General features: G+C 43.7%; 1 protein-coding gene and 1 long non-coding RNA gene across 4 annotated transcripts in view; both read right to left on the bottom strand.

The window, feature by feature from the left end:
* The window catches only part of LOC139578273 (peroxisome proliferator-activated receptor alpha-like), a 62,061-nt gene extending 48,298 nt beyond the window's left edge, over positions 1-13,763 (bottom strand). The window contains exon 1 of one of the 2 annotated variants that reach the window (XM_071405671.1): positions 13,587-13,763. The gene's annotated coding sequence lies outside the window, so the exon portion shown is untranslated. The remainder of the gene's footprint in view (positions 1-13,586) is intronic. The other variant, XM_071405672.1, reaches the window with a different exon arrangement.
* Positions 13,764-22,102: 8,339 nt separating this feature from the next.
* Positions 22,103-46,728, bottom strand: LOC139578275 (uncharacterized). Of its 2 annotated transcripts, XR_011675520.1 has the most exons (3): positions 46,276-46,728; positions 33,145-33,226; positions 22,103-23,452 (listed from the first exon to the last, which is right to left on the bottom strand). It is a non-coding gene; the product is annotated as an uncharacterized lncRNA (long non-coding RNA). The 2 variants fall into 2 exon arrangements; XR_011675519.1 differs by having other exon boundaries at positions 22,103-33,226.
* Positions 46,729-72,089: the final 25,361 nt, after the last annotated feature.

Below are 72,089 nucleotides of genomic sequence, written 5' to 3'. Positions count from 1 at the left end.
AATGTACTGTACATTTCAGAGTGGGAAAACCAATCTATCCAAGCTGTTTTATCCACTGGACATCTGGAGGACTAGCTGAAGAGGAAGGAATTGTATATGTGCAGCACAGGCAGTCACTATGCACTATATTCTCCAGAAAGAGCAGTACAATAGCCACAGAAGGCCAAATATCAACACCATAATATACTATTGCCCACATCCACACGAGTCACTTACTGTAAAGTAGGTTTATATGATCTGTTTACAATGTTCACTGTTTACTACTTCCTCTGTCTTTACGGATTGTATCCACTATCCCAGATACACAGCTGGAAGAGAGAGGCGGACAAGACAAGTGCACATACCTCCTCCCCTGCCCAGCTGAGAGACGTGCAGGAATGTGTCCCTCCCTTCCCCTAACCAGATGCTGTCCCCACTGTGCCAAGCAGCTCAGGCCTGGAAACAGTGGCACAGGAGGGTCAGGGCAGACAATGTCCCCATATCTATGTACCAGGATCATCAGTCTGTGCCCATGTGGATTGGGTTGGCAGGACTCCTGGCTAGCAGCTGCTAGCCAAACTTCATCATCCGTCTGACTGATGAGGATGGAGTAGCATATGTAACACTGATAAGAAAGCTTTACGGTAAAGCTTAGCATTTGACTGATATTGATGGGGTAAGTTGTGCAAAGCGAAGGAAAGTGAGGAGGGAACATAGTTTGCTGTCCTTGCATGAAGGGCAGCATTCGGTGAAGGCCATCTTCATACTGTGGAGCATGTGAATGATGGTCACTGGTCACACATTTAAAGCTCACCTAATTTTTTCTTGCTTGTTCAATGCCTTAAAGCACAGCCGACAGGGGTAAAACAATAGCAGACACACAACAATGAGCTTTTCTACCCTCCGTATTACAGCAGGAACAGCATGTGCATGAAAAAACAAACAGTGGGCTGAGGACAGAACAAGGTTCCATCTTGATCGCTGCGTGAATTCTGTCTGTTTCTGAAGTAAATACTACCACAAGGACACACATTGGGAGATGGACGTTGAGAGCGCTTCTCCCTGCTAGATCAGCTGTGTGGGTCCTGTTACATTTTCCAGCATGACATTGGAATCCTGTACTCCCCCGGTGTGGCTGCCAAGTCAGCCAACATGTTTGTTGGGTTGGGAGTTAGGCATGCAGCGGAAAGCGGAGCGGTACAGTAGTGTTCGACAAAATTGCACTACCCAAAAGACACTCTTCGTGGAATGAGACAGCTTCCGTCCATAGGCCCAGTTTGCTACACACTGTTACAGCTAATGTTGCAGCCTGAGGGAGTTGTGATAGTTTAGGTTGCCCCTACTCACTGGTTCACTAACCGTAACGGTTGCAGTTGACAAACTGTTCCTGGGCCAGTCGAATTTCACACTTCAACACGGTAACAGTGTGTGTGCCTCTCAAACACACATAAACTACAATTTTGTCACCTAATTCATTCTATTTATTCTAAACAGCATTTATATGCCAAGTAGGTGCTAAGATTATTTGAACTGCAACCGTTTCCCTTTATATACACTACCGTTCAAAAGTTTGGGGTCACGTAGAAATGTCCTTGTTTTTGAAAGAAAAGCACATTTTTTGTCCATTAAAATAACATCAAATTGATCAGAAATACAGTGTAGACATTGTTAATGTTGGAAATGACTATTGTAGCTGGAAAGGGCAGATTTTTCATGGAATATCTCCATAGGCGTACAGAGGCACATTATCAGCAACCATCACTCCTGTGTTCCAATGGAACGTTGTGTTAGCTAATCCAAGTTTATCATTTTAAAGGGCTAATTGATCATTAGAAAACCCTTTTGCAATTATGTTAGCACAGCTGAAAACTGTTGTTCTGATTAAAGAAGCAATAAAACTGGCCTTCTTTAGACTAGTTGAGTATCTGGAGCATCGGCAGTTGTGGGTTTGATTACAGGCTCAAAATGGCTACAAACAAAGACCTTTCTCCTGAAACTCGTCAGTCTATTCTTGTTCTGAGAAATGAAGGCTATTCTATGCGACAAATTGCCAAGCAACTGAAGATCTCGTACAATGCTGTGTAATACTCCCTTCACAGAACAGCACAAACTGGTTCTAACCAGAATAGAAATAGGAGTGGGAAGCCCCGGTGCACAACTGAGCAAGAGGACAGGTACATTAGAGTGTCTAGTTTGATAAACAAATGCCTCACAAGTTCTCCACTGGCAGCTTCTTTAAATAGTACCCGCAAAACACCAGTCTCAAAGTCAACAGTGAAGAGGCGACTCCGGGATGCTCGCCTTCAAGGCAGAGTTCCTCTGTCCAGTGTCTGTGTTCTTTTGTCCATCTTAATCTTTTATTTTTATTGGCCAGTCTGAGATATGGCTTTTTCTTTGCAACTCTGCCTAGAAGGCCAGCATCTCGGAGTTGCCTCTTCACTGTTGACGTTGAGACTGGTGTTTTGCGGGTACTATTTAATGAAGCTGCCAGTTGAGGACTTGTGAGGCGTCAGTTTCTCAAACTAGACATTCTAATGTACTTGTCCTCTTGCTCAGTTGTGCACCGGGGCTTCCCACTCCTCTTTCTATTGAAACAGAACCACTGAAAAACACTAGCACTCCTGGCCAACCATGTCTCTTAAGTATCACCCTTATAAACAGTTTTAATTAAGCTCCATGGAATATACAGTGCATCGGAAGTATTCAGACCCCTTGACTTTTTCTACATTTTGTTACAGCCTTATTCTAAAATGGATTCAATTGTTTTTTTCCCCTCATCAATCGACACACAATACCCCATAATGACAAAGCAAAAACAGGTTTTTAGAAATGTTTGCTAATTTATAAAAAATGAAAAAATTAAATATCACATTTACATAAGTATTCAGACTTATTAAGTACTTTGTTGAAGCACCTTTGGCAGCGATTACAGCATTGAGTCTTCTTGGGTATGACGCTACAAGCTTGGCACACCTGTATTTGGGGAGGTTCTCCCATTCTTCTCTGCAGATCCTCTCCAGCTCTGTCAGGTTGGATGGGGAGTGTTGCTGCACAGCTATTTTCAGGTCTCCAGAGATGTTCGATCAGGTTCAAGTCCGGGCTCTGGCTGGGCCACTCAAGGACATTCAGAGACTTGTCCTGAAGCCACTCCTGCAATGTCTTGGCTGTGTGCTTAGGGTCGTTGTCCTATTGGGAGGTGAACTTTTGCCCCAGTCTGAGGTCATGAGTGCTCTGGAGTAGGTTTTCATCAAGGATCTCTCTGTATGTTGCTTCATCTTTGCCTCGATCCTGACTAGTCTCCCAGTCCCTGCTGCTGAAAAACATCCCCACAGCATGATGCTGCGACAACCATGAAGACTCTCTCCTTCGGGAAGGTGCCAGGTTCCCTCCAGACGTGATGCTTAGCATTTAGGCCAAAGAGTTCAATCTTGGTTTCATCAGACCAGAGAATCTTGTTTCTCATGGTCTGAGAGTCTTTAGGTGCCTTTTGGAAACCTCCAAGCGGGTTGTCATGTGCCTTTTACTGAGGAGTGGCTTCCATCTGACCACTCTACCATAAAAGCCTGATTGGTGGAGTGCTGCAGAGATGGTTGTCCTTCTGGAAGGTTCTCCCATCTCCACAGAGGAACTCTGGAGCTCTGTCAGAGTGACCATCGGGTTGTTGGTCACCTCCCTGATCAAGACCCTTGTCCTCTGATTAATCAGATTGGCTGTACAGCCAGCTCTAGGAAGTCTTGGTGGATCCAAACATCTTCCGTTTTTTAGAATGATGGAGGTCACTGTGTTCTTGGGGAATTTCAATGCTGCAGATATTTTTTGGTACCCTTCCCCAGATCTGTGCCTCGATACAATCCTGTCTCTGAGCTCTATGGACAATTCCTTTGACCTCATGGCTTGGTTTTTGCTCTGACATGCACTGTCAACTGGGGGACCTTATGTAGACAGGTGTGTGCCTTTCCAAGTCATGTCCAATCAATTGAATTTATCACAGATGGACTGCAATCAAGTTGTAGAAACATCTCAAGGATGATCAATGGAAACAGGATGCACCTGAGCTCAATTTCGAGTCTCATAGCAAAGGGGCTGGGTTTCTGTACAGCACATTGTGACATCGGCTGATGTAAAAAAGGCTTCATAAATACATTTTATTGATTGATTGATTATGTAAATAAGGTATTTCTGTTTTTTAGTAGATTGCTGAGGGAAAAAAAGTATTTAATACATTTTAGAAAAGGGCTGAAACGTAACAAAATGTGGAAAAAGTCAAGGGGTCTGAATACTTCCGAATTCAGTAGGAACAGCCCTTCTCCACAACATAGTGTTGATAAATAATTTCCACTTACACCTAGGCTCATCCAATCAACTGATCAGGCTGCAGTGGCACTCTGAGCTGGTCAGTGGGGCTTTACAGTGGGGCTCTACAGTAGAACGTCTACGGCGGAACATCTACGAAGACTGGTCAGGGCTTTACCCAGTAATGGAATCAGACATTACTAGAGCAGAAGAGGCTGAAACTAGGTGACTGATTTCTCTAGACGGGCCTCACGTAGCGAGACGTGGCCGAGCCCAACCCCACTCCCACCTCCACCTCTGACTCACCAGCCACATGGATGCCTAAACCCCACCTCCCACCTCTGACTCACCAGCCACATGGATGCCTAAACCCCACCTCCCACCCCTTCGGCCACATACACTCCGCTCCAACCTGCCAGATACAGTAGACCCCGAGTCCAACACTACGGAGCACAGAGATAGAGAGAAAGAGCCACTCAAGTGAGCCCATCACAAGCATCATAGGAAAACCAGTTCAATCCGGTACCCATAGATTTAAGCCCCTTGGGGTTCAAAGTACCCTGACAGTCAGTCAGCTGACATCAATGGGCCATGATGATGATGATGGCTCCTCCCCATTCTTAGCTCAGACAAGCTCCTGTCCAGAGCAGCTTACAGTAAGTCTGTCTGTGACCCAATCCTATAGATGGGACTGAGGGATTTTACCATGGAAGATCTAGGCTTCGTCAAAAATGGCACCCTATTCCCTTTGCAGTGCACTACTGTTGAGCAGGGCCCATAGGGTAGTGCACCATTAAGGGAATATAGTACCATTTGGGATGCATATCTAAGGGAACCTGGTGGTGAAGATGAAGGTCAGCCTGTGGTTTCAGAGGACGTTCCGAGGGGGAAAACACATGGTATCTCTCATAACCCTTTGGGCACACACTGGTTGAATAAATGTTGTTTCCATATAATTTCTATGAAATTACATTTTAACCAATGTGGAATAGACGCTGAATAGACGTCTGTGTCCAGTGGGAAGTCCTGGAGTAGTGATGTGCGGTCAGGGTAGGGAGGGTAGGCAGTGCCTACCCTGTAAAAATGAATGAACATTTGTGGTGATCTGGTACAAAATGCGCAAGGATGCTAGGAGAAAGTCAGCCTCAACGTGTGCCTTTTTCCCGCCCTTCAAACTCCAAACTCAAAGCATTGACATGACTTGCACATGTGTGTTTCTACCCTATACTGCCAGCTTCGCTGCCTTTCATGTGTCAGTATGTCCGCTTCATTTTCATTGCACTCGAATAATACATACTCGCTCCTGCCTGAGGACGTCACACGTTATCTGCAGCCTTTTGACAGTTACGTTCATTTTACTGCTAGCTAAAATAAGCTGATCAGGATGGCTGAAATATTGCATCTGAAACAGTTTCCAAAGTTGGATTTTCTAACGAAACAGGGGGTGATAAGGAAGACCAACACCTGAGTTTAGGGACCTACATCAAAGGAAGGGACAGAAATAACATGATCATTTCAATCTCAGTGGTATCAACAAAAAAACTGTCTCTGTGGCAGAGCTGCTAGCAGCCGACTCTACAGCTTCCCCTGCCCGCTGTTCTCCACCAGTGACAGCGTGTGGACAACATCTGGTTACTGTGACTTGGACAACTTGCCTACAGCACTCAACAAGCATGAAAAATCTGTGTCTCACATCCAAAGCCATATAGCTCTTAAGATAGATCTGGCATTGAATGAACAACAGAGATTGAACGTCAGCACAATGCAAAGGTAAAAGAGAACCGCGAGATTTTGAAAGACCTAGCTAATTAATGCTACATCATGCTACCTACGTAGGTAAACAGGAGTTGGCATTTCGTGGCAACGATGAGAGTGCCAGCTCATCAAACAGGCCCAGGGGCAACTATGTGGAACTATTACATATGTCTTTGCTGAAAATAATGAACAGTTAGTGTAACAGTATAACTTTACGTCGTCCCCTCGCCCCGACCTCGGGCGCGAACCAGGGACCCTCTGCACACATCAACAACAGTCGCCCACGAAGCGTCGTTACCCATCGCTCCACAAAGGCCACGGCCCTTGCAGAGCAAGGTGCAACACTACTTCTAGGTTTCAGAGCAAGTGACGTAACTGATTGAAACGCTACTAGCGCGTACCCGCTAACTAGCTAGCCATTTCACATCCGTTACACTCACCCCCCTTTCAACCTCCTCCTTTTCCGCAGCAACCAGTGATCCGGGTCAACAGCATCAATGTAACAGTATAACTTTAAACCGTCCCCTCGCCCCGACACGGGCGCGAACCAGGGACCCTCTGCACACATCAACAACAGTCGCCCACGAAGCGTCGTTACCCATCGCTCCACAAAGGCCACGGCCCTTGCAGAGCAAGGTGCAACACTACTTCTAGGTTTCAGAGCAAGTGACGTAACTGATTGAAACGCTACTAGCGCGTACCCGCTAACTAGCTAGCCATTTCACATCCGTTACATTAGCAACCCATTTAACGACCGTCACCATGCTTTTTTTGCTCAAGGCCTGTAAGGGAATTTTCAATGAATGCATTTGTTAAAAAAAAGAAACATCCACATTTTATTAATCTTTTTTTTTTTTTACAACACAAACCATCCACACACAAACATCCACAACATCACACCTAGACCCACCTGCTCACACCCCCTTCTCCAGTGCCTACAGTACATCACTCTCCGCCACATGGCCTCATACTGCACCATTTTGTTTCTGTCCATCGGCCAACGCACTTTCAACACAAAGCTGTCATCAAGGCAAAGGGTGGCTATTTGAAGAATCTCAAATATGAAATATATTTTGATTTGTTTAACACTTTTCTGGTTACTACATGATTCCATATGTGTTATTTCATAGTTTTGATGTCTTCACTATTATTCTACAATGTAGAAAATAGTAAAAATAAAGAAAAACCCTTGAATGAATAGGTGTTCTAAAACTTTTGAACGGTAGTGTATATCTCAATCAGTAGCGCCGTCTACCATTATTACATTACATGTCTATTGTGTTAGTATATATCTCAATCAGTAGCGCTGACTACTAGGCATTTTGTATGTATAGTGCTGTCTACATGTAGGCCTACTTGCTGGCATTTGGGCTGCTGTCTGTAGTGCTGAAAGTCCCCTGTTCGTGCAGGGCACAAGGTATTAGGGCCTGTGAATGTGTGTCTAATGTTTGCGTCGCCTATCTGCTGCTGTTTGATGATTGGTTGTGGTTGTTTGATGGTTATCTTTGTGATCCTGTCATACCGATAAACACCGTAGCAAAAATCCACTTTATGAGTGTGTGTGCGTGCCAGTGAGAGAAGGGGATAGAAAGAGCTTTCCCGGCATCAGACCTTACCGGGCATCAGACCTTACCGGGCATCAGACCTTACCGGGCATCAGACCTTACCCGGCATCAGACCTTACCCGGCATCAGACCTTACCGGGCATCAGACCTTACCGGGCATCAGACCTTACCCGGCATCAGACCTTACCCGGCATCAGACCTTACCCGGCATCAGACCTTACCGGGCATCAGACCTTACCGGGCATCAGACCTTACCGGGCATCAGACCTTACCGTACACTACTGCTCTGGAGCTAATCCAATGGTTACTAGAGAGACAGGGAGGTACATAGATACACATACACACATGTACAAACAAGTGCACACATGTGCATGAACGCATGCACGTACACACACACGCACGCCTCAACACATACACACGCTCATACGCATGCCAATACCTCCATGAACAGATCCTTTGTATTGCAGAAGCCTCTTACTGGTGTATGATGTCATTTCTCTTCAGAAATTACTCTCAACTGTCTCAACAAAGTCACCTAATGAACATGCATACCAGGCTTCCGAAAGAGGATTCTTGTTGCAAACCTACTGACAACATGTTCTTTATGGACTCACAGAGAAAGACCGGTGATAAATGTAAGAAAGAACGCAGTTAAGAGGAAACCAGAAAGTCCTGTTTGAGGAGAAAAGAGAAATCCCTCCCCTCTGTCTCTCTTTCTTTTTGTCTGTCTCTTTCTTCCTCTGTCTTTGTGTCTCTATGCAGCTGTCTAAAGCAGCCAAGCACAAGCTGATTACAGGTCTCAGGTTCCTAGAGTAGAGACAAGTCTCTCACAGTGCAGCCAAGCCACATAGAAACAGACTGCCTAAGGACAGAGCAGGAGAAGTCTCCCATAGATCTTTAGGAATAGACTAAACATGTACAACACATGGTTAGGAAGGGACTGAGTCCTGAGATTGTGGGTCAAAGACATTATGTAGGAACTATTAATCTGCAGTGTTTCTAAACTATATCACTGTGGAGTGTGATGTGAAGTTGCATGAAAAGCCCTGATGAGAAATTATACCTTTTAGAAAACTAAAGAAGATCCATTGGGTTCTTTCAGTGCATGCAGTAACCAACTCAACAGGCAGCTTAAACTCTATCATTGGCGCAGGGAAGAGAACAGTTTTGCAGGTGCACATTGAAGGGCTGTTGAGGAATAGCTCATACATAAATATCAGATTAATTGACAACAAAAAATATATATATATTTGTCACATGCTCCGAATACATCAGGTGTAGACCTTACCGTGCAATGCTTACTTACAAGCCCTTAACCAACAATGCAGTTCAAGAAATAGAGTTAAGAAAATATTTACTAAATAAACTATAGTAAAAAATTAAATAAAAAGTAACACAATAAAATGACATAACAATAACGAGGCTATATACAGGGGGTACCGGTACCAAGTCAATGTGCGGGGGTACAGGTTAGTCGAGCATTTTGGACCTAAACTTGGTGCTTCAGTACCGCTTGCCGTGCGGTTGCAGAGAGAACAGTCTATGACTTGGGTGACTGGAATCTTTAACAATTTTTTGGGCCTTCCTCTGACACGCATAGTAAATAGGTCCTGGATGGCAGGAAGCTTGGCCCCAGGTGATGTAATGGGCCGTACGCTCTACACTCTGTAGCGCCTTACGGTCGGATGCCGAGAAATTGCCATACCAGGCGGTGATGCAACCGGTCAGGATGCTCTTGATAGTGCAGCTGTAGAATTTGTTGAGGATCTGTGGACCACTGCCAAATCTTTTCAGTCTCCTGAGGGGGAGACTGTCTTGGTGTGTTTGAACCATGATAGTTTGTTGGTGATGTGGACACCAAGGTGGCAGGTAGCCTAGTGGTTAGAGCGTTGGGCCAGGAACCGAAAGGTTGCTAGATCAAATCCCTGAGCTGACAAGGTAAAGATCTGTTGTTCTGCCCCTGAACAAGGCAGTTAACCCCTAAGTCATCATTGTGAATAAGAATTTGTTCTTAACTGACTTGCCTAGTTAAATTAAACTCTTGACCCACTACAGCCCTGTTGATGTTAATGGGGTCCTGTTCTGCCCTCCTTTTCCTGTAGTCCACGATCATCTCCTTTGTCTTGCTCACATTTTAGGGAGAGGTTGTTGTCCTGGCACCACACTGCCAGACCTCCAGACCTCAGTTGCCTATTGCAACTGAAAACGCAATCCTCAGGGACCTTAGCTTACAACTGTATAATCACATAAGAAGTAAGTAGGAAGCTGGAAGTGCTGGAAGCTGTATGAAATGCATGAAAATAACTCCATTCTTTTTATGATTTTGGTGGCAGATCTTTTTTTTTTTTTTTTTCTTTTCTCCCCTACTGTCTTGTCTCATCGCTGCAACTCCCGTACGGACTCAAGAGAGGCAAAGGTCCGAAACACACCACACATCCAACCCGGAAGCCAGCCGCACCAATGTGTCAGAGGAAACACCGTACACCTAGCGACCTGGTAGCATGCACTGCACCCAGCCCGCCACAGGAGTCGCTAGTACGCGATGAGACAAGGATATCCCTGCCAGCAAAACCCTCCCTAACCCAGACGACGCTGGGCCAATTGTGCACCGCCCCATGGGCCTCCCGGTCACAACAGAGCCTGGGCTCTAACCCAGAATCTCTGGTGGCACAGCTAGCTCTGCGATGCAGTGCCTTAGACCACTGCGCTACCCGGGAGGCCTCAACCATGGCAGGTCATTGCTGGACCTTAAAACAAGTAGAAACTTTTCAGCGTGAAGCTGGCCTAGGTGGAAAGTTTCACTGATGGAAGGGTGACCTTAGAACTAAAGGCAAACTCCACGTCCACATGGCCCTGGCAGTATGAAGAAGGGCCGCAAGGCAGCAACCAGAGAGACTAATGTAACCCTCAACTACCACTACACAGTGCAGTCAGTGTCTGTCCTGGCTATCCTTACCAAACCTCACAGAGAATACTGTGATCAACAGTTGTGGTCAAATATATTGGCACCCTTGCACGATTCACTATTTCTTAAAAAATAAGTTAAAAAAAAAAAAAAAAACGTTTGTTGTTCACATGTGTATTTGTTTGATTTATAACTGTTAAGGTTTAAGAAAAAAAATAACTATAATTTAGATTTTTCACTTCAAAGCAAAAAATGGCCTGGACTAAATTATTCAAAATGAGAATTAATTTATTTGGAGGCAGGTGATTCTCGTGTATGTCTAATTTACCTCACCTGTGGTAAGTTGCAGGTGCCTACAGGATCATAATAGCCATTCAAGGGCCTCCCGATTGGCGCAGCGGCCCCAGGCTGTCTCACAGCCGGCCATGACCGGGAGACCCATGAGGCGGCGCTCAATTGGCCCAGCGTCATCCGGGTTAGGGGAGGGTTTGACCGGCCGGGATGTCCTTGTCCCAACGTGCTCTAGCGACTCCTTGTGGCGGGCCGGGCGCCTGCAAGCTGACCTCGGTCACCAGCTGGACGGTGTTTCCTCCGACACATTGTTGTGGCTGGCTTCTGGGTTAAGCGTGCTGCTTGGCAGACTTGTGTTTCGGAGAACGCATGGCTCTCGATCTTCGCCTCTCCCAAGTCCGTACTGGAGTTGCAGCAATGGGACAAGACTGTAACTACCACTTGGATATCACGAAAGGGGGTAAAAGTACTACATAAAATATATACAGTATATATATATATATAGCCATTCAACCAGTTTTTAAAAGAGAATACAGAACATTCTGCTCCATTGCACTCCGTTGTAAAGTGCAAGGGTGCCAATATATTTGACCGCAACTTGTATGAGTACCAAATTCAGATTTTTTTTAGATGACTAAAAGAAGGTAACAAGTGGATAAAAATCCCAACCAGCTTGGATGTGGAAAAACACGGGCAGCATTCCTGTAGCTTGGAGGACTGGGGCAGGGACAGGAACGGCAGGATTTGGGTCAAGTTTCAGACTCACAGAGAAAGTGTGCAATTTGGCACTGAAAGGCTCTATTGGTAGGTTGTTGATTCCCTTCATAAGAGATCATTGCACGGCAAGCATTATACACAGACTAGGTTACAATTAAGTTTGATTAATATATATTTTGTGTAATGTGCATAACTTTGATCTGCTAAAAAAGCAAGTAATTTCGGCACCAAGTTACGCACTTAATGTAGGTATGAACTAACCATCAGCAGTCTAGAAATAACTTTATATTGTACTTATATATCCTTCACAAACCCTTTATAAACGTATTATGAAGCCCATTATAAAGACCTGACCATTTAGACACACATGTGGGACCATTTTATCCCATCTGTATACACACATAGAAAAGTATAGATAAGTATAATAGTATATCGTTTATAGATAGTGTGAATGAAGTACATTTATTCTAGAAACAGAGCAAACCTGGAAATATCCTCATGATTAGAAGAGAGGCAAACCTGCAGGCCAGAACAAAAGGATGATCACCCTGAGCACTGAGCCAATTCTCAACACATGCGTCATCTTCCCTTACAGTAATACACATTCACTATCAACAGGCCTCCAAGCTTTCTCCCAAAACCTGACCTCCCAGACACACGTTTTAGCGTCATTACTGATTCTGTCCTCAACACCACCTCTCACCCCTATTTGCCATTTAAAGACCAACGTCAAAGTGTAGGCTAGTCATACTCAACATAATATTATACTCATTATGATAAAAAAGTATTACTACTGAGTTATTCTGAAAGAGAAAAATCCTAAACATTTTCTACAAGTTGTGTTTATCATAAAAATAAACACAAACCTCAAACTCCAATTATCAGGATAAGGATAGGCTCCACTAGGGAAATAATTTGTTACTTTGTTTCAATAAGTGTGCATTGTCCAAAAGGTAGCCTAAGCTGGGAAAAATAAAAACAATTACATTGTAGTAAACTCAACAATGTCATGCATATGCAACTTGCAGCCTAATTATGTATAAGAATGTTACAAAGCTCACATGTTACAAAACTCTCATGGCAATTTTCCAATACATTATTTATAGAAGTAGCCTAACCCTTTAACCTTTTCTTGCCCAGGGACCCCCTCTCAGGCAAACTGGCGACCCAGGGACCCATCATACATTAGCAACAATATATATTTTTAAATGCATGTCTTGTCTTATGGTCAAGTGAATGAGAATGTCAAGGAGAAGTAATTCACATTATAAAATAAATAGATTTGGTCGTTTTTTATTATTATTTTTACATCCCCACATTATAATTGAAAGTGTAAACTCTAACATAGCCTATTAGCTAGAAAGGTAACTTCAAATACATTTTCGCTAAGAACAGCTATTTAGCTGGTTAAACAAAGGTTAGCCGTGTGCTGGAAAACATGTATGTCCAAGTCAAGAAAGCCCTTGCCGTACTGGTAGCGAGTACTTTTTCAAAGCCCATGTCAGATACTCCAGTGAGTGTAATTGGCTCCAATAGTTCAATTTGTTCAATATTAGGAGTTGAGAAATAAAGTTGCCATCATTAGAAAGAAAACATTCTCCTCAACTGTAGGTATGTCATTCAACACGGGTTTATTCTGTTGTTGCTAGCGATATTCATTAAAACATTGAAATAATCAAATAATCAAAACCACTTAATTTTTTATATTTATATATATTTTCGCGGACCCCTGCAGTACGGACCCCTGGAGCTATCAATAGCCATTGGCCTACATCCCAAAAAGCATGTATCATATACATACGTCGGATGCGCAGGCGTACTCGACTGTACAATAACAATGGCCCCAGATATCTTGTTGCAACATGCATTCATTGATTTTTCAGTTTTTTTGCTGAAACTATCATGAATGGGATAAATTCCTTAAAAATATCAGTCGATGAACACCGGCAAATTTCAATCTTAACACTTCAATTCATTGTCAAAACTATACAGTCTAGAAATTCTGCGATATCAGGCATGAAGCAAGCAATGCATTGAGAGTCACATCAATGTGTGATAATAAACCTATCAAATCGATCTACCTTACAATGGACAGCCCGATCCGAAGCCGACATCCCGTCAGAAACCTCCGTGCGTTGAGAAGCTGTCAGTGCGAGTTCGGGTGGAACAAGGACGGAAAGAATTGTCCCCTTCAACACGTCCTTGTTTGTCTCCTAAACAACTCTGCTGCTGTCAAAATCGCCCACATACAGCCACTGCCCACCAGCCGGAACTGACGTAATGATTGACAGCTGATGTGAAAGAACCACAAACCCCCCCTGACACACCTATCTTTTCAGCGAATAGAAAGAGCCCGTCTTTCCCTTGAGCAGGACGCCCCCTAACAAAGGAATGACATTAGGGAGCAAGGCAATAATCCAACTCATGTTCACTAGCTGCTGCGTTGGTCAATGTAGTAGGACAAATGTTCACAGAAGCGTGAAGACCAGAAATATGGGTATTTTAATAACTTAAATTCTTATATCTACAGTTACTAAATGTTTTTATATGTATGTACATTTATTACAGGGTTATAAACATAACCTACAGCTCCTATTGTTGTTCCTGTACTACTGTGCATTCCTCTTATCATAATAAAATAGGATCTTATTCTGCATTGAAGGGTGCTGCGCTTACTCCCGTATTCAGTGCTGCAGAAGGCACACATCCTGTGGTCAGACAACCCCTAAAATGTCATCACACACGGACACGTCACGTGACTCTACTACATGTCATGTGTCATGCCCCCCTGCCTCCACAGCTCACCACTGGCCCAAGACATAGGACTTGATTTTACATTTCAGTCATTTAGCAGAAGCTCTTTTCCAGTGCGACTTACAGGAGCAATGAAAGTTAAGTGCTTTGCTCAAGGGCACATAGACAGATTTTTCACCTAGTTGACTCAGGGATACGAACCAGCAACCTACTGGCCAAAATGCCCATAGCATTTTTGACAAGGTCATACTATAGCCTACTGTGCAAACAACACAGGCATACCAGGGCAGGGATGGAGGACCTTGTCAAAGAACAGCTTGTATAAAATATGTTTTAAAAAATACACTTAATTCAAAATAACAGTTTTTATGTTGCCGAAAATCTTCAGCCACGCTTCTGTGGATAATATGAAAACCAGTCAATACAGTATCACTTTGTCACGACCTGACCTTAGAGAGCCTTTTTTATGTCTCTTTTTGGTTTGGTCAGGGTGTGATTTGGGTGGGCATTCTATGTCCTTCACTTCTATAATTTTGTGTTTCTATGTTTTGGCCGGGTATGGTTCTCAATCAGGGACAGCTGTCTATCGTTGTCTCTGATTGGGAACCATACTTAGGTAGCCCTTTTTCCCTCCTTTCGTTGTGGGTAGTTGTCTTTGTTTGTGGCACTACAGCCCTTAAGCTTCATGGTCGTTTTGTATGGTTTATTGTTTTGTTGGCTTCATTTTAAATAAAGGGAAAACGGCCGTGACACACTGTGAATAATGCCAAACGCATAATGCCGGGGTGTATTAAGTTACCCACAGTTTAACTGATTTAGATACATTTTAATATGATAATATTGACAGCTAGCCAAGCCATGAAGTCCTCCAATAAATTGCTGCAATAAGTTCAACATTACATTTAAGTCATTTAGCTGACGCTCTTATCCAGAGCGACTTACAAATTGGAAAGTTCATACATATTCATCCTGGTCCCCCCGTGGGGAATGAACCCACAACCCTGGCGTTGCAAGCGCCATGCTCTACCAACTGAGCCACACGGGACCACATTAAAGAAGAAGTTTCCTTTGTTACGACCAAATCTCTATGTTTGATATAAATGGCATGTTATAGAAGGTTACAGACATCTTTTTTGTGATATCGCATGTTTTTGAGAAATTTATCCCAAACAACAAATCACTTCTTCGTCCTCGTTGTGTAATATGGAGCCCTGAAAAACATTAACAAAGGCTCCAAAAACACCCAAATACGTACTTTTAGAAACGACAAAGCGCTCAGTATAGTGATGCAGATGTTAAGATGTTGTACAAATGAAATTGTGACATTCCCGAACTTTATCCGCAATGTTATATTCCCTTTTGCACAACTCAAGCCGTTTCCCCATCCAGCTGTTCCATTTTCCGCATAGTCTGCTGTATGTAACTGCCAAAATAAAGGAAACCCGAACGTAAAGCATTTTCGCTGTGGAAAGCATGGGGTGCTTCCACACAGGAAGTTTCAGACACTTGTAGAATCTATGGCAATGTGCATTGAAGCTGTTTTGGTGGCTCATGGTGGCCCAACGCCGTATTAAGCAGCCAGGTCACCCGTGAAAGAAGTCAGTATTTGACATCCATCCATGTCTGAGGAAATTGGGCGATGACGTGTAAACTGGCCTCTAGGGGCAACAGTGAATGCTGTTACTTTCAAGTAGGTCTCAGTTTTGCTAGGGTGTTGTGGACTGGGATGGTGGATGGGCGTTAACATCTGATTTTAAATGTTGCAAGTTGGATCCAGCGATAGAAAGTTGTTGTTTTTATTTTTGTTTTAAGCCTATCCCAAACCTTAACCCTTACCTTAACCATTCGGAGTTAATGCCTAAACTTAAACATGTGGAGTTAATGCCTAAACTTAACCTTAAACAATTCGAAATTTGACATTTGGAACAACTTCGAAATTTACGTTTGAGAAACATGGACGAATGTCTTTTTCTGGTGAGACTGTGAGAGCTGCTAGCAGCACTTTGTATCCCTCATTTACTCAATTTTTCTTTTCTTTTGGCAGTTACATGTCAAATAGACTGAGCGGTATCGCTGGAGTCGCAACAGAATGGAATAGGCCTATAACGTTGCGGATAAAGTTTTGAATGACACAATTTCATGTGTTCAACATCTTAAGATCTTAAGACATGCATCACTATACTGATAGCTTTGCAGGTTCTAAAAGTGTATCTGGGTGTTTTTGGATCCTTTGTTCATGTTTTTTCAGGGGCCCCATACTACACAATGAGGATGAGGATGTGATTTGCTGTTTGGGGTACATTTCTCAAAATTGTGAAATCATGAAAAAGGTCTCTGGAACCTTCCATAACATCCCATTTACATAAAAATGTAAATTTGGTTGTTAAAAAGGAAACATTCCCTTAATGGACCATTTGTGTTTGTACTGGCCTTGTCAGGTGCTGAGTGTGCAACAACCCTCCACTGATTTCTCCTGCAGCCTGTTTCCTCATGTTCTGTCCCTGGTCTGGACTCCATCACACTGTGTCCAGTGCCATTGGCAGAGTGCTGTGTGTTGCTCCATCAGACCTTGGCCCAGATACCCTTCTCCTCTTCCCACACACACACACACACACACACACACACACACACATACACATACACAGAGAGCCTCGTGACAAGCGGTAATCGGCAGCTCTCTGCATCCCCTGGAGTGGCTCCAAGGCCCCAGCCACCAGCCATTGCACTGGAGGTTCCCTGGAGCGGCTCCAAGGCCCCAGCCACCAGCCATTGCACTGGAGGTTCCCTGGAGCGGCTCCAAGGCCCCAGCCACCAGCCATTGCACTGGAGGTTCCTCGCTGTGAGCAAAGGAACATTAGAAGATAAGGCTCGTTTCAACACTTTTCAGAGGGGTTGTCAAAAAGTGTCGGGCATTGGATTTTTTCTGTCTGCACCTCTTTATTTGGTTTCACAATCTGAATCTGGGGGATTGACACAGAATGTTTCCCCACAACTTCTTAATTGAGGAACAACCCATTGGCTCCCATTTGAGACAGAATGGCACAATGTCCTGAACCTAATTCCTCAAACCTACTTCATTCACCTCGTTTTGCCCAAAAAAAACTGTTTATACCTGACAGGCATCGTTAATCCTAATTTTCTCCGCATTCTGACTGTGCCCACATTTTTAGACAGGTGTAGACGATTAAAAGACGCATTAAGATCTGATTGTGATCAGATCTTCCTGACCATAAATGTAAAGGATCATTAATCAGTATGAGGAGATGAGATGCAGTACTCTATTATCCTTTTGCACAGATATTTGCTTACAAACGGCTCATAAATGCCTAGCATAAAGGTACCCTCAAACCACGGCAGGCTTTGGAGTCAGACTGAATCCCACACTTTCTATTTCTTGTCATCCTTTCAATTACAGTTTTTATTTCATTTATTTTACCTTTATTTTAAAATAGAGACCAGTCTCTCTTTCACAAGGGATCCCTGTATACAAATAATTTACTAAATACAATATAATGCAAATATACAAAAACTTCAAATACATTCAAGAAACACAATTACATTCATCAGCAAAGAGGGCCCCAATCAGTTTGAACTGCCACAGAGGCACCAGAACATCCAGCTGTATGAACTCTGTAGATTGTTTCATACATGGTGTGCAAACAAACTAAAAGCAGATTTACCTAACTCTGAGGAGAACAAAGGTATTTCCAGAGTTAGCCATCCCTGAGACCGTGAACGGTAACTCGTATGCCTAAAGGTTATAGCGAAGTTAGAAGTTAGATACAGTGGGAGTTTTTGTAAGAGAGCTTTATAAATAAAAAAGAGAGCGTGACTTCAAAGAGGGCCAGCCTACTTCTGGTAAAGAATGCAGTGATGTGTACTGAACCTGTCTCCCTTAGTAAAGCGAAGTGCGCTATGGTAAACTGATTCTAACAGTTTTAATGAAGTGGCAGCTGGATTCATATAGATCAGGGATGGGAAACATTGATGGGGTGGGGGCCACAAAAAATCTGAACGCATCATGAGGGGCTGCAGTGGCTCAGCGGTTCGGAGTACCCACATACCCTTCACACACAGGCAGAGCCAGCCCCAGGCTTTTGGAAGCACTAAGCAACAACAAAAAAGATCATTGTACCTACCATCCCTGATATAGAGGATGTCGTGATAGTCTAGGACCGGTAGGAACGTTGATTGAATGACCTGCTTTCTACTATTTAGCGAGTTTCAACTGTTCACCCATTGGAGTAATGTCTTTATGCTGCCAACTGCGTAGAAATTATTACATTTTTTAGTAGAGATCAAATATCAATCCATATCAATTAAATATCAGTGTCTGGACTACTGGCCTGTAGTGGTTAGAGCGTTGGGCCAGTACCCGGAAGGTTGCTGGATTGAATCCCCGAGCTGACAAGGTAAAAATCTGTCGTTATGCCCCTGAGCAAGGCAGTTAACCCACTGTTTCCCAGGCGCCAAAGAAGTGGATGTCGATTAAGGCAGCCCCCCGCACCTCTCTGATTCAGAGGGGTTGGGTTAAATTACACATTTCAGTTGAATACATTCAGTTGGACAACTGACTAGGTATCCCCCTTTCCCCTATGTGGGTCTGGACTTAGTAAAATGGCCCTCTACCCCCACCTGCTGCTGAAATGCATACTGTGCATCACAATTCAATTTACTTAAATGTGTTGAAATTCAGATGCACTCTAAAATCTAATTCAACTACAAAATAGATTGTGCTGAGAAATTGTTTAGCAATTAGGGACATATATATATATATATATACAGGAGCAATGTAGAGACTGTATGTTATTGTGTGATTGTTGAGTGGCTCTGGTCTACAAGCAGGCACTAGATGGCAATATAATCACCTTTCTAAATTCAAAGCAGATTTAAATTTCAATGTTCATATTTTAAAATTTGACCTTTTTTTAAACTGGGCAAGTCAGTTAAGAACAAATTCTTATTTTACAATGACCTTCTACCCCCGCCAAACCCTCCCCTAACCCGGACGACGCTGGGCCAATTGTGCGCCGCCCTATGGGATAAGGTGGAATAGAGCTTGTTCATCCCAGTAAATTGTGTTTCAAGTATTAAAGTGGAATACAATTTATCCAAATGCAGATTGTGACTAAATAAGATTCTGTTTATAATAGGGGAAAGTCATATTTCAGATGGAGGTGTGAGAGGACACCCACTTTGTGGCTTTTTTTCAAGTGAATGCCTTGAAAAGGGTGCAGATGAAGACAGTCACTGTAGGAATGATATGACCTCATCCCACAGGCAGTCACTGTTACCACTTTATCTACAGAAAATGAATAATGTAGTCTAAATACTCAGTGTCTCCCTGAGACAGAGTGAACAGACAGAGAGCCATTGTCTCATGTGTCTTAGTATTCAACTCCCTCTCCTTTGTCACAAGGGCCAAGGCTCAAGTCAGTTCAATATGGTGGCCGGTGGGAGGATTGGGAAGAGGTGCAGCATCCATACTAATCTACGCTGCACTGAGGGAGTGAGAAACTACACACTCATACATTTGGGGGACGGCGAATGCTATTTACAGTGCATTCGGAAAGTATTCATTTCCACATTTTGTTAATTATAATCTTATTCTAAAATGGATAAAATAGTTTTTTCCCCTCATCAATCTACACACAATACCCCATAACAACAAAGCAAAAACAGGTTTTTAGAATATTTTGCAAAAATGCATTAAAAATAAGAAAATGAAATATCACATTTACATAGGTATTCAGACCCTTTACTCAGTACTTTGTTGAAGCACCTTTGGCAGTGATTACAGCCTCAAGTCTTCTTGGGTATGACGCTACCAGCTTGGCACACCTGTATTTGGGGGGTGTCTCTCATTCCTCTCTGCAGATCCTTTCAAGCTCTGTCAGTTTGGATGGGGAGCGTTGCTGCACAGCTATTTTCAGGTCTTTCGAGAGATGTTCAACCAGGTTCAAGTCCGGGCTCTGGCTGGGCCACTCAAGGACATTCAGAGACTTGTCCCGAAGCCACTCCTGCGTTGTCTTGGCTGTGTGCTTAGGGTCATTGTCCTGTTTGAAGGTGAACCATCGACCCCAGTCTGAGGTCCTGAGTGCTCTGGAGCAGGTTTTCATCAAGAATCTCTCTGTACTTTACGCCATTAATCTTTCCTCGATCCTGACTAGTCTCCTAGTGCCTGCCGCTGAAAAATATCCCCACAGCATGATGCTGCCACCACCATGCTTCACTGTAGGGATGGTGCCAGGTTTCCTTCAGACCTGACGCTTGGCATTCAGGCTAAATAGTTCAATCTTGGTTTCATCAGACCAGAGAATCTTGTTTCTCATGGTCTGAGAGTCTTTAGGTGCCTTTTGGCAAACTCCAAGCGGGCTGTCACGTGCCTTTTACTGAGGAGTGGCTTCTGTCTGGCCACTCTACCATAAAGGCCTGATTGGTGGTGTGCTGCAGAGATGGTTGTCCTTCTGGAAGTTTCTCCCATCTCCACAGAGGAACTCTAGAGCTCTGTCAGAGTGACCATCGGGTTCTTAGTCACCTCCCTGACCAATGCCCTTCTCCCCCGATTGCTCAGTTTGGTCATGCAGCCCTAGGAAGAGTCTTGGTGGTTCCAAACATCTTCCATTTAAGAATGATGGAGGCCACTGTGCTCTTGGGGAGCTTCAATGATGCAGAAATGTTTTGGTACCCTTCCCCATATATGTGCCTCGACACAATCCTGTCTTGGAGCTCTATGGATAATTCCTTCGACTTCATGACTTGATTTTTGCTCTGACAAGCATTGTCAACTGTGGGACCTTATATAGACAGGTGTGTGCCTTTCCAAATCATGTCCAATCAATTGAATTTACCACAGGTGGACTCCAATCAAGTTGTAGAAACATTTCAAGGATGGTCAATGGAAACAGGATTTCTAGAAAAACCTGTTTTTGCTTTGCCGTTATGGGGCACTGTGTGTAGAATGCTGAGGATTTTGTTGTATTTAATCCATTTTAGAATAAGGCTGTAACGTAACAAAATGTGGAAAAAGTCAAGGGGTCTGAATACTTTCCGAAGACACTGTATATCAATGCAAATTGTGCCTGAGTAGTTTACTGGTAGTGTACTTGCGATCCGGAACCCTTGGTGTGCCATACGTTTCAAATCTGTACTTGACCTCCTGTTTGTTGAGGTGAATTATACTTCACTCTGCAGTTTTTTTCAAATGAGATTTAATGAAGCAAGAACACAGTTAATGAAAACATTTGTTTTTGTCATTTAGCAGGTCCCTCTTACCCTCATTTGATGCACATACGCATCAAAGACTTTCATATGATCATTTAAGATGAGAAAAAAGAACAAACCCGCACACTGCTCTTGCTAGTATGGGCTCCTGAGTGGAACAGCGGTCTAAGGCACTGCATCTCAGTGCCAGAGGCATCACTACAGTCCCTGGTTTGAATCCAGGCTGTATCACATTAGGCCGTGGTTGGGAGTCCCATAGGGCGGCGCACAATTGGCCCAGCATCGTCTGGGTTTGGCCAGGGTAGGCCGTCATTGTAAATAAGAATTTGTTCTAAACTGACTTGCCTAGTTAAATTAAAATAGTATCACTGCTCTTCAATAAACTTTACATATCGGCCTCAAGGCCTTCGTCAGAGCTTTTGTGAGTTTATAAAAATTAGCACCCTTATGTAGACATAGCTCCACCCATATCCGTTCAATGCATCGAATGGGGTTGCAGTTTTTTCTCATCTTATTACCATGCACCTGCAAAAAATATATCCCAGATGTGTGACTGCCATTTGAATATTACCATTTAACAAATCCAAATCCACAGCAAAAAGAAAGACAAGGTACGGACGACATTTATAAAATAATACTTTTTATTACTCATTTGAATACATACAATTTCAAAGTTATCCAATAACATGTTAGCTACATGGTAATCATAGATTGTCAGTAGACTTTACCTGAAATGCTCCTGTGTCCTCTGGAGCTGATTAACAGATAGATAACTATTTTATACCTAGATACCTAAATAGATACCTATTTTCAATGCTAGATTATCATGTGGTGCCAACGGCGGCCTCTGCTGTTGTCTGGTGTAGTCTTGCTGCCCTTCAGGGAAGGCAGTAAGTTGTATAGTTATCTCCTGACGGGGCAAAATCACTACCCTGAAACCACACAACCTACTACCTCACCCCGTGCGAACATCCGAGAGGCAGAGCACTTTCATGGCAAAATAATACATATAGTATACAAAGAGCCAAAACAGAACCAAATGATGCATAGATACAATATACATGACATTACAAACATGTTATCAACCTGAATTAGTACATAATACATATTCCTATCGAGGTCCAAGTGACGAGAGCTCTGCAGAGATGATGGATGATATTACAGCCACCTCAGGAAAGACAGTAAGTTGTATAGTTATCTGACAGGAAGGGTAGGACCCTAAAACTATACAACCTACTACCTCACCCCAAAGGACAGTGATAGACCCGTCAGTCTACTCTGGTCCTCCAGTACCATGTTCCCAGTCAGCTAAGTCAGGAAGACAGCTTCAACAACACCTCAGTAAACACAGAAAAATGGTTAGAATTGAAACATAGTGAAAAGCAACCTGGTTCAAGCATTAATGTTGTAACTCTGCGTGCTGCACCGTTGGTTATGTTTCCTCGTTAAATTGTTGGGAGCAGAGTGTGGAACTTTCTTTCTTTCTTTTGTTTAGAAAGAATTAAACATAAGCACATAATCACAGATTCATTCACCTCTAACCAGTCTGACACAGAGATACTGGGATTGTCTGAAGTGTCAAGGGGACAGTTTTCCAGAAGTAAAAAGCATATTTAATAGAGAATCTCCATTTAAAGAGCTATTTAGTACAGGACTGGGCTTAATGTGTGTCCAGGAAACCTTTACTAAATGTATTCCTGGTAACTGGTGTACACTAGGCATTTCCCAGAGAGGAGTGAGTTTCCACTGGTGGACAGACAGACAGTGGGGTGGACTAGCTCAAGCCCTCAACCACATGTGCAGAGCAGTGCAGCTGCTGCTGTTAATGTTTCTCACCTGCTCCCTAATGCGCAGAAAGAGAGAGAGGAATACACTGGCCTACTGCCTCCTCCTCCTTCTTCCTCCTCCCCCCTCCTCCTTCTTCCTCCTCCCTCCATCATGCTCACAGCAGCTTGTCAGGTAGCTCTGTCTGAAAGGACCCAACAGGAAAAATCAGTTAGTTGTAGGCAAAACATCAACTTGAGCTTTGCCTTCTAGCAACAAAATGCAAGAAAAAGGTCATTGACGTACAGTAAATGAGTGTGTTTTCAATCAATTGCCTGGTGAAATGAAAATAAAATGCAATTTGTGTGTTAATGCATGAGTAAGCACCCAAGGACGAACACACATTCTCTCACTCACTGTCACAATGCCTGCTGTTCGGTCATATAATCCTGTTGGATGCGTTGCTATATCCCCTATGTCTGATAGGAGCAGGAGACTACAGTAGTACAGTACAGTAGTACAGTTGTACAATACAGTACTACAGTTGTACAGTAGAACAGTAGTACAGCAGTCCAGTAGTACAGTTGTACAGTAGTACAGTACAGTAGTGCAGTACAGTAGTACATTAAAGTAATACAGTAGTACAGTTGTACAGTAGTACATCAGTCCAGTAGTACTGTACAGTAGTACAGTTGTACTGTAGTATAGTACAGTAGTACAGCAGTACAGTAGTACAGTACAGTACTACAGTACAGTAGTACCGATGTACAGTAGTACGGTATAGCAGTACAGTAGTACAGCAATGCAGTAGTACAGTAAAGTAGTACAGTAGTACAGCAATTCAGTAGTACAGTACAGCAGTACAGTACAGCAGTACAGTAGTACAGCAGTATAGTAGTACATGAGTACAGTAGGACAGTGGTACAGTACAGTAGTACAGCAGTACAGCACAATAGTACAGTAGTACAGTACAGTAGTACAGTAGTACAGCAGTACAGTACGTTAGTACAGCAGTACAGTACAAAGCACAGTAGTATAGTACAGTAGCACAGTAGTACAGTACTACAGTAGTACAGCACAGTATGTCTTGAGAGGATCATTGTGTCTGCTCAGTAGTGAGGAGTATTTCGCCTGCATTATTAAACATAGCCTTGCTTACTGTTCTGGGATGTGGATCACTGGAGGCTTGGCTTCTAGGTACATACGCACGCACGCACGGACGCACACGCATACACTCACAAACTTACGCAGGCACACACACACACACACACACACACACACACACACACACACACACACACACACACACACACACACACACACACACACACACACACACACACACACACACACACACACACACACACACATTCACTTTACTGTAAAGGAGAGTTCTGGGTTCACAAGGTGAATACACTTGACCTTAGCTTTCTGACTTGACACTATCTTCTAATATGGCAGATGGCTGTTGAGTTTGATCCATGTTGTGATGGTAAAGGAATTGCAAAAAAAGCTACCGTTATGGAAACGACGAACAGAGAACGATAACTTCGCAAACTTTCCCCTGCTGGACGACTGTGTAAGTAAGATCGAAGATGTATCTGGAATCGGAGACATTTCTGTACCCGCGGAACTGAAGCAAGCAATTGCCACGCACTTAGATGAGCTTGCAAAGTCTCTCGACGGATACTTCCCTACAAGAGAGTCATATCCAGCATGGGTGAGACAGCCGTTCACGTTTAGTGTTGAGACAACAGATGTCAATGATGAATACCTCGATGAAATCATTGAAATTCAGCAGAGCCAGGTTCAACAGCAACTCTTCAGAACAACAACGCTTTCAACGTTTTGGTGTCAACAAATGGTAACGTACCCTGTTATTGCTAAGAAAGCTCTGGAGATTTTCATACCGTTTGTTACAACATATCTTTGCGAGCAATCCTTTTCGAGGATGCTGGACATAAAAACGAAGAAAAGGAACAGACTTTGTTGCGAAAATGACATGAGAGTGGCACTTGCCAAGGTGAAGCCGTGCATTTCTGAACTGGTCTCTGAAAGGCAACAGCAGAAGTCACACTGATTTGCAGTAAATATTCATTATTATGTTTTTGTTTTTGTGTGAAAATCATGTTTTGATGATTTTGTTCTTTGAACACACAGTGTTGATGTTGATGAACGGTTCATTTTGTGCACCAGTAAAATATATACCTATGTTTTGAATTTGAAAAAATCATATTTTATTTTTCCAATTAAGAAGGGTTCGGTGAATGCGCATATGAAACTGGTGGGGTTCAGTACCTCCAACAAGGTTAAGAACCACTGGTCTACAGGCAGAGGCTCACAGACCTGCCTCCTCCATTAGCTGTCTGTCTACAGGCAGAGGCTCACAGACCTGCCTCCTCCATTAGCTGTCTGTCTACAGGCAGAGGCTCACAGACCTGCCTCCTCCATTAGCTGTCTGTCTACTGGCAGAGGCTCACAGACCTGCCTCCTCCATTAGCTGTCTGTCTACTGGCAGAGGCTCACAGACCTGCCTCCTCCATTAGCTGTCTGTCTACAGGCAGAGGCTCACAGACCTGCCTCCTCCATTAGCTGTCTGTCTACAGGCAGAGGCTCACAGACCTGCCTCCTCCATTAGCTGTCTGTCTACAGGCAGAGGCTCACAGACCTGCCTCCTCCATTAGCTGTCTGTCTACAGGCAGAGGCTCACAGACCTGCCTCCTCCATTAGCTGTCTGTCTACAGGCAGAGGCTATTGGTGTGTGTGTGTGTGTGTAGTCCAGAGAGGTAACCAGGTGCAGACAGGAGGCATCCAGACAGACACGTCAGAGTGTTTAAAAAGGGAAGAATGGCTTCTTGGCCCCCTGGGTTAAGGGAGGGAGCAGGCATGGACATCTATTTATACCAGCCCAGAGAGAGGAGAGCAGAGAACAGGGAGGGGGTTGCCAGGCCAGGTCCAGTTACACATGGCTGGGCGGGGGGTGGGGATTCTGGTCAAAGTCAGACAGGCTGACCTCCCTATAACCTCTGGTGCTGATATGGGCCTTGTGTGGCGTCCTGGTTGTGCTGTAAATGTGTGTCTGTCTGTACATGTTGACGATATGATAGAAAAATCACATAAGTGCGATCCAGCGATCCAGCAAATCCTTAACCCTCACACCCAGAGCCAGAGTTAATATGGCCTGTATGGAAGTAGGATTAACCAAAGTTAGCTGATCTAGCACCAGTTAGCTGATCTAGCCCCAGTTAGCTGATCTAGCACCAGTTAGCTGATCTAGCCCCAGTTAGCTGATCTAGCCCCAGTTAGCTGATCTATCCCCAGGTAGCTGATCTAGCCCCAGGTAGCTGATCTAGCCCCAGTTAGCTGATCTAGCCCCAGTTAGCTGATCTAGCCCCAGTTAGCTGATCTAGCCCCAGTTAGCTGATCTCACACCAGTTAGCTGATCTAGCCCCAGGTAGCTGATCTAGCCCCAGTTAGCTGATCTAGCCCCAGGTAGCTGATCTAGCACTAGTTAGCTGATCTAGCCCCAGGTAGCTGATCTAGCACTAGTTAGCTGATCTCGCCCCAGTTAGCTGATCTAGCCCCAGGTAGCTGATCTAGCCCCAGGTAGCTGATCTAGCACCAGTTAGCTGATCTAGCCCCAGTTAGCTGATCTAGCCCCAGGTAGCTGATCTCGCCCCAGTTAGCTGATCTAGCCCCAGGTAGCTGATCTAGCCCCAGTTAGCTGATCTAGCCCCAGTTAGCTGATCTCGCCCAGTTAGCTGATCTCACACCAGTTAGCTGATCTCGCACCAATTAGGTGATCTAGCACCAGGTAGCTGATCTAGCCCCAGTTAGCTGATCTATCCCCAGGTAGCTGATCTAGCCCCAGTTAGCTGATCTCGCACCAGTTAGCTGATCTAGCCCCAGTTAGCTGATCTCGCACCAATTAGCTGATCTAGCCCCAGGTAGCTGATCTATCCCCAGGTAGCTGATCTAGGCCCAGTTAGCTGATCTATCCCCAGTTAGCTGATCTCGCACCAATTAGCTGATCTAGCCCCAGGTAGCTGATCTATCCCCAGGTAGCTGATCTAGCCCCAGTTAGCTGATCTCGCACCAATTAGCTGATCTAGCCCCAGGTAGCTGATCTATCCCCAGGTAGCTGATCTAGCCCCAGTTAGCTGATCTCGCACCAGTTAGCTGATCTAGCCCCAGGTAGCTGATCTAGCCCCAGGTAGCTGATCTAGCACTAGCCTCATCTTTGTAGAAGAACAATGGCCTCAGTCATTGCAGTGACAGGGCATGCAGCTGGGATCACCCAGAGAAGGGAGCTTTACCCTCCAGCTGCTTCTCATCACACGCACGCACACAAGCATGCACATAAACATGCACTCAGTAAAGGTCACAGTCCCACTACTACCCATAAGCCACCATGCTAACACCCTAACCCTATTACCCATGCATCTTCCTGGTGACCCAGAGGGCCTCTTGTCCATTAAGACAAGTCAACAGATCTGAAACGTCCACCCCTCTGCCTGCCGGCTGCCTCCTTCAGTTTGACGGTGCCCCAGCCCCTGGCCATCTGACGAGGCTAGCGCCTGCTGCAGAGTGCCCTGCCGACACAAAGCTGCATCTGTCGTAGGTCTATTAATAGAGGGTGGGACACATACATTTACATTTACATTTAAGTCATTTAGCAGACGCTCTTATCCAGAGCGACTTACAAATACCTCTCCTCTGCTCTCTCTCCCTGGCTCTGAACATTACTGGACCACTGGCTGGCAGAGTGGACAAACAGGAGGTGTACTACAGTACATACAGTAACCTTGACGAACAGGCTAGCAGCTAGGACAGTTAGCTACTACTGTGCAGTTATCTACTGTACTGTACCGTTAGCTATACAATTAGCTATGGTTAGATATAGCCGACAGTTAGCTACCATATAGTTAGCTACAGTTAGCTACTGTACAGTTATCTATACAATTAGCTATGGTTAGCTATAGCCGACAGTTAGCTACCACAGAGTTAGCTACAGTTAACTATTGTACAGTTCAAGCTTTTGCCAGGATAAGGTCTGCCATGTAAACCATTGCTATCAATACCAGCTAGCTGTATAATTAGTCATACATGACAACCATAAAATGCATTGATAAAGCAGACTAATGCATATCAGAGATAAAATAAAAACCTCTTGAGTCCAACTTGATTTTTCTTCAGCCCTGTGTGTGTGTGTGTGTGTGTGTGTGTGTGTGTGTGTGTGTGTGTGTGTGTGTGTGTGTGTGTGTGTGTGTGTGTGTGTGTGTGTGTGTGTGTGTGTGTGTGTGTGTGTGTGTGTGTGTGTGTGTGTGTGTGTGTGCGTGCATGGCTGTATGTGCGTGTGTGTGTGTGCATGTGGCAGTGCCAGTGAGTGTTAGCGTGAGATATGTGACCATGTTGCGTGGCCATCTGCTCTGTGTAACCATAAAGACACGGGCCCACCAGAGGCAAGGCAGCTTCACAGTATCATTTCCATAAGGTCTGGTCTGGGTATGGATGCATGGGGAAATGGGTGCTTATGTCTCTGGATAGATGATACACAGATAAGGCATGGTTAATGCGATATTTATAATTAATTCCACAAACACAATATGGAGGCCATTCTGTGTCATACTGGAGCCCATGGGCAGATTAGAGGAAGGAGAGTAAAGAGAGCGAGAACAGACTAAAGAATTGAGCTACAGTACGGGGGTGAGACTGTCTGTCCCCAAAGAGAGTGTGTCTGAAGGGTGTTCAACAGCCGAACACAGGCTTCTGTCTAGTCTATGTGGCTCTAGTCTATGTGGCTCTAGTCTATGTGGCTCTAGTCTATGTGGCTCTAGTCTATGTGGCTCTAGTCTATGTGGCTCTAGTCTATGTGGCTTCAGTCTATGTGGCTCTAGTCTATGTGGCTCTAGTCTATGTGGCTCTAGTCTATGTGGCTCTAGTCTATGCGGGCAGTAGCCTATAGGCTATAGATTCCCACATTGCTAAAAAGAGAGCACCATCTGAATTTGCTAACATTGCTAGTGAAGGAACGATGCACAGTTGTCTTAGCATAGATGAATACTTGCGAACATTAGAGAAATCACGGTGGCCGTGATTATTTCCTGTAACAAACTGCCCACTTTTTCTTGACACACCAATGGTATTTCTTAAAATAGGTCAATATCACCACCAGAGAGGTACATTTAAACCTCCAAATTCAAGGTTTACTTTTGTTCCTCTTCACTTGGTCTGTCTCAAGTGTAGAGTGCCAATATTGCATGATCGTCGCATCTTTGACTACATTTACATTACATTTAAGTCATTTAGCAGACGCTCTTATCCAGAGCGACTTACAAATTGGTGCATTCACCTTATGATATCCAGTGGAACAACCACTTTACAATAGTGCATCTAACTCTTTTAAGGGGGGGGGGGGTTAGAAGGATTACTTTATCCTATCCTAGGTATTCCTTAAAGAGGTGGGGTTTCAGGTGTCTCCGGAAGGTGGTGATTGACTCCGCTGACCTGGCGTCGTGAGGGAGTTTGTTCCACCATTGGGGTGCCAGAGCAGCGAACAGTTTTGACTGGGCTGAGCGGGAACTGTACTTCCTCAGAGGTAGGGAGGCGAGCAGGCCAGAGGTGGATGAACGCAGTGCCCTTGTTTGGGTGTAGGGCCTGATCAGAGCCTGAAGGTACGGAGGTGCCGTTCCCCTCACAGCTCCGTAGGCAAGCACCATGGACTAGGATAATTATGCTTAATTTGTAACCAAGTGGGAGGCAGAAATGCACCAGTTGTGAAGTCGTAAATACCAGTTGGATGCATTCACGTGCTTTGAACTCGTTGAGAAATGCCAATTTGCTAATGACCAACAAGCTGCGTAAACCATAAAAGCTCAGGATGATAAACAAGTTTCCCACAAGGAATCACCAGTTGTAGGGCTGTTCAAGTGGATTTTTTCCATTCGTTTGGGGTAAATTCCCACTTTCCACTTGGTTACGAATGCAGCACTGCTAACGTTACGTTTTTGCAAATATGACATAACTGTGGGTTCGAGACCCCTCGCTTTAAACATTTTTGTTAATATTAAGGAAAACACTGTTCATTACTTTTAATGCATATACAAGTTTAGTGTAGGGCTACACGTCTATGTATATAGCCTATACTATAGTAGCGTTGATTATTTATGTAGCAGTGTCAGTAGCCTATGTGTCGGGCTGCAAGATGCTCCGACAAGAAGCTCCTCATGAAATGGACAACAACGTCATCAAAACAAAGGAGACGATCGTGGACTTCAGGAAACAGCAGAGTGGAGAAGGTGGAAAGTTTTAAGTTTCTCGGCGTACACATCACAGACAAACTGAAATGGTCCACCCACACAGACAGTGTGGTGAAGAAAGCGCAACAGCGCCTCTTCAACCTCAGGAGGCTGAAGAAATTTGTCTTGTCACCTAAAATCCTGACAAACTTTTACAGATGCACAATTGAGAGCATCCTGTCGGGCTGTATCACCGCCTGGTACGGCAACTGCACTGCCCTCAACCGCAAGGCTCTCCAGAGGGTAGTGAGGTCTGCACAACGCATCACCGGGGGCAAACTACCTGCCGTGCAGGACACCTACAGCACCCAATGTCACAGAAAGGCCAAAAAGATCATCAAGGACAATAACCACCTGAGCCACTGCCTGTTCACCCCGCTACCATCCAGAAGGCGAGATCAGTACAGGTGCATCAAAGCGGGGACCGAGAGACTGTAAAACAGCTTCTATCTCAAGCCCATCAGACTGCTAAACAGCAATCACTAACTCAGAGAGGCTGCTGCCTACATAGAGACTCATTAGTCACTTTAAACAATGCCACTTTAATAATATTTACATATCTTACATTACTCATCTCATATGTATATACTGTATCTTATACCATCTATTGCATCTTGCCAATGCCGCTCGGCCATCGCTCATCCATATATTTATATGTACATATTCTTATTCCATCCCTTTAGATTTGTGTGTATTAGGTAGTTGTTGGGGAATTGTTAGATTACTTGTTAGATATTACTACACTGTCGGAACTAGAAGCACAAGCATTTCGCTACACTTGCATTAACATCTGCTAACCATATGTAGGTGACCAATAACATTTGATTTGATGATTTGATTCGATTTAATGCTTGTCTTCGAACCAAATAACACGTGTGTGACAGAGTCGATCATTAAACAAATGCATATAAAAGGTTATAGGCCTACATTTAGGTGTGCATGTCCATGTCATATAGCCTATGCGATATGATTATTTGGCCATGCAAAAGTGAAGAACGAGGTAGCTCCTTATTAAATTCATTCTTAATCTTCATTTTCAAGCTGTTGGCGGTAGGGTGTCCATTTTCAACACACTAACACAATGCATGTAATTCTAGATTTCAAAGGGGGAAAAAACTAATGTGAGATTCAAACCCTTGCCACAATCTGGACAATTACGTGGAGCTAGGCACTCTACACAAAGAGCTATTTGACCAGTCAGTCAAATGTGATGTAGTTGCTTTGATTATCAGAAAGTGCTGTTGGACCACGTCCAACTACGTTGACGATTTTAATTGGTTTGATACGGACACTTGCTGAGGTTAGCCTAGGGCTAAATGTGCAAGCTTATGTAACGGGAACAGCTAATGACGTGCAACTACGTCAACGATTTAAATTGGCTGATGCTTAAACTTAACCTTGAACTTAAACTTTTTCTAATGTTCGTAAGTATTGCCCCCATGGGTCTTTGAAGCTGTTTCCCACATTGCTAGAGAGATCAGATAAGGGGGGGTGTGGTTCCCTATAGCCGTGGTCTTAGGCCTAAGCAACATGGGATCTATACATCCCATGCATGTGTAATCGAATGCCTGGCATGTGCTGACTTCTAGAGCTGTAGGCAGTACATGGGGCTTGTACTGGGGGTGAGGTTGGGGTCAGGTTTGGAGCTGGGATTTGGGGCTTGGCTGAGGATGGGGCATAGGGCTTGTACTGGGGGTGAGGTTGGGGTCAGGTTTGGAGCTGGGATTTGGGGCTTGGCTGAGGATGGGGCATGGGGCATAGGGCTGGAACTGGGGCTGAGGTTGGAGCTAGGGCTGGGGCCTGCAACTACAACTAGGGCATAGGCATGGGCTGGGGCTGTAGCTCGGAGTAGGGGAAACAGTTAGGGATGTTGGAGAGAGCTAGAGCGGCCCCTGCTCCTATTCTTCTGCACTGAAAGCATGACAGGAAGGTTGTGTTTCCGGGCCAGGCACAGGATTGCTGGGGTAGTCAGGGCGGGGTACAGAGTGGGCTGGGGCAACTGCAGGCTGTAGCACATTTTGGGCCACTAGAAAATAACAATTTATGGCGTCTGCCCAAGGTCAGCTCTTCGAGAAGAGGAGCTGGGAAGGCTCCATAGGCACTGCTTGTTTGTATGCACTCAGTCAGTCAGTCAGCAATTAAACCTCCAATAAGAAATACCCACCCCCCCTAAAAAAAAGAAACTCTGGACTAGTGCCCTCCTCTTTTCTATGTCCTTTCTAGCCTAGCCTAGCCTCACCTATCCCTTCACTTGAACTCTCCCTCTCTCTCCCTCTCCTCTCATCTTGCTATCTGACAACTTTGACAGTAGCACACTAAATGGATGGGAGAGCTACAAGGAGCTGGAGGCAGAGAGCGGAGGCCATTTTGTAATGGCTCCAGGCACAGCAGAGAGATAGTGGTGGTCGACTATGAGGCCGAACTTCGTTTGCCCCAATGGATTCTAAAGATTAGGTACGGTGTGTTTGTGTGTGTGTTTCAATCACCTGCACTTGCTAATTGCTGTTTCAAATTAAGATGGGGGCAGTCATAAATACTAAACAAATCCAAATCTATTCAATATGATATAATATAAAATAGCTTACAATATGTTACTTACTGCTAGGGCCATCTGTCTGACCATGGGGTTCTCTGCTTGGCTAAAAGTCCTGTGCCATCGGCCGAGGCCTAAGTCATGCAGCCTAGAGACAGAGACAGAGAGAGAGAGAGAGAGAGAGAGAGAGAGAGAGAGAGAGAGAGAGAGAGAGAGAGAGAGAGAGAGAGAGAGAGAGAGAGAGATCAGTCTGGTTCCAGGGCCTCCAGTCTCTGTAGTATGTTGACTAATAAGCTCGCCCCACAGTCTCCCCATGGTCTCGCCTGGCTAAGGAAATTCATTAGTGAAGCAAGTACCACACCACACCCTCTCTGCTCACTCTGCTGAACACTGAATACACAGCAACTTTCTGTGCCGCATGACCAGTCAACACCAACACAATAACCTGCATCCTCACGAACACCAACACAAACACAAATCCCAGGAACACCACTAATACCAATACTAATGCTGACAACAACCCCAAGACTAACACCAACCCCCACACCACCACACCGGCCTCAATGGATCCATACTAACAAAGTCTGAGTTAACCCTGTGCTTAAACATTTCAGACCAACTATAGGAGCTGTTAGCATTCCCCATAGATAAACATGCCACAATTAGCCAGCCTTACTCCCACAAGACCTTGTGGAACAGCTAAACTTTGAATATGGATGATTTTCTATCTCTCGCTATAGCGCATATTGACCTATATTAAGATATTTGATTGGCTGGTGCGCTGCTACCGTCTACTTCAGTCATTGGTTGACGCGCTATTATAAGTGTGCACGCGTCACTCGTGGTAGCAAGGCGGCTAATTGTGACATGTTTTCCTATGGGAAAAGCTAACAGCTAATATAGTTGTTCTAAAAGGCATAGTATGGACCCAGCATGTCCACAGCCTGGTATTGTGTTATGTCACCGACTCGCTGCATATGAGTGTAAGTGTGTGTGTGTGTGTGTGTGTGTGTGTGTGTGTGTGTGTGTGTGTGTGTGTGTGTGTGTGTGTGTGTGTGTGTGTGTGTGTGTGTGTGTGTGTGTGTGTGTGTGTGTGTGTGTGTGTGTGTGCCTATGGATCTCCCATGTGAGAGCGAGTGTATGGCAGTGAAAAGGGGAGAGGTTGGAGGATGGGGCTGGTTACTTCAACTTCATAGTCTACTCTCCACAAAGCTAGGAGGAGAAGAGGAACCCTGTGGTAGCATCAGCTGTCCCTACTGGAACGGAGGAGAGGAGCACCAATTGCCAGCCTCCACTTAGCCGTGCTGCTGAAGGGTGATCATTCTATACAAGGGCACTACTTGCAGTTGGAGTACGTAGCCTTGTCGAGGCAGCCAGCGGTCTTTAATATATTGTTTTTAACGTTTGTAATTACAGTAGAGTGAACTGGTTCTACGCCAGTGCATGTTTATGGCCCTGATGTGAGTAACCCAACTCCTGTGACCACGGAGAAACATGGGTGGAGCAGAGGCAGTGGAACTTAATGTTCGACAGTTTACTAAAGTTGACTAATTTGAAACAGTTTACTAATTTGGAACCATGGAGTTACCGCAAGTCAGCACAAAGACAATAGCAGCACCGCCTCCATTATTCCAGCACCATTTTAACTTAAACATTTAAACATCATCAAATCAACAAGGCTATACTGTATATGCTTAGTGTAGTAGATTGATAACCAAACAAAGATACCAAAAACAACTTAGTACAATCAATGCTGCTAAATATCATGTGGCTGTCGAAGGGCTTGAAGAAGTAGGTGCCGACTGCAGAGGACAGGGGAGGACAGGGGACACTGAATGGCCCACATTCACCCTCTGAACGGCCCACACACAATCCATGTCTCAATTGTCTCAAGGCTTAAAAATCCTACTTTAAACTGTCTCCTCCCCTTCATCTATACACTGATTGAAGTGGATTTAACAAGTGACATAAATAAGAGATCATAGCGTTCACCTGGACTCACCTGGTCAGTCTAATGTTTTGTGTACTCAGTGTATGTGTGCTGTGTGGGTGAACCAAGACACACTGTAGGATGGCACAGTAATACACAACCATTTGAGCTATAAAGGCTTCACAAATAATGCCAAACTACTTTAATTGTATTCTTCAAACTGCAAGGAAGAACATTAGTCCATATTGGTTTTCTTTGCCTAGACAGTGTGAGAGGCTATTCACTTGTTCTATGACTACATGCATTTTCACAATAACTTTTACTATACAAATATGAACTATTTTTGCAATAAATTACATAAATGTCAATATCACCATCCAATAATTTACAAGGATGTACTAGAAATGTAATCAAGACATTACATTTACAGATATTTTGATCTTAGTAAATACACTCACTCAATTCACTATTCTACTAGCGCTGCTTCATTTGAGAAAATGGTGGTGAGAAGAGGAGGGACTGGAGTAGATGAAATACACTCTGCTCCAGTAGCCTACTTCTAACTTTACACTTCTGCAGAGTCTGCAATTTTTCTGTGACAAAATTGCCATGGTGATGACTGAGGCCAAAAAAGGGAGGGAATATATGAGTGCTGGAAGAAAAGCTAGGAGAGACTCTCAGCCCGAATGCTATCTGGAATATCGCTCAGCCTGGCAGGTACATAAAACAAGTATCCATCCAAACGATGCATACGATAGGGGCCTTTGGACGTGGTATACTACCGATTACAAACTCTCTAAAACATGACTATCTACTATCTGAAACTAGCCCAACTGCAAGAAACTAAGTACACACAAGTTTATTTTGCTGGTGATTTGATTCGCTCATTTGACCTTGCTCATTAGGTCTGCTGAGGTAAACTGATCGCGTGCAGGTCAAAGTTAAGACAAAAAGGCCTACACGGGGGACTTATAGTGTTGGGGAGGAATATCTACATCATCCCCAAACTCTCCCCCAGTCCAACATCATGTCATTATTACTGTGTTCAGCGTCTCTGCGGAGCTCGTGTGGTTTCATGGAGAAATTGCATGTGACGTCCCAGCTGACATCCCGATAAACGCAGAGAGAATGAAATGGCCCCCAATCCTCAGTGTTGAGCGACGTAATGGGCTAATGGCTTCCATGTGTGAGGAGAAAGGAGGGGAGAGGTAGGGGGTCTGAGGGGAAACCGTCACAGTCTCTGCTCTGCTCCGGCCTTCTCCGGCCCCAGTGTATTGTATAGAATCCTGCTTAATACTGAGACTAGAGGACCGGTGGTGGTCACTGTTACCCACTCTTTAGTCTATAGTCTCCTTCACCCTCAGTGCTGTAAGCCTGGTAAGCTAGTCTACACAATATATAACTGAGCCGGCAGCCCAGCCAATTCATTCACATGGCAGGATATACTTGAACTCTACAATTGCCAGATTAATAAAACATAAATGGTACTGAAAACAAACAAACAAAGAACATACATTTAGGAACATTGTTGACCGCTGGATTCTGTGTATTTAATAGCTAAATACTGGTCGTCCCTGGTGACTCACTGGTCAGTACGATACTGGTCTAAGAACCATGGTTGTTCCTCCTATCAACTAAATGTCATAACAGTAAGAGTTGAAAATCTGAGTCCATTTAGATTCTTCTAACTAGTAGTGACTTGTTTCAGCTGATGATCAACGAACCACAGTGTTAACTTATGCAATCTGTCAGTTACATAGAATCTGGCTAGGTGGAACTGCAAGCTCATCATATTCCTATGTGTATGGGGATATAGGCCTACATACAGCACAGGGTTAACTCTTCAAAAAATATAGTCTACTTATCTAGGCCTAAGTATCGTCACAAAACCTGTAAAGTAAGATATTGTACATCATACTGTACTCATATCTATACTCATATCAAATACATTTACATTTACATTTAAGTCATTTAGCAGACGCTCTTATCCAGAGCGACTTACAAATACTGTACTCATATCTACACTCATAGGCAGGGGCGGCAGGTAGCCTAGCGGTTAGAGCATTGGGCCAGTAACCGAAAGGTCACTAGATCGAATCCCTGAGCTGACAAGGTAAAAATCTATCGTTCTGCCCCTGAACAAGGCAGTTAATCCACTGTTCCTAGGCTGTCATTGTAAATAAGAATTTGTTCTTAACTGACTTGCATAGTTAAATAAAGCAAAAAAATATATATCAAATACTGTACTCATATCTAGCTGAGGAAATAGGCACATGGCTGCAATGGACATTTGTAACACCAACAGCTAGCCAAAACCTAAATAAAGCTCTACCCAGCGTGGCCAATTTTAAAGCTACATTGTTTTATATTCGTAACTCCTAGATTGAAAATGACACTAAACACTGGACTGCATTTAGGCTTACTGGTCTGCTGATCAGATTAAATAAAACATTTAAAAAATGATACAGTGCACTAAATGTCAAAAGGAGCAGGGGTGCATGTCCCCCCCACATTCTGAAATTGCATTTTTGTCCCCCCAGTTTTATCATTGAAATGTGTTACAAAACTAGGCAACGGTGTGCTTTAGCACCCGTCAGACGCCCCCTCGTGGTCGGGTAGGCTGTTTGAAGTGTTTATCTGACTGGATAAAAATAAATAATGGATGTCCCCCCACGTCTAAAACCAAGTTGATCTTCAACTAATACTAGTTGAACCAGTCAAATCATTTCTAGCTTCGTTATTGCAGAAATTGAATTTGTGGTGAGCATTTTGGTTCAATGATGGCCACCATCCTCAGATCTGTGCTTAACAGCTGGAATGAAACATATTGGATGGAAATCACTAATACTACAACCTCTGTAATGAACAGAAATCAAATTATTCTAAATACCAATTTCTCCATTTAACAAATTAAGCAAAGTACTGGTGGTTTATGGTTATGTTGTGCTGGTGGATGCTTCACTTTCAGAATGAGTACCATTGGTAAGAATACATTGAACAATGTGTCACATGAGTCAAACCACAGACTCAGAGCCACAAAAGACCATTTGGGTAAAAATACACATCATATGCTGAAACCTAGCTACTGTGGACAAAATGTAGGCCTGTCAGCACAGGGTTACATTTATTTCAACTTTTTTCCAGCCATTGAGCATCAATCCAATTTGCTCAGGACAAACATACTTTTCAGATTAACACATATTTCTCAATAAGCAAAAAGTTATGTGTTGAAATGAATTATGATTTCCAGTGTCGTAGGAATTATGAATCCGAATTGTACAGTAGGCCTATTCTTTACACTAAGTAACAATGTACACATTGCACTAGGCTTGCGATGCCAAACAAGATGCTAATCTCCTTCTTCCACCAAAATCTATTTAATCAACTGAGAATGAATGGTTTTATTGTGACAACTAAATTCAGTAAGAATTACAAACTATTGGCAACAATTAAATAGCATTAGCTGAAATGTGGGCGCCAATATAAAGTAGTCTATATTTCCAAACCCTGAGTTACTACTAAAGACCCATATTAACTTAAACAGAGATATATACATATTTGACTAATGATAGACAAGCAGAATTGTGATGACTGTGAATTATTTACTAGGGATGTACTATATCGGTGAACATATCAGAATTGGCCGATATTAGCTAAAGATGCCAACATCGGTATCGGCCCGATGTCTAGTTTAAAACCAATGTGCAAAACTGATGTCAAAGTTGATGTGCATACCTATATAACGTAGGTACATGACGTAATGACGCCACGTAAAAAGTTGTGCTACACGTGCAACACAGCATTCCTAAACTAGCCCACAATGCCTACTGTGTGGATCGAGCAGTCAACAAGTCGATCAGTCATTTGAAAAAGTAAGAATTTCTGCGAGACAACTCAAAGGCGTAATCCATTAACGTCAAGATAATGGAATTCACTGCCATTGACAATCAACCGTTCTCTGTCGTGGGTGATGTTGGCTGTTGCCGACTGTTTGAGCACCGGTATACATGTTGCCCGCTGAGTTACACAGTAATAGCGTCACTGCTATTAGCTTCATGACATACTATGGAACGCCGTTTGGGTCATTGCGTGTGTCAAAAAAGATACACGTCAAATAACTGCAAACTGCAAAAATCACTAAAGCTGGAGACTCTTACCTCCCTCACTAGCTTTAAGAACCATCTGTCAGAGCAGCTCACAGATCACTGCACCTTTACATAGCTCATCTGTAAATAGCCCATCCAACTACCTCATCCCCATACTGTATTTATTTATTTATCTCGCTCCTTTGCACCCCAGTATCTCTATTTGCACATTCATCTTCTGCACATTCTACCATTCCAGTGTTTAATTGCTATATTGTAACTACTTTGCCACCATGGCCTATGTATTGCCTTACCTCTCTTATCCTACCTCATTTGCACATGCTGTATATAGATTTTTCTACTGTATTATTGATTGTATGTTTGTTTATTCCATGTGTAACTCTGTGTTGTTGTATGTGTCGAACTGCTTTGCTTTATCTTGGCCAGGTCGCAGTTGCAAAGGGGAACTTGTTCTCAACTAGCCTACCTGGTTAAATAATGGTGAAATAAAATAAATAAAAATAACACTATATGACGACATTCTATAATAGAACTGTGTTATTTGACGTGTCAAATTAAAAGCTTATTTAACGTGTCAAATAGTGTTATTTGACACGTCAAATAACACAGTTCTATTATAGAATGTTGTGTTTTCTGAATTTGCACGTGCAAGCCAAGCGCCACCACTACTATCAGTAGCACTGTCAAACCTGTACAAAAAAAGTCTGCAAACAAGCAAACACCGGCCACGAACGATGTGTTTACAATACCGCGGTGGTAATAAAGCATTATTTGTTTGACCACAAGTTCTGGGGAAGCTAGCTTTAGCTTGGTACCTAGCTAGCACCAATACAACCAGCTTCAAAAAACAAAGACCAGTAGAAACTGCAGTCATTTTCATTATTCTTAGCAATGATTTAGGAATCCTTGTGAGTAAGTATTAGCTAGGTAGCCACTTGTTGTTCGCCTATTGAAATTGAACTTCAGTTCATGAAAATAAATAGCTTGTCAGCTACTTAACCCTGTTTCCCAAAGCTAACATTATAAGCAGCCAGCTAGCTTCATCTGGCTAGTGACGCTCGACCGGACCGGATTATGTGTTGTGAAGCTAGACACAATAAGGATCAGGCGCAATAGTGGAATTTGCAGTTTGCCAACAAAATAAAGGTACCTCTTTGAAAGTAATGCAGAAGGTTACAATTGGTGGAATATTGGTGGAATTGGTGGAATATTTAGACTAGATAATGTTAAACAAGGTTGGAATGTGAAGCAATGAAATGGGGTATCAGTGTACTCGGTGATGCCCACAGAACACAACTGTGAAGTGTTTACGCAAATATTAGCGTTGTAGCTCTAATCGCAGGACTGTGACCATGTGAAATCACCTCCCCAGTCAGCCTATTGTGTGTCTTGACATTCATATTGCACTGTACAGCTTTACCTAAGGATTGGGGATCAATGAAATGGGGTATCAGTCTACTCATACCTAAGATATTTTTTTCCCAACATCCTCCTCAGAGTTATCAGACTCCAAAACATTCACACAGTATTGTTTTTCCTCTGGAATAGTGTTCAATACACATAGGTTGACAATAAATATGGCTCAATTCACAGTTGTTTCAGAGTCCCGGCAATAAGAGCTACAACGCTGATGTTCTCTGGGTGTCACTGAGGAGACTGATACCCCATGTCATTGATCCACAATCCATAGGTAAGGCTGTACAGTGAAATAAGTATGCCCCCAATGCAATTCTAAAGTATAATACTTCCAGTGTGATTTCAACAGGTTTTGGTCAAATTAACAAATTATTGTCTTTTGTTGATTTTATATAACAACATTCCAATCTCGTTTAGCATGATCTATTCAATTATGGCATAATTCTACTATTTGTATTCATTTGTATCATTTGCATGACATACTTTTATTTTGAAGACAAACCGCAAAGTCCACTATTGTGGCTAATCTTTATTGTGGCTAGCTTCACATAGATGGGTCCGCCCACCGTTAATCAAATAAGAACAGTATCATAAATGAGGGTTATTTTAGATGATGACACTTAGCTAGATAGTTAGCTAGCTAACTATAGCTACTGAAACAGATTATTAGCTTTTTTTATGACCAACACTGTAGGTGCGCGAGACAACTAGTGATAGTGTAATCAATGTGTAATAACTACGAAAAATGTATAAACGTGTTCAATTATTATGTGACGTGCAGTCATATTCAGGTCCTGATTGGTCAACAAGCTTATTTGACACGTCAAATAGTATTATGTGACACGTCAAATAGTATTATTTGACACGCAAAGACCCAAACAGCTTTCTATAGTATGAGAAATCCAGGTTGAGAATGAAATGACTGAACAAATGAACAATAAAACAGCACAGCAAGTAAGTGAAAGAAATAGGTTTGATTATGTTTTACTGGTAATGGGGACATACATAAATGCCAACAAAATAACTTTTTGGTCAGTGTGTGTGTGTGTGTGTGTGTGTGTGTGTGTGTGTGTGTGTGTGTGTGTGTGTGTGTGTGTGTGTGTGTGTGTGTGTGTGTGTGTGTGTGTGTGTGTGTGTGTGTGTGTGTAACCTTTATTTAACTAGGCAAGTCAGTTAAGAAAAAAATGATTATTTACAATGACGGCCTACCCCAGCCAAACCCGGACGACGCTGAGCCAACTGTGCACCGCCCTATGGGACTCCCAATCACGGCCAGATGTGATACAGCCTGGATTCGAACCAGGGACTGTAGTGATGCCTCTTGCACTGAGATGCAGTGCCTTAGACCGCTGTGTCCATGTGTGTGTGTTAACTATTTAACTGTACTAGAATGCTTAAAAGGCCGCAAAAATGTTAAACATCGGATATCGGTATCGGCCAAAAATGTCATAGCGGTGCATCCCTATTATTAACAGTTGAAAATGATATTTTTCTAGTACAGGTGAATTGGATTGATCACACTCGTTCTAACTACTCAGAAGTGAATCTCAGTCCAAATGATTTTTGTAATGAAAAATATGAGCTGATCCAATAGAGAAGAACAAAGCTAACATAGACTATAGTTATCAAATATATATATATATATATTACTGTAATGACCATGTAATGACCATGTAATGAGTCTCTCTCTCACACACACACACACACACACACACACACACACACACACACACACACACACACACACACACACACACACACACACACACACACACACACACACACACACACACACACACACACACACACACACACACACACACACACACACACACACACCTACACACCTAATTTCTATCCTACAATTCTGCGAAAAGCCTTGATCTATATTATTTCTCCAAATGTATCAAAATAAAACACAATATATTAACAAAAGGGGATAAGAATATACTGCACGTTTTAGGGGATCACACCTGTTTTCATTTAGCTGTGGTGCACCAACAAATTGTTGACCCCACACCCAAAACATTTTTTTGCGGGATGGAAAAAAACACCTTCAGTGTGAACTGAAATAACTAAAACCAGACAGAAAGTTTGTAGAAAATATAATTTACTTATATATTTTTCAATAATATAATTTTGAGAACTCGAAATCGTCAAAATAAAAAATAAAAATGATTAAACCAATAAAAGAAAACATTGAATTTAGGAGTACTTTTGGCATGGCGGCATTACCAACCGGGTACGCAGGGCACATGCTTGGGGTCACAATTGATTTTGTTATAATGTTTCTGCATAATAACACAGATTTAGCCATGGAAAAATGTGTAGAATTGCTGAAAAATGTGTTTTAAAATGTCGCTTTTTTTCTCTCAGCCCCATGGAATTCTATAAATGTAGAAAATGTTTGATCCAGAAAAAAACGTACTTATTTCTAATAGCACACTGCCTGATAATATCCTGTAGTACGGTGCCATGGAAAGACTATGGTAAAAGAGTTATCCCTAAAATATTGTTTTGGGGGGGATTATAGATTGATGGTGTCGGCATAATTCGATTTTCATTATATTTTGGAGTAATCTTCTTTTAAAAAGTCAACAGAAATGACCTTCTCACAGTCATTCTACAAAATAATTAACCCGAGAGGGGGAGGGACACAATTTCTATTTTCAACGAGGATCAAATGTCTACTGGAATTGTCCGTATAGTTTTTCAGTTATTACGTTTAGCATCACCGTACAAAGAGCAGCACTTTACATTCTAGCAGCATACCGTCACTGCTGCATTGGATGTGCCTATTTGCCTTGTATTGTTTATGTATTTGAATGACTGTACACAACACGGGACAGCGTCCTGGTAGCTAGTGATTCAAATTTTGTTCAGTTTTCTTAAAAAGATGTACTTTACAGGACAGTATATGAGATGCAACTCGTCTTTTAAAAAAAGAAGGAACTGGCTACTTGTTAGTATACTATCAAAGCACTTTGCATTAACAGTAATCGATTTCTATTACGTTTTGTCAAAATATCTCTTTGTAATGAAAATATAACACAGTAGACCTATTCTGTGTAGCTATGAAAATAATCAAAATCAAACATCAAAGTAGGGGCCTTTGAATAAAGTATTTCATATATAATCCAATCACTTGATTTCACTATCTGTTACAAGCCACACCCCACTGGGCAAAACCTGGTTGAATCAACATTGTTTGTCATGTCATTTCAACCCCACAACATTTTTTTGATGACTTTGAATCAACGTGGAAAACTGATTGGATTTGAAAAAAAAGTCATCAACGTAAGGGAATTTCCCAAAAGAAAATTTACCCAACTTTTAACTTAAATCCAATGATATGGTGACATGTTTTGTTGATTTCACATTGAATTCACATTACTTAACAACCCAACCAAATGCAAACCAAAACTAGACGTTGAAATGACGTCTGTGCCCAGTGGGACAGCACTATAACAAACTACTCCTCAGTTTGGTTTCCCTGCAAATACAGATATGATGTTGAAATGCTATGGCATCTGTAGGACCAGCATCACTACATCCCAGTGAAAATGCAAGTTCAAGTACAAATGCTCAAGTACAAATACACAGACTTGCCGGGGGCATTCTTTTTGCAACACAATAAGTATGTTGTCTGCTTACATACAGTTCACAGATACACACACAGTCATGTAATAAGGCAAGATAGTTAACTATCAAGTTAGCAACATTTATTCAATGGTTAATTATTAGAAATTGACAGGAAATAATCATTTTCACATTTTCGGTGCAGCTTTACACGTTCTACCGGCCTGTGTGTGTGTGTGTGTGTGTGTGTGTGTGTGTGTGTGTGTGTGTGTGTGTGTGTGTGTGTGTGTGTGTGTGTGTGTGTGTGTGTGTGTGTGTGTGTGTGTGTGTGTGTGTGTGTGTGTGTGTGTGTACAGTACATGCGCACAGTTGTGTGCTGAGTACGCTCAAATCTTCTTTGTATCTGTGTGTACCTACCATACAGTATACTAGACTACAATGCCCATACGTGAAGGAAGGGCTGTCCGGGATCTATTATTGGGCAGGTATAGTGTTACAAAGAGAGAGAGAGAATGAGAAAGAGAGAGAGAGAGAGTGAGAGAAAATACTGCAAACCATCTGCCCCTCCACATGCAACAGAGTTAGCTACCCCTGGAAGACTGCAATCCCCGCCAAAAAAGGCCTCAGGGGCGGGGTGGCTCACTCAACTGCCAGCCAAATTCATGCACTATCGGGGGTTAGCAAGTGGGCACATACAGGATATCCGTGGATAAATCAGCCCTACCTTCATGACCGTAAAGTTCCATATATGTAATGGATTGAATGCAAACTACTATAGAAGCCTGTCAGTACAGGCCTCCCGCTCATCATTTGAGAATGTGGATAGGAGGTAATAAGGCCTATGTTTTTTATCAATCAACAAATTCACTACACAATAGTGCAAGTTCAAAGTCTAATGTAGCCTGATTCCTGTTCTTCATGAAAACCATGAAATACTGCTCATAACCTCACAGATAGGCATTTCACATCATTGAGGAAAAAGCGTGTATACTCAGTTTGATTGTCCATGAGACAATTAAGTGAAATATTGCAGTTATTATAATGATATGATAATTACTTACAATTTAAGGGTACTGAGTGTAATCTGCTAAAATTACATTTTGTGCCAACAACATCTAATATGTAGTATGAATTAATATTATCGCTAGATAATTACCTTCTCATTTATTTCAGCGCTGCTAAATGTATCACAAAATGACAGCAACCATATTATAATGAGTAGATCCCGACACACTGAATAAGTGTGAAATTCTAAATTAGAAGGAAATAATTGTCAGTCAGATTGACTTATTTGCTTCAATATTAGCTTAAGATCTGTAAAGAGATTATCATTTATCCAAGGGAAATGTCTGTGCATTGCAGGGATGTGACTTGTTACTATTTGTTTATAATTGCGATTGTGTATTGAAAATGTATGTATTTTGTAGGTATGTATGCTGCTGTGCAGAGAAGAATAAGGGATATGAGAAAGGCACACGTGCCTTCTCCTGTTGCTCAAAATAACCTTGTAGAAGAAATCCATTGTATCAGTTTAAATCAAGTCTTCGATGAACAACAAATGAGCCTGTAAATATGGCAAAATTAGAATAACTCATAATTCCAACACCAAACTGAATTTACATAGATTTTTGACCAAATTGGGTACCACAATGTATCACTCCACACACATTGTCACCTAACCCAAAACCGCATCACTCACACTAAACATCTCCACAAACGTGGCCTTCCACAGACCCAATGATTACCACGAAATCAGATTAACTTGGCAGTAATCAACGCACCATTAAAGGATCCCTCTGGTTTTAAGAAAACCCCAGATTTTTCTAGATTTTTAGTGGAAGTCACAGTATTATACTTTTTGAGTTTGAGTAGTAATATATATATATGTAGTAATTTGCCATGAATTAAACAATTTCATAACAAACATAAAGTAGTACCTTTGTGCAATACACGACTATATGCAATGGCTTCCGATTGCGTTTTTTAATTGACCATGTGCATCAAAATCAAAAAGAAATAGATAAAAACTACAGTGCGTATGAAGTCCATTATTTTGTACAAAGGCTACAAAGAGTAATAAACATAAATTATACTAAAGGGAATTCAACACATGTACACAATGAATAGACTCACACACTCACACATAGAGAAACAGGTATTACCTACAGATATTCCACAGTAGAGGCGATTCCGAAACATTCCGAATCCGGAGGTGAAATTCTAAGCAGGTTCTCTCTTCTTCTCTTTTTTTCCTGCAGGATCCACATACAGTATCTGTTGAGGAGAACAGAAAGCCATCATCCTCTGTGTCCCTGGCAGCTCTGGTAGCTAGGCAGGCAGGCCCAGTGACTCTCCAGGCAGTCCCTCTCGTAGCCCAGCAAAGACCCACGGCCGCTGCTACCACGCCTGGCCGCCATGGGCTGGGCCCAGGCCTGGCGTGCCTGCAACAAAAGGAGGCCATGAGGCTGTCTGGAAGGCTCCAGCTAAGCCGTCTGCTAGTTAACAAGTCTTTGAATGAGGAATGTTAGCAAACAGACAAACAGCATGTCTGATGCATGCAAATAGCACAACCAGTCCAATCACAGCCTTGGCTGCCCACATGAATAATTCAGCAGTCTGAAAAAGGAACCCCACTCCCTCCCTCCCTCCCTTCCCTCCCTTCTTCCCTCCCTCTGTCTTCCCAACTCGAATGTGTTCGTTACCAGACTAAGTGCAGTTACAGTAAGTATTCAAACCTCCATTTCCCAAGCTGTCTCAGCCCCTGAAATCAGTTATAATACTTAACTCAATCATGCATCGGTGCCACAAAATCACGGTCACTTCTTATGTTTTCGCTGAAAAAAAATATAAAAAAATAATCAGCATTATTCTGTCATTTTTTGGGGGGAGGCACCTGTCCCAGAAAGAGCTCCAGCCCAACATATCATTCAAAAGAGAGGGAGAGAGAGAACAAGGGAGGGAAAGAGAGGGTGCGAGAGGGAAAGACACAGTGAAAGCAAGGAAGAAGAGGAAGGTGCAGTACTTTTAGGTGAGAGAGTTTCTGGCGCTCACAAAGAGCATGTCTTTAACACGCAGATGTGCAACACGCTCAGAGACTGAACACATTCTCCTGCTTGTCACCCACAGACAGTCACTAGGAGGAAGAGTGTGAAGAAGAGGGCTTAACCCAGCAGAAATGGAATGGCGCCCATACGCACACATCTCCAGGAGGAAGAAGGCCCATCACGTGGCGGGAGACAAAAACGACGAAACAACGACAAAAATAAGATGATATTTAAAAGAAACGCCAACAGAAACTCTTTCACATAAAAATACACAACTCTGGGTAACAATGCAGATAAAAAAATAACACCATATAGGAGATATAACAACATGATACAAACTGCCGCAAAAATCGGCACGCAAAACTATGAAAAGGCCCCAAAAAAGCATCTTGTTGCCAGGTTTTTGCCGAGCCACTGTGCAGATAGTTGGAGGCAGAGGGTTAAAATCCAGCTAGTAGTAAAAAATGTCCCTCTGTGGAAGGGCGGGCTGTGGGGAGGCCCTGACTGCAGGAATAGCAGCAGACTTCTTTTCTTTTTCTTTTTTCTTCCCCACAGAGCCTGAGTCTCTCCCTTGCATGCAGCTGGAGCTGAGAGAAGGGGAGCGAGCGAGAGAAGAGAGGAGGAGAGAGGAGAGGAGGAGAGAGGAGAGGAGGAGAGAGAAGAGGAGCGAGGATAGAGGAGAGGAGATAGCAAGCGCAGAGTGAAGGAGAGAAAATCTCAAGTGATGATGAAATAGGAGGTGCGGCGGAGCGCGAGAGTCAGACACTTCTTGATCACACGTCCAACACGGCAAGGAACTGTATTTGCACTTGAGAGGGAGGGAGAGAGAATGAAGGAAGGGAGATGGAGGCCGAGAGGGAAAGAGAGAGAGAGAGAAAGAGAGAGAGGGGAGAGAGAGTGGGAGGGCGGAAAGCAGGCAAGGGTGGGAGGGGGTAGAGGAGGAAGAATGACACAGAAATCCACTCCTCCAGCAGTGCGCAGACGCAGTGCACACACTCACGCCATACTAGCACACGCTACACCCCGGCAATCAACTACAGAGAAGAGCAGAAATAAGAGAGAAAAGAGAGAGAAAATAGAGAGAGAGAAGGAGAGAGATAAAAGAGAGAGGAGAGAGAAAAGAGAGAGAAAAGAGAGGGAGAAAAGCGAGAGAAAAGAGATCAACAGACAAACACTCAGAGTGGATAAGGAACTTGAAATATGCAACACTTCTGAGAGCAGGTTAAATGATTAACCTTATCTGGTACAGTACATTAGAGTACTATAGCGCTCTCTCTGTCGTCAAGCTGCAACAGCCTGTCTGGATCACATTCTGCAGCCAGCCACGACTCAAAGACAGAGTATAAACTCTTTAGCATGACACAGCAGCTAGCGTGGAAGCAGCATGGAGAAGACAAAAAACATAAGCTACTTGCGTATAATACTGTAGTGTAGCACGTGGCAGGGTAGGAGCAGGGTTTGTAGAGTTACAGTACAGCAAGACCCTCCTCCTCCTGCCCTGACTCGATCACTCCGAGGGGCTAAACATTGCACGACCCTTACAGCTATTTTGGCAAGGAGTCAAAAGCCTGATAACCATTCTGTATGAGACCTCACTGCTTTTCTGGAAGAAAAACAGCTGCCGTGATTACAATGTGATGGTGAATTCACGAGTGGTTCTGATTTGTCCTGGGTATAAAGGCAGAGGATAGCTTATCCAAATAACCCAGGAACTACAGCTGTACTGACTAAAAACATATCATATTTAAAACCAATAGGAAAAGATTGTTGAGTGTATTTGGGTCTAAAGTATCCCTTACCCTAGAATCGTCTAGAGTCCTGCATCGTGACACGCTCCACCCTCCCTAAACCCTGCTGTGTGAGCGAACGTGCGCGCACACACACACACACAGACACACACACATACACACACACACAAACACACACACAATTATGTACTACAGGACTACAAAACAACATGGCAGACCAGTCCTCCATCTTAGTTCATACTGATTATTCTTTTGATTCACGTGTCTGCCTGTCTCAGTTTTTTATGCTCCTTCTCTCCTTTCCTCTCTCCCCGCTTCTCTCTCTCTCTGTCCCGCCACCTTCTCCACTCTGTGACCAGCATTTGGCTTTTTCCATTTGTGGCAGATTACTGTAAGGCTATTGTAAAACAACTTCCTGCCTCTTTTGGCTCTGGTTCCAAAAAACGGCAAAGGCTGGGCTCACGCGTCTCCCCCTCTCTCTCCCCGAAGTATCAGGAGGTCTAAAAAGAGAGAAAGCCAGAAAAAGGAAACGTGTAAAATCTCTGCATGTCTCCTCTTGAGGACTTATTTTGATGTCTTGTGTCTTTAATGCCACATGAGAAGTAAAGGAGGAGAGCAGGGGACTGCATCCCTAGCAGAACGGAAAGGTGGGGAAAACTCTCATTTTGCTGCTTTTACTGTGTAACCTTCTGTTGGTTTGTGGAAGACATTTATGCTGTTAGGTTAGCTCAGACAAAACTACCCAACATGGCTGCTGCTGCAGGGTTCCCGTCTTGTCTGCGGAGTGAGTCTGTGAGGGGTACTTTTCCTAACACAGCCACCCGGTTCCTTTCATCGCTGGCTTTTTCTCTCTCCCTCGTTAGAACAGCAACACCCGACCGACCGGAGGCTCCTCCGCTAGCTCACTCCGAGGACTCTCTCCTCTCCTCCTCTCTTCATGACAAGGTTCAATAAGACACAGGTGGCCACATTCAATGGACCTGCAGAGGGAAAAAACATTGTTTGTATTTACTTACTGAAGACATGTTGCAACCAAGTTCGGGCGTTATTAACAGTCTCTCTAGTCTTCTTTTTAAAAAATGACACAAAATGGGTTGGATGTGTCTGCATTGGAATGAGCTAGAACCCTAAAACCCTAGAACCCAATCCAAAGCACTGCAGCTTCACGTCACATCTCGCCATGCGTTTTAACCAATTGAAAAACTCACATCTTTGGGTTGAAACATATAGGTTTAAACATACAGTTTGTGGATATTGTAGATATATATTAAGAATATGTATTTTTGTATGCACAATCCTGCTCAGTTTCAGTAGAGGACAGACAGTGGGGGAAATGGACATGGAACTATGAGTTTGTTTTAGTTGTTGGTTTGGAACGGTCTGTAGTAATAAGTTAGCTTAGTGTGCATGTAGCACAGCATTTGCAAGAAGTTCACTTGAGGATAGGGTTTTGGTTTTGGGAGGATGCCAACTTTTACGACTGTGTGCCTCTACCTCGTTCCCCTCTTCTCTACTCTGGTTGCATTTGTCTGTCATGAATTATATTTAAAAATGTATTTATATATGTAATTATATATGTAATTATTATATTTTAAGTTGTGTAAATTACTTTAACCATGCTTTCTTTAAACACTTTTCAAATAATAAATTAAGCAATTTTAAGATGACACGTTTTAATATTTTTTTAACTTAGATATTTTTTAAGGAATGCTTTCTTACACAGGTGTGTATAAGAACTTTGGCAAACAATACCATTAAAAAAACATGTCCTAGTACAACAGAAAAATAGCTTGGAGGGAGGACAGGGAGGTAAATGTAACTATTCCTTCTGTAGTATATTTGAAGGGATTTCTTAACCCTATTGTTAATAATTACGATATGCTATGGAATGCTATGTATCTCAATCAGCATTAACTCGTAGAATCTTTAGATAATATCACAATAGATTAAATGGTTAATAAAGTTTAAATTAAATATCCAACCTGTTAGTCAAAGCTATGTTCCTGGTTTTGAAATGCTACAAATCCACATCTCACTACAGTGGATGTGAAGGAGAGAATGGTCAGAGTAGGAAGTTAACTAACACGTCAGTAAATGTGGCTTAGCTATCGACACGTGAATACCGATTCAGTCATTCAGTCTATTCAAGGACATTTGTATTAAAATGGCGGACGCTGCCATGTCATTTGCAGGCTTCATTCACAATTGTAAAGTATTGTGATACATTCAAAACTTAACCTTGTATTCCCGTACTACACATTTTGTAAAAAAGTGAACTATAACGACTCCAGGAAAAATCCTCACACATTTTGTCTCTGTCTTGTCTTTTAACTCTTAAATCGACTAGCTGCTTATACATTTGTAAGGAAATATTTGGAATAAAAAACTCATAATTCAACAGAAAAAATTAAGCACAATCAATATGAAAATTGCTATGTGGTCTTAGATAACTTAAAATCTATGACAAAACAACTAAAATAGTATCCAACAATTTCATATGTAGTTGCTGTACCGATAAATAAATACATTCAATGTTAACCAGTAGTATATCACTAGTATTTATGGTAAAAACAGATCATGCAAATGTCATTTTCTCCAACTGGTCTTACAGAAAATTATTACTTTTGTTAGTATGCATGTTGGATCTTATCATGGTAAACAAAAAATATGTAATACATCAAATGTTTATTTTGGAATAATAAGAATTCCTGATCATGCAAAATGTAGGCTGTTGGATTCTCACTTCTCTCATGTGTTATGAGTAATTAACTAAATAAAAGGGTCGGCCAAGGGAAGGTCAAACTAAATGCAACAAATTATCTTTGCAAAAGAAAGACAAGATAGATCTATGTACAACACTACATCTTTATTTTCTGCACAGGGGGCATAATCATTGCATTCTCTGATTTATCTCATTGAAATGTTGTTGTTTTTTGTCTCGCTCTAAAACGTTTTGTGCTCCATCATTTTTATACATAATTTGGAGTCACAGAGTAACAGTCACAAGGTCTCTGTACACCATTTTTCAAAGCTGTCATACCTAACAATTGGTATTCCATGTAGGTCACATAAGGAGAGTCAAGGACACATGATTAGGATCCTGTTTGCTTGTCTTTAGTGTCTAGAAATACAGGAAACAGCCAGGAAAGGAAGGCTGAGGAATATGAAATTGCAGTGGGCAGTAGCACCGCATAGGCAAACATGATCTACACTCCTTTACCCATTAACCACCAACAGGAGTACAAGCCAGATTTCTGACTGTGCAGGATCAGAAACTGCAATGAATCAGGATACCAGGCACATACAGCTGACACATCACACAGAAACAATTGATATTCTATAGCAGGGTTCCAAAACAGGCGGCCTGCTTCGGGTGATTTTATTTGGTTTTTCTGATCAAAAATAATACAAATATATAAAAATAATAATACAAAATAAAAACTATATAATTTTCATTGTTGGACATAAAAGACTGTAAAATCACCAGGAAATCAGCTTAAAGTGATTTTAATTTAGGAAATCTGTTCCCAAGTATTCCCACGAATAAACAGAGGCATACAGTATGTGATCGTATCCCAATGTAATCAAGGTTTGAAATGATTCTGTTTTTGTCAAATACTTTGTCTGTTTGGGATTCTTGCGTTCAATTTGCAGTCTACAAATTATTTGTAACCATGTTCCGGCCCCCCGACCATCCACTCAAGGAAAAATTGTCCCGTGACTGAACGTAATTGGGGACCCTGTTTTATAGGAAGCTAATCAGGAGGATAGCACCAACCCACAAGGCCGGATGGCCCCAAGTACGCAGGGATGAAAGACTTGGTCTCCCTCTCTAGGAACAGGGGCCGAGTGAGTCTATGAGGTGGTCTTGCTTCAACCCGGCACGTGTCTAAACAACTTCTCTATTACACCTGACCTCTGAGGGCACTCCCCATCGAGCAGGGAACAAAGGCCATGACCCTGGGGTCAAAAGTGTTATACGGGAGGCCCAATGAGGAACCCAGTGCTGTTTGCTTTAAGAAGGTAAAGATGACTAACACATTAACTAATGCTGAATAGGGGATTATCCCCGAGGGACGTCACTCACAGGGTCTACACATCACGTCTTATTAACACCCCTGACCTCTGGCCCGTCACCTCAGGCAGCTGACTGCGACCGCCACTCTCCCTCTCTGTTTATGTGTAAGGATAACACGCACACACACACACACACACACACTCACACACACTCACACACACACACACACACACACACACACACACACACACACACACACACACACACACACACACACACACACACACACACACACACACACACACACACACACTACAAGAGGGTGGTAGGGATGGGTGCAACGTTGCTTGAAAAAAGTTTTTACAATCACTATAATTACTGAGTATCAATTCTGAATTACAAACAGTAATACTTAATAGTAGTATTGCCATGAGAAACAAAATATAAGAAACCTTTGAACTTTATACCGGGCATTTTGTTTAATTTCAAGTCTTTCTTTTATGTATGATTAGCAAATGTGTATCTTTGACATTTAATTTCACAATGATCATGAGTCAAGGAATTTATTTACACCCTACACAACAATAGATTCTCTCAAATTGATCCTCCGTGTTACTGAGCTGCAAGTGTTCCACGGCACTTCATAAAATGGGAGCATTTAGATAAAGTTCTGATCACAAAATGGTGGACAGAAGACATGCGCAGTGTGGATATCATGGATAATATTACACGATATGATAGATAGACCCTTTCAACAGCACATGCTTATTCACACATTTTCAATTATTACTTATGTATTGAGTGGGTGACGTAAATTAATTGTGTCAATGTGAAAAAGTGGAAGCTGACTTAACCCTATATCTCCTGACAGATTACACCTACATATTCATTATTGAAACTAAACAAGCATGGTTTCATTTCATTGGGTGTACTGTTATGTGCAATACCTCATAATGTCATGATAACATTTTCTTCTGAAAAACAAATATGAAATGTGATTATTATGTGTATGAGGAAATCCATTTCTGAGATGGTGATGTTTAAGAATTAAGATTTTGCTTTGTTGTACACATTTACACTTGAATATTGTACAATCTTAAAGAAAATTGTATTTGTGAAATATGTCCTATTAGTCACATATGTTTTCTTTTTAAAAATGGGTTCACAGCTCAACATAACATTATAAAAGTAAAGTATTCCATTTAATTGAAAATAGAACATATAATGTCTTTCTAATGACAATACCATTTTCAATATATGTATAATGAAGGGCCTTTGGAAAGAATATCAATACATAACAAATAACTCTGTAGCTATAGCAATGAATAATACAATGAATTAGTTACTGTTCAAAATATGTTGTATACATACCTGAATAGAAAAATGTGGAACTTTTTACCACAAAGAGCTTACATTTCAAATCAAATCAAATCAAATTGTATTTGTCACATGCGCCGCATACAACAGGTGTAGACCTTACAGTGAAATGCTTACTTACAAGCTCTTAACCAACCATGCTTCAAGAAGTTTTAATAAAAATAAGCGTTAAGTAAAAAATTGATAAGTAAAAAATTGAAAATAAAAGTAACAAAAAATTCAATGGCAGCAGTAAAATAACAATAGTGAGGCTATATACAGGGGGTACTATATGATTAATATAGAATGAATACATAATTGGAAGTGCATTGATTAGATAATAACTGATATTACAAATCAAAAGTGAATATCAACCAGGTAAGAAGAATAACTTCAAACTTAAATTGGGCTATTCAAAAGAATCTGTCAAAATTTGTCAACCACATGTAGAATTAAAATCAGGTGCATCTGCGTGTAATTGTAACAAATGATGCAATAATAAACTGCAATATAGCAAGTCCTTCATCTACAATCAAACATTGTGATTTACATTTTTTTTTAAGCTAAAATGGAAGTCATAAGTAATGTGTCTGCCAACAAGAAGGTTAAGCATTTTCCCATGATCAGAATTTCAAAAAAGATGGGAACAAATTATTTATACGTCAATTATATTGAAAGAGGATTTTGAAATATCAAAATAGCATATTTTTCCAATAAAAAATGTATTCAAAGGAAATAAGCTCGCACACACCACTCTGGCAAAGTATCACTCATTTACTTCCACGCCAACTTATTTTCTTTGAATAACTGTTTCACTTTTCCAATGCACCTGCTAAGCAACAAGTAACACTCTCTTTAATTTAAATAATACATTAACAAGTAGAAAATAATCATTGAATTTATGAAACAGTATCATTTGACACAGTAAGCAAGGCTGCAAATGATACATATTCACTTATAATGTAAAAAGTATGAACCTTTTATAAGTAAGATTTAACACTTTAACATCTACATCTGTATATCTGAATGTATTGATCTGTGAAATCCCAGCAAACCAATATGCTATGGTCCTTAAACAATGAGCTATGTGATTATTGTATTGATGCTTTCTTCACACAGAGATGCTTTCATAAATTTGAAGTTTCGAATTAGAAGTCAAGGTCAAAGTATGTGGGAATAACTTACAAGATTCAAGAGTCATGAAGATTAATGTCATCTTGTTATGGTTTTTATGCATTGAGTATTTCGGAGAATAGTAATTCAACTATTTTACTATTTTATTTTCAGGGAAATATTTAAGATAAGTAATTTTACTTAAATCTATATCATATGAAAGATCTTAATTTGAGCCAGTTTGCTACAGCAGGAAAATAATCATGCAACAACAGGACATTTGAATTATTATGTGAATTATAATTAATGGCCATTTTTGTAGGAGTTTATACATTTTTAGTATAGAACAATCAAGTTTGAAATTTGTGGAAATTACAAACTTCAGAAGCCTTTTTAAACCTTAAATACACATCGCAGGATAGCCTGCAACAGGGTGATCAAATTAAGATTTACACCTGTACATTATTACAAAAACATTATTTTGCAGACTATATTGTCGATTGCCAATTCATCATCCAACTTCAGTAGCATTTAGCTGGTGTTTAGTCACCTTTGTATGCAAAAACTTGAATCAGAAGCTAATACGGAGGCTCTAATACATACCTTCATATCTTACACATATACAAGCATTTCGCTACACCCGCAATAACATCTGCTAAACCCGTGTATGTGACCAATAAAATGTGATTTGATTTGGTATATTATTGTATAATTAAACATATAAACACACAAATAAACACAGTGACTTAATGTAAAGTAGATGGTTTTCAATAAGTAAGAACAAGACAAACAGATATGATATTCCATCAGCGCTAAACTCACCTCGCAGTGTCTCACCGGAATCTGAGAGAAAGAGAGAAGGAGAGAGAGGGAGGGAGGGAGAGAAAGCTTGGGAGCTTGCAATACAAAATGGACCCTATCCGATATCAGGCCTCAGAATGGACAACCTTCATAAACGGGGCGACACCCAGATTACAACGAGTCAGGACTACTTCTCATGGCCCTTCAGCAAGCAGACATTATGTGGAGAGTACAGACACACCACTACAGCAGAGGTCAGAATCAGAGCTCCTCACCATAAAAAGGGCTATAATATTTCAGGGTTCAGTTCAAAATGAATTGATCTTGACCTTGAGCAGAACGGTTAACATGAAATTCTAATTGAAAAATGCCCTATACTGCCTTTGTCACGTGAGTTGCATGTTCAATTCTACAGTAGTATTAAATGGATAGATATGAGTTAGGTTTTTACAATGAAGATAACATTGTTATTTTATCCGATTCTATTTTGTTTAAATGTGATCTAAGCTCATATGATTTGAAATATCACTGGCCTTTAGAATCATTTAAAATTACCATTATATTAGGCCTTGTTGCCCATACTCAGCTAAATCTAAACATTTAACAGTGATAATCATTGATATGATGCAATATAACACATTTACAAATACATATTTCAAAGATAATGCACATTCTTACAAAGAAAAATCAACCAACCTTAACTTTCAGTAACATACATAAATTCAAAGAAGAAACGACAACAGAAAAGCACTAAGACAAAAGTCTCCTGACCTGGTGAAGCGTAACAATACAAGTCAATTCTCCTTTCCCCATCTGTGCACTTGACCAGCACCACCAGCCTGTGTGAGTATGGGGCTATGGGCTCTTACATACCTGAGCTCCCCCTCTGCCTGCTGTGGTCCTCTGAGGAGGAGAGGTCTGCTAGCTGCTAACACACCCTTCACATAGCCTACAGCCTGGGCCACTCACTTTTATTATTCCTGTGTGCCAAGCCAAGAGCGGGCGAGCCTGGCGCTAGCCTGGTGATGTAGGGGCCTCTGCCCACCGCCAACGAGGCCGAGGACAACTCTGTGCAACATCACAGTGCCTTTACCGGCACAGACTGGGGCGAGAAGACGGCGAGAGGATTTTCTGGCTCCAGCCGAACCCGGCGCACCTAATCGCCGCTCCTCACACTCTCTCGCTCTCCTTTACACACTCTCCATGTGCTTTTCCTCTACTTCGGTCACACACACTCCCTGTTTGCTGTCGCTGCATCATAACACACACCTCTTAACACGCACACACTCTTCATGCTCTTTCTCTATCTAGTAACACACACCCTGTGCTTACTGTCTCCCTAGGACATTAACAAAGCCTCAATCACTCACTGTCTTGGCAGATACACTCCCGTTCTCTCAACCTGACGTGGCTTCATTAGAGTACAGAGGGCTGGGACACAGAACAGGACTGATCCCAGAGGGCTGGGACACAGAACAGGACTGATCCCAGAGGGCTGGGACACAGAACAGGACTGATCCCAGAGGGCTGGGACACAGAACAGGACTGATCCCAGAGGGCTGGGACACAGAACAGGACTGATCCCAGAGGGCTGGGACACAGAACAGGACTGATCCCAGAGGGCTGGGACACAGAACAGGACTGATCCCAGAGGGCTGGGACACAGAACAGGACTGATCCCAGAGGGCTGGGACACAGAACAGGACTGATCCCAGAGGGCTGGGACACAGAACAGGACTGATCCCAGAGGGCTGGGACACAGAACAGGACTGATCCCAGAGGGCTGGGACACAGAACAGGACTGATCCCAGAGGGCTGGGACACAGAACAGGACTGATCCCAGAGGGCTGGGACACAGAACAGGACTGATCCCAGAGGGCTGGGACACAGAACAGGACTGATCCCAGAGGGCTGGGACACAGAACAGGACTGATCCCAGAGGGCTGGGACACAGAACAGGACTGATCCCAGAGGGCTGGGACACAGAACAGGACTGATCCCAGAGGGCTGGGACACAGAACAGGACTGATCCCAGAGGGCTGGGACACAGAACAGGACTGATCCCAGAGGGCTGGGACACAGAACAGGACTGATCCCAGAGGGCTGGGACACAGAACAGGACTGATCCCAGAGGGCTGGGACACAGAACAGGACTGATCCCAGACACACTCTCACCAGTGAAACTAATGAAAGTAACAGATGCATAAGAAACTGTGTAGCAGCCGGTCCAATGTAGCTGCTGTTTCAGTAAAGTTTCTACCAGCTGCTGCTCTAACAGTACTGAGCACGGTTCTACTGGGGCAGTGGAATCAATTACAGCAGTAACATTACTCCAGTGTTAACAACACCTCCAGAATGAGGTCATTTCATTGAGGAAATATCGCAGTTGAAATGGATCAGACTGTTTGATTTCTGTACCACAATAGATTTACAGAATGATACTGTTGGATGAAAATCCACGTGAGGAAACGTGGCAATGTTTTGGTGAGCAGTTCAATGTTTACTATTAACAACAGGGCTATTGCATTACATCACAGTACATTTTATTTTATCGTTGTACAATAATATAAAGGTAAATTAAAATATCATACCATTTTGCATTACGGTTCTATGGTGTACAAGTTCTGTGCCGTAACCTACATGGGTGTAATTAACATACATTTGGAGAAAAACTAAAATATAAAATTAAACTAAACAGCATTTCCATTTGTAAACTGAGCTGCTCTGTTGAAGACTCCATACCATATTTTAGAGTATCGCCCCCAAAACTTTTAGAAACACATTTGTAATTTACTCTGTAACTTGTCTCACACTCACTGTTAATTAAGCCACTGATGTCTCGATAGACCTCAAAGCAGGGAGTTGTCTGTCTGTCTGCAATGGAAAAGAGATGACTCCCTGGCCCTCCCATCAGGGTGTGGGGTGGAGTTGTGGACAGGCCATCCCAGCCAGCTACATGACAGCCCCTGACCTGTCATGCCACAGGGGTCAGGGAGAGGACATGGCACTGTGCAGTATGGACAACGGAGGAGAAGTCAGTCTTATCCTTCCACTCCTGCAAAGGCTGTGCAGCGATAGCAAGACGGGCTGGAAGAGCGTTGTAAAATCTACACTTATTTGGACTGAAAGTGAAGGCATCAGGGCAGTGTGTGTTTCAAAGGAACTGCTGAGGAGAGCATTTTTATGGCCCGTGCACTCGACAGTGTGTGGTACACCTGTCTCCTTACTTACGCTCTCTCCCCCTCCCCAACCGACTCTGACTCTTCCCAAATGAATATCTCTCTGTCATCATTCACTGCCAAAATGGCAGCCACTGGTTTGAATTCTTGAGAAATACAGCTCATCGCACTCAGAAGTACAGAACTACAGTAAAGCACCTTTGCTGAAAGGCCATGTTTTTACACTGCAATCGATATTCTCTGATGTATTTTATGGATGTTTGAACCCCTTTGGTCTTCATTAGGTCAGACCTGGGTCGAAACCTCATCAATAAAACACATGGAATCGAGGAGTGCAGACTGCAGTCTCATAATGGCACTAACTGTCGTCCTTTCTGACAGGTTCATACCAGTTTGCTGTTCCCCCTGCTCTCAGACCTACAGGGCAGGAGGATGAAAAGACAGACGGCTCCACAATGACAGTGTGAAAACCAGCAGCTCTCAGACAGTCTGCAATCCCAAGTGTGCCTTTGCCACAGTAATAGGGGTGATGGCATGGTACCAACCACTAGTGCCCATTCAGTTCACTTAAATATCAGAGATGGGAGAGGAGAACAAAAAACGAGAGCGCATTTATATTTTAGGACAGCAGATGCTGTAGTCCACTGTGACTCACTGTGAGTGCTGCACAGAAGGGCCAAGAGGAGGGAGGGAGGGAGGGAGGGAGGGAGGGAGGGAGGGAGGGAGGGAGGGAGGGAGGGAAACAGAGAGAGAGGGAGAGAGAGAGCGGGAGGGGGGATGAGAGAGCAAAACTCGAGCTGCATAAACTAAGAAATTAAGACTTGACTAGCATTTTGATGATGTTGAAAATCACTTAATAGTAATAAGTGAGCTATAGCTCACTGATACCTCTCTTTATTTCTAATAAAGTGTTTAAGAAGTTCTGCCGCAGACAAAACTCTGGCAGGGAGGGAGTGGTTGGAGGGCTGGAGAGGATTGGGGAGCATGGGGGATTGGGGGTGGAGTTGGTTGGAGGGCTGGAGAGGATTGGGGAGCATGGGGGATTGGGGGTGGAGTTGGTTGGCGGAGACAGAGTGGTCTTTTTTCTAGGGGGTGAAAGGCGGACGATCATGTGTGCGGAGCCCATGACAAAAGGCTCTTTTATGTGCAGCGTATGCAGATAGAGGAGGCTCCTTTGTGCGCAAACGGAGATCCCACCACTGGGTCTGCCTGGGGCGGAGGGAGGGAAGAAGGGAGGGAGGAGGAGTAAGGGAGTGAGAGAAGAAGGGGTGGATCTGGTATCGAGCGCCTTCAATGTGTCGGCCAGGGGAAAAGGAAGGGGTGTGGTGGTGTGGTAAAGACAACCTGGGTTGCCCTGCCCTCCTGTCCAAGTCAGGTTCAGATATTCAGATACAGAGGAATCACTGGGGTTATTAGGGGATATTAGGGGAAACACTGGGGTTATTAGAGGGCTATTATGGGAAACACTGGGGTTAGTAGGGGGATATTAGGGGAAACACTGGGGTTATTAGAGGGCTATTATGGGAAACACTGGGGTTAGTAGGGCGATATTAGGGGAAACACTGGGGTTAGTAGGGCGATATTATGGGAAACACTGGGGTTAGTAGGGCGATATTAGGGGAAACACTGGGGTTATTAGAGGGCTATTATGGGAAACACTGGGGTTAGTAGGGCGATATTAGGGGAAACACTGGGGTTATTAGAGGGCTATTATGGGAAACACTGGGGTTAGTAGGGGGATATCAGGGGAAACACTGGGGGGATATTAGGGGAAACACTGGGGTTATTAGGGAATATTAGGGGAAACACTGGGGTTATTAGAGGGCTATTATGGGAAACACTGGGGTTAGTAGGGCGATATTAGGGGAAACACTGGGGGGATATTAGGGAATATTAGGGGAAACACTGGGGGGATATTAGGGGAAACACTGGGGTTATTAGGGAATATTAGGGGAAACACTGGGGATATTAGGGAATATTAGGGGAAACACTGGGGGGATATTAGGGGAAACACTGGGGTTATTAGGGAATATTAGGGGAAACACTGGGGTTATTAGAGGGCTATTATGGGAAACACTGGGGTTAGTAGGGCGATATTAGGGGAAACACTGGGGTTAGTAGGGCGATATTAGGGGAAACACTGGGGTTAGTAGGGCGATATTATGGGAAACACTGGGGTTAGTAGGGCGATATTAGGGGAAACACTGGGGTTAGTAGGGCGATATTAGGGGAAACACTGGGGTTAGTAGGGCGATATTAGGGGAAACACTGGGGTTAGTAGGGCGATATTAGGGGAAACACTGGGGTTAGTAGAGCGATATTAGGGGAAACACTGGGGTTAGTAGGGCGATATTAGGGGAAACACTGGGGTTAGTAGGGCGATATTAGGGGAAACACTGGGGTTAGTAGGGGGATATCAGGGGAAACACTGGGGTTAGTAGGGCGATATTATGGGAACCACTGGGGTTAGTAGGGCGATATTAGGGGAAACACTGGGGTTAGTAGGGCGATATTAGGGGAAACACTGGGGTTAGTAGGGCGATATTAGGGGAAACACTGGGGTTAGTAGGGGGATATCAGGGGAAACACTGGGGTTAGTAGGGCGATATTATGGGAACCACTGGGGTTAGTAGGGCGATATTAGGGGAAACACTGGGGTTAGTAGGGCGATATTATGGGAAACACTGGGGTTAGTAGGGCGATATTAGGGGAAACACTGGGGTTAGTAGGGCGATATTAGGGGAAACACTGGGGTTAGTAGGGCGATATTAGGAGAAACACTGGGGTTAGTAGGGCGATATTAGGGGAAACACTGGGGTTAGTAGAGCGATATTAGGGGAAACACTGGGGTTAGTAGGGCGATATTAGGGGAAACACTGGGGTTAGTAGGGCGATATTAGGGGAAACACTGGGGTTAGTAGGGCGATATTAGGGGAAACACTGGGGTTAGTAGGGCGATATTAGGGGAAACACTGGGGTTAGTAGGGCGATATTAGGGGAAACACTGGGGTTAGTAGGGCGATATTAGGGGAAACACTGGGGTTAGTAGGGCGATATTAGGGGAAACACTGGGGTTAGTAGGGCGATATTAGGGGAAACACTGGGGTTAGTAGGGCGATATTAGGGGAAACACTGGGGTTAGTAGGGCGATATTAGGGGAAACACTGGGGTTAGTAGGGGGATATCAGGGGAAACACTGGGGTTAGTAGGGCGATATTATGGGAACCACTGGGGTTAGTAGGGCGATATTAGGGGAAACACTGGGGTTAGTAGGGCGATATTAGGGGAAACACTGGGGTTAGTAGGGCGATATTAGGGGAAACACTGGGTTTAGTAGGGCGATATTAGGGGAAACACTGGGGTTAGTAGGGCGATATTAGGGGAAACACTGGGGTTAGTAGGGCGATATTAGGGGAAACACTGGGGTTAGTAGGGCGATATTATGGGAAACACTGGGGTTAGTAGATGGCTATTATGGGAAACACTGGGGTTAGTAGGGCGATATTAGGGGAAACACTGGGGTTAGTAGGGCGATATTATGGGAAACACTGGGGTTAGTAGGGCGATATTAGGGGAAACACTGGGGTTAGTAGGGCGATATTATGGGAAACACTGGGGTTAGTAGATGGCTATTATGGGAAACACTGGGGTTAGTAGGGCGATATTAGGGGAAACACTGGGGTTAGTAGGGCGATATTATGGGAAACACTGGGGTTAGTAGGGCGATATTAGGGGAAACACTGGGGTTAGTAGGGCGATATTAGGGGAAACACTGGGGTTATAAGGGGGATATCAGGGGAAACACCGGGGGGATATTAGGGGAAACACTGGTTATTAGGTGGATATTAGGGTAAACACTGGAGTCATTAGCGGAATATCAGGGGAAACACTGGTTATTAGGGAGATATCAGGGAAAACACTGGGGTTACTATGGCGATATTAGGGGAAACACTGTGGTTACTAGGGGGATATTAGGGGAAACACTGTGGTTATTAGGAGGATATTGGAGGAAACAATGTGGTTACTAGGGGGATATTAGGGGAAACACTGTGGTTATTAGGAGGATATTGGAGGAAACAATGAGGTTATTAGGGGGATATTAGGGGAAACACTGGGGTTAATATTAGGGTAAACAATGGGGTTAGCAGGGGGATATTAGGGGAAACACTGGAGTTATTAGGGTGACATTAGGGTACTGGTAGAGACTCATGCATGCTCTACTTTACATATGATCTCATATATATATTCACTCATCATACTATCTTTCCTTTCACGTATTCACTCTGATCGCACACACAGCAGGAGGTGTGTCTTACGGACAATGGCGATGCAGTATATAGCAGCTGTTTTGTGTTTTGTGTTTTTTTACTCTGATCTTAACTTTTTTGTACATAATGTCACTGCCATCATTTTCTATGGCCGACACCAGCTTCTGGACATCAGAACAGCGATCACTAACCTCGATTTGGACGAAAATGTGCCTGAACAAAACAAGGATATACTGTACATCTCGCTAGTTTTTCGATGCATTGTCAAGACCGAACGGCAGACTCGGGTAAGACAAAAGGAGGAGGTGTATTTCTTTATTAACAACAGCTGGTCGAGCGCCAGAGAGGGAGAGCGGGAGGAGGCATGAAAATACCCCCCCTCCCCCTTTAGGGGCGCATCTCGGCGTCTCACCTGGGCCAGCCTGTCGGGCCGGCCGATGCATGGCCGCTGGACAAGCCGGCTGGGTCATAGAAGCCCGAGGAACCGGCAGAGGCATGGGAGCCTGGCGAACAGGCTCAGGTGTGGGAGATTGACGATCGGCTGAGGCGTGAAAGCCCGACGATCCCGCTGAGGCGTAGGAGCCCCACAAAACGGCTGCGGCATCTCCTTGCCTCCTTGCTCGCACACGCTTTTTCAATTCTGCCCACAAATTTTCTAGAGGATTGAGGTCAAGGCTTTGTGAAGGCCACTCCAATACCTTGACTTTGTTGTCCTTACTGGCTAATGTTGGTCCTGGAGCAAGCACCAATTAGCCTGAAGCTAGCCCATGCTAGGCCCTTTCTCCCGGTTAGCTAAAGAGGCCCATCAGCCACTCCTGGGCTACAATACCCGGACCCCTTCTACTGCCGGTACGGGGCACAGAATCCCGCCGATCCTTCATGACTGGACTACGATCTGCTCAAGGAGGTACTCAACTGGTCTCTACATCGCGACCACACCTGAATGCCCGCTAGCCGCAGCCCGCTAGCTGCTAGCTGTCTAGAGCAGATTGGACTGTTAGCTATATATACCCATTGGCCAATGTCTTGGGCCACTATACCTATTTTGCCAATTGGACTTGGATCCCTCTGCTACTCGGAACCCTACTAATCCATCACGACTGGTCTACCGACGTCACCGCACGCGGAGGCCGAAACAGACTTTCCTCCGTCGAGACGTCCCTCTAAGGCCCTTCTGCTAGCTTGCTAGCCCCGGTCTGCTAGCTTGCTAGCCCCGGTCTGCTAGCTGTCTGAATCGCCGTGTCTCCAGCCAGCCCAACCACTCACTGGACCCCTATTGATCACCCGGCTACGCATGCCTCTCCCTAATATCAATATGCCTTGCCCATTAATGTCCTGGTTAGTGAGTATTGTCTTATTTCACTGTAGAGCCTCTAGCCCTGCTCAATATGCCTTAACCTACCATTTAGTTCCACCTCCCACATATGCAGTGACATCACCTGGTTTAAACGTCTCTAGAGACAATATCTCTCTCATCATTACTCAATGCCTAGGTTTACCTCCAATTTACTCACATCTACCATACCTCTGTCTGTACATTATGCCTTGAATCTATTCTCTTACGCCCAGAAACCTGCTCCTTTTACTCTCTGCTCTGAAAGCACTAAACGACCAGTCCTGATAGCCTTTAGCCGTACCCTTATCCTACTCCTCCTCTGTTCCTCTGGTGATGTAGAGGTTAATCCAGGCCCTGCAGTGCCTAGCTCCACTCCTACTCCCCAGGTGCTCTCATTTGTTGACTTCTGTAACCGTAAAAGCCTTGGTTTCATCTGGTGGGGCTCTAAGCACCGTGCTGCTGTGCGTTTTGTTGCCAACCTTACTTTGCTACCTGACAACTTTACGGTTTTTACTTTTTAATTACCGTTTATATTTTTAGTTTTTCCCTCACTCAACTTTTTCACCTCGGACGTTTTATCTGGACATGGTTCGTCAGGACTTCCAACAGCCGAAGCTAAGTAGTAACATTAACATGATGCCTTCTAATTGCAGTCGCTGTACTCATAATATTAATATACAGGAGAACAATCGCCTTACAGCGAGGATAGCTGTGCTGCAAGCCCAGCTTCAGACGCAATCGTTAGGCAAGGGTAATTTCAGTGTGGGAAAGGATGAAACAGTGTCTGTGCCACCAGTAAGTACAGATAGTAACGTTAGTATAAATCCCCTCGCACGGTCCCCGCAGCCGGACAACTTTCTCATGGCTTCTGGAGGGAAATGCGGTAGGAATGCTCAACCGGTGTCGCTCATTCAGCCGACAGAAACTTTCAACCGGTTCTCCCCATTGAGCAGTGAGTCGGAGTCAGAGGCCGAGCCTTCTCTGGTCTCTACTCCTCCCGTTACGAGGTCTGAGACGCCGAAGGCTCCCACCATTTGTAATGGCGTTCCTCCTCCTCTTCATCCGAAGAGGAGGAGCAGGGATTGAACCAAGGTGCAGCGCGTTGAAATGACATACTGAAGTTTATTTAACAAGAACAAAACGAACTATACTTGGAATGATACAAAATAACAAAAACGAATGTAGACAGACTAGAACGACGAACTTACATGAAACATGAAGAACGAACGAACAAGTACTTACTACAAAACAAAACGACGAACGAACGAAACAGTCCCGTATGGTGAAAACATATACACAGACCCAGGAGACAACCACCCACAAACAAACAGTGTGAACAGCTAACCTATATATGGTTCTCAATCAGAAGACAACGTCAAACACCTGTCTCTGATTGAGAACCATATAAGGCTGATTACAATAGACCTAAACATAGAAACACAAAACATAGAAATGCCCACCCAAACTCACGTCCTGACCAACAAAACATACAAAACTAACAGAAAACAGGTCAGGAACGTGACATAACCCCCCCCTCAAGGTGCGAACTCCGGGCGCACCAGCACAAAGTCTAGGGGAGGGTCTGGGTGGGCATCTGACCACGGTGGTGGCTCAGGCTCTGGACGAGGTCCCCACCCCACCATAATCAATCCCAGCTTACTTCTCCCCTTTAGAATGACCACCCCATTATTCCACCCACCTAATATAAGGGGCAACACCAAGATAAGGGAGAGCTCCGGGACAAGGTAGCTCAGGACAGCGAGGTAGGTCGAAATAGAGAGATAGCTCAGAATAGAGAGGTAGCTCAGGATAGAGAGATAGCTCAGGATAGAGAGATAGCTCAGGATAGAGGGGCAACTCCGGACTGAAGGGCAGCTCCGGACAGAGAGACAGCTCTGGACTGAGGGGCAGTTCTGGATTACTAGCCGCTTCGGGCTGAGGGGCAGCTCATGGCAGGCTGACGGCTCTGGACGCTCATGGCAGGCTGACGGCTCTGGACGCTCATGGCAGGCTGACGGCTCTGGACGCTCATGGCAGGCTGACGGCTCTGGACGCTCATGGCAGGCTGACGGCTCTGGACGCTCATGGCTCGCTGACGGCTCTAGACGCTCATGGCTCGCTGACGGCTCTGGCTGCTCATGGCTCGCTGACGGCTCTGGCTGCTCATGGCTCACTAACGGCTCTGGACGCTCATGGCTCACTGGCGGCTCTGGCAGATCCTGTCTGGCTGGCGGCTCTGGCAGATCCTGTCTGGTTGGCGGCTCTGGCAGGTCCTGTCTGGTTGGCGGCTCTGGCAGATCCTGTCTGGTTGGCGGCTCTGGCAGATCCTGTCTGGTTGGCGGCTCTGGCAGATCCTGTCTGGTTGGCGGCTCTGGCAGATCCTGTCTGGTTGGCGGCTCTGGCAGATCCTGTCTGACGAATGGCTCTAGCGGCTCCTGACTGACTATCGGCTCTGACGGCTCGGGACAGACGGGCGGCTCTAATGGCTCGGGACAGACGGATGGCTCAGATGGCGCTGGGGAGACGGATGGCTCAGATGGCGCTGGGGAGACGGATGGCTCAGATGGCGCTGGGGAGACGGATGGCTCAGATGGCGCTGGGGAGACGGATGGCTCAGATGGCGCTGGGGAGACGGATGGCTCAGATGGCGCTGGGGAGACGGATGGCTCTGGCCGGATAAGGCGCACTGTAGACCTGGTGCGTGGTGCCGGAACTGGAGGCACCGGGCTAAGGACACGCACCTTCATGCTAGTGCGGGGAGCAGGGACAGGGCACACTGGACTCTCAAAGCGTACTCTGTGCCTGGTGCGTGGTACCGGCACTGGTGGCACCGGGCTGAGTGCACGCACATCAGGACTAGTACGGGGAGAAGTAACAGTGTGTACAGGACTCAGGAGACGCACAGGTGGTTTAGTGCGTGGTGCCGGAACTGGAGGCACCGGGCCGAAGACACACACCACAGGAAGAGTGCGTGGAGGAGGAACTGGGCTCTGGAGACGCACAGGAAGCCTGGTGCGTGGTGTAGGCACTGGTGGTACTGGGCTGGAGCGGGGAGGTAGCGCCGGAAATACCGGACCGTGCAGGCGTACTGGCTCCCTTGAGCATTGAGCCTGCCCAACCTTACCTGGTTGAATGCTCCCCGTCGCCCACCCAGTGCGGGGAGGTGGAATAACCCGCACCGGGCTATGTAGGCGAACCGGGGACACCATGCGTAAGGCTGGTGCCATGTAAGCCGGCCCGAGGAGACGCACTGGAGACCAGACGCGTTGAGCCGGCCTCATGACACCTGGCTCAATGCCCAATCTAGCCCTACCAGTGCGGGGAGGTGGAATAACCCGCACCGGGCTATGCACACGTACAGGAGACACCGTGCGCTCTACTGCGTAACACGGCGTCTGCCCGTACTCCCGCTCTCCACGGTTAGCCTGGGAAGTGGGCGCAGGTCTCCTACCTGCCCTTGGCCCACCACCTCTTAGCCCCCCCCCAAGAAATTTTTGGGTAGTACTCACGGGCTTTTCGGGCTTCCGTGCTAGACGCGTCCCCTCATAACGCCTGTTTTGGGCTTGATTCTCCGGCCTCCAGCCTTGCTTCCTTGCTGCCTCCTCATATCGCCGCCTCTCTGCTTTCGCTGCCTCCAGCTCAGCTTTGGGGCGGCGATATTCTCCTGGTTGAGCCCAAGGTCCTTTTCCATCCAGCTCGTCCTCCCAAGTCCAGTAGTCCTGTGTATTCCACTGCTCGAACATACGCTGCTTGGTTCTGGTAATTTGGTGGGTGGTTCTGTAACGGCGTTCCTCCTCCTCTTCATCCGAAGAGGAGGAGCAGGGATTGAACCAAGGTGCAGCGCGTTGAAATGACATACTGAAGTTTATTTAACAAGAACAAAACGAACTATACTTGGAATGATACAAAATAACAAAAACGAATGTAGACAGACTAGAACGACGAACTTACATGAAACATGAAGAACGAACGAACAAGTACTTACTACAAAACAAAACGACGAACGAACGAAACAGTCCCGTATGGTGAAAACATATACACAGACCCAGGAGACAACCACCCACAAACAAACAGTGTGAACAGCTAACCTATATATGGTTCTCAATCAGAAGACAACGTCAAACACCTGTCTCTGATTGAGAACCATATAAGGCTGATTACAATAGACCTAAACATAGAAACACAAAACATAGAAATGCCCACCCAAACTCACGTCCTGACCAACAAAACATACAAAACTAACAGAAAACAGGTCAGGAACGTGACACCATTAGCTCTGACAAATTGAAAACCCTAGTCATTGGCGACTCACATTACCCGCAGTATTAGACTTAAAACGAATCATCCAGCGATCATACACTGTTTACCAGGGGGCAGGGCTACCGACGTTAAGGCTAATCTGAAGATGGTGCTGGCTAAAACTAAAACTGGCGAGTATAGAGAGTACAGAGATAACGCACCAACGATGTTAGGATGAAACGGTCAGAGGTCACCAAGCGCAACATAGCTTCAGCATGTAAATCAGTTAGAAAGATGTGTTGGCATCGAGTAATTGTCTCTGGCCCCCTCCCAGTTAGGGGGAGTGATGAGCTAGAGCAGAGTCTCACAACAGCAGAGTCTCACAACTCAATCGCTGGTTGAAAACTGTTTTCTGCCCCTCCCAAAAGATAGAATTTGTAGATAATTGGCCCTATTTCTGGGACTCACCCACAAACAGGACCAAGCCTGGCCTGTTGAGGAGTGACAGACTCCATTCTAGCTGGAGGGGTGCTCTCATCTTATCTACCAACATAGACAGGGCTCTAACTCCTCTAGCTCCACAATGAAATAGGGTGCAGGCCAAGCAGCAGGCTGTTAGCCAGCCTGCCAGCTTAGTGGAGTCTGCCACTAGCACAGTCAGTGTAGTCAGCTCAGCTATCCCCATTGAGACCGTGTCTGTGCCACGACCGAGGTTGGGCAAAATTGAACATGGCGGTGTTCGCCTTAGCAATCTCACTAGAATAAAGACCTCCTCCATTCCTGCCATTATTGAAAGAGAACGTGATACCCCACATCTCAAAATAGGGCTACTTAATGTTAGATCCCTCACTTCAAAGGCAGTTATAGTCAATTAACTAATCACTGATCATAATCTTGATGTGATTGGCCTGACTGAAACATGGCTTAAGCCTGATGAATTTACTGTGTTAAATGAGGCCTCACCTCCTGGTTACACTAGTGATCATATCCCCCGTGCATTCCGCAAAGGTGGAGGTGTTGCTAACATTTACGATAGCAAATTTCAATTTACAAAAAAACCCCAGACGTTTTCGTCTTTTGAGCTTCTAGACATGAAATCTATGCAGCCTACTCAATCACTTTTTATAGCTACTGTTTACAGGCCTCCTGGGCCATATACAGCGTTCCTCACTGAGTTCCCTGAATTCCTATCGGACCTTGTAGTCATAGCAGATAATATTCAAATTTTTGGTGACTTTAATATTCACATGGAAAAGTCCACACACCCACTCCAAAAGGCTTTCGGAGCCTTCATCAACTCAGTGGGTTTTGTCCAACATGTCTCTGGACCTAGTTTTATCCCATGGGGAAAAAAATGTAGATCTTAATGTTTTTCCTCATAACCTTGGACTATCGGACCACCATTTTATTACGTTTGCAATCGCAACAAATAATCTGCTCAGATCCCAACCAAGGAGCATCAAAAGTCGTGCTATAAATTCTCAGACAACCCAAGGACGTCAGAGGACAAAAATCAGTTAACCACCTAATTGAGGAACTCAATTTAACCTTGCACAATACCCTAGATGCAGTTCCACCCCTAAAAACTAAAAACATTTGTCATAAGAAACTAGCAGAAAATACCCGAGCTCTGAAGCAAGCTTACAGAAAATTGGAACGGAAATGGCGCCACACCAAACTGGAAGTCTTCCGACTAACTTGGAAAGACAGTACCGTGCAGTATCGAAGAGCCCTCACTGCTGCTCGATCATCCTATTTCTCCAACTTAATTGAGGAAAATAAGAACAATACGAAATTTATTTTTGATACTGTCGCAAAGCTAACTAAAAAGCAGCATTCCCCGAGAGAGGATGGCTTTCACTTCAGCTGAAATAAATTCATGAACTTCTTTGAGGAAAAGATCATGATCATTAGAAAGCAAATTACGGACTCCTCTTTAAATCTGCATATTCCTCCAAAGCTCAGTTGTCCTGAGTCTGCACAACTCTGCCAGGACATAGGATCAAGGGAGACACTCAAGTGTTTTAGTACTATATCTCTTGACACAATGATGAAAATAATCATGGCCTCTAAACCTTCAAGCTGCATACTGGACCCTATTCCAACTAAACTACTGAAAGAGCTGCTTCCTGTGCTTGGCCCTCCTATGTTGAACATAATAAATGGCTCCCTATCCACCGGATGTGTACCAAACTCACTAAAAGTGGCAGTAATAAAGCCTCTCTTGAAAAAGCCAAACCTTAACCCAGAAAATATAAAAAACTATCGGCCTATATCGAATCTTCCATTCCTCTCTAAAATGTTAGAAAAAGCTGTTGCGCTGCAACTCACTGCCTTCCTGAATACAAACAATGTATACAAAATACTTCAGTCTGGTTTTAGTCCCCATCATAGCACTGAGACTGCACTTATGAAGGTGGTAAATTACCTTTTAATGGCGTCAGACCGAGGCTCTGCATCTGTCATCGTGCTCCTAGACCTTAGTGCTGCTTTAGACATCATCGATCATCACATTCTTTTGTAGAGATTGGAAACCCAAATTGGTCTACATGGACAAGTTCTGGCCTGGTTTAGATCTTATCTGTCAGAAAGATATCAATTTGTCTCTGTGAATGGTTTGTCCTCTGACAAATCACCTGTAAATTTCTTTGTTCCTCAAGGTTCTGTTTTAGGACCACTATAGTTTTCACTATATATTTTACCTCTTGGGGATGTCATTCGAAAACATAATGTTAACTTTCACTGCTATGTGGATGACACACAGCTGTACATTTCAATGAAACATGGTGAAGCCCCAAAATTGCCCTCCCTAGAAGCCTGTGTTTCAGACATAAGGAAGTGGATGGCTGCAAACTTTCTACTTTTAAACTCGGACAAA

This window comes from Salvelinus alpinus, chromosome 6, assembly GCF_045679555.1.
Source record: "Salvelinus alpinus chromosome 6, SLU_Salpinus.1, whole genome shotgun sequence".
Classification (NCBI taxonomy): domain Eukaryota; kingdom Metazoa; phylum Chordata; class Actinopteri; order Salmoniformes; family Salmonidae; genus Salvelinus; species Salvelinus alpinus.
The sequence above is the reverse complement of the archived record's forward strand: the minus strand, read 5'-3'. Positions and strand labels throughout refer to the sequence as shown.